Here is a 71,600-nt window from a genome sequence, read left to right as displayed (position 1 = left end):
AGAAAAAACACTCTTGAGCCAGGAACTGTTTGGAGACTGTCCTTGCCACATACTCAAATCCGGAGCAATAGGTAAGTCCATTCCTTCCCCAGGAGTGGGGGATGTCCACTTTATCCCTGAGCTTACACGTAGAATGTCACTTAGTCTTTTCAAAACTGAGTGGATTTTCATGGCTTTGACATAAAAAGACTTTCCAAGATGTTCTGTCGAAAGTAAAAACCTTGGGATGTAGTCACAGAGTGGAGGGGACACAGAGCTAGGGGCTCTGAGAGAACCTTTCCCAACCCTCCCATGTACTACAGCTGCAGCTTGTCAGAGCTCTTGCATATAGTGTACATAGGCCCTGGGATGCACCGTGGGCACTGCAAATAAATAAACCGTACAAAGTAAGAAATAAAAACATCACACACACACACACACACACACACACACACACACACACACACACCAGTTAACCACTGATAGACACTGGGTCTGAGGTCTTCCAAAATTGTTTCTGTTCACATGTAAATGCTGAATGAATTTTCAACTCTCATTCACTTGTAGAGGGATATCGTTATTGTGATTTTTGAGATAGGGTCTATGTCACCTAGGCTATGCTCAGATTCCTTATCCTCCTGCCTCCACCTCACCCAGCAATAGGGCAACAGGTGCTCACCACCACACTATCTTCACTCATGGGTTTCTCCCTATGCTTCCTCCCACATATGTAAGCAAGCTCTTTTCAAATACAGTTCTGTGGCAGACCTGAGGAACAGACCTGGCCAACACAACTTAGGTTTTCCTCCAAAAAAAAAAAAAAAACTCTAAGGTCATAGGAGAATTTGGAGTGCTACCTGGAGAGCTAAAAAGGGAGGAAGAGAGAGAGTTCGAAATGGAAGGCACCAAACAAGACCAAGATAGTTTGTATTTCTGAACTGACACAGCGTGTATCCTGGTGATGAGGATCTGCAGAGCGCTGCGACAGAGGACAAGTTCAAGTGTGAAGGTAATTGGGGGGCATCTGCCAACTGAAATGGGTAGAGTAGGAAAGAACTCAAGCACATGAAACAGGCCAAAAATAAACTTGTCAGAGAAGCTGAGCAATAATGCAACCAGATAAGAAAAAGAAAGTGTTGAAGAACAGGAGACATGATCAGTGTCGAGCAGAGCTTCTTAACCCTTCTCCACTCCTCATCCCTTTTCAGCTGAAAATTCTTTGGACCATTTTTTTTATTAATTAATTTTTTTCTTTGATGATTTTACATATGAACCCAATGTACACTAATCACTCTCAGCCTACCCTCTCCAATCTTCCCAATACCTGCCTACCTCCCCTGTTCTCTACAGATCTCTTTCTCCTGTTCCTGTCTATTCATTTTGTTTTGTGACCCACCAAAGTTTAAACTAGGACCATCTGTGTGGCCATGGGTTTGGAGATAACCGTTGGAGCCCAGAGACACAGCAGTGGTCATACAACTAAAGATAATGGTTCCCTGTCTTGCAGAATCTATCAATGGCCAATAGCTCAGCAGTAAAGGGTAGAGCCACATGAGCCCCTTCTCAGCCATGACTGATTGTTGAAAGCACCAGCCTTGTGTGGCCTGGGTGCAGGTAACTGAAGTCTGAGTTCATAGTCACAAAGCTCCTGCAGAGTCTAGAGGATGACATTTCGAAACCCTTCACCCTATCTTTCCATTCTTATATACTTCCACTCCCTCTTCTGTAGCATTTCCTGAGCCTCAGAGGGACCAGCATAAATGTCTTGTTTAGGGCTGAGCCCTCAACCATCACTTGCTTGGCTGAGTAATCATTATATGACTCTGTGTATAGAGATATGTAAAATAGTTATCGAAGCCAGACATTCACTGATAATAAATTATGGAGGAATTTATTTTAAAACACTTCTTTGGTATACATGTAATCTTACCACTTACTAAAAATTGAACTAAATTTGCATATCAATGAAATGGATGATCTTTCTATTTTTACTTAAAGAACTAAATCTTGGGCTGGGGATATAGTTCAGTGGCAGAACACTTGTCTGGCATGTGTTGAGACCCTAGCTTGAATCCCCAATGCTACAAAAGCAACCAAAAAATTAAATCTTGACTGAGTATTTGATACTTCAGGATATAGAGTATCTTTAATACTTTTTTAGTTGATCAATGGATGGTTTCTTTTTAGATATTTGTGTGTGTGTGTGTGTGTGTGTGTGTGTGTGTGTGTGTGTGTGTGTGTGTGATGTATACAGGTACCCATGGAGGCCAGAAGGCCCCATCACATCTGATGTTATAGGCAGTTGTGAGTGGTCTAAAAATTCTTGAAGAGCAGCACTCTTAAGCACTGACCCATCACTCTGGCTCCTGTACTTTGGTTTTAGAACACTGAGAACTCCACTTCACATAAATACTTAACACAAAATGGCAGAAATAGCTTTAGGTCCACTTCAAAAATTATTGGATATACATATCTATACTAATTCCAGGCCTTTGTTTAATGATTTTTTTTTCCTTCTGTCTTTGACTATAATTACATCAGTTCTCCTTTCCCTCCCTCCCTCCAAACCCTCCCATATGCCTCTCCTTTCTCACTTTCAAATTCATGGCCTTTTTTTTCATTAATAGTTGTTCCATGCATATGTGTATAGGGTATACCTATACATATATGCAGGAATATATACATGTATATATAATGTATATGCATATATTCCTAAATATAACCTGTTCAACCTGTATAGTGTTACCTGTAGGTATATGTCTTCAGAGCTCACCATTTGCTATTGTATAACAAACTGGTGTGCTCTTCCCTGGAGAAGCCTATTTCCCCTACTCCCACCATTCCTTAGTTGCCTGTAGCTCTTTGCATAGGACGAGGCCCCATGGTCTTTCCCCGCCCACTTTGGCATGTCTATTGTTGTCCTTGTTCAGCTCATCTTGAGGCAGTCACCACGTTGGTGAGATTTTTATGGGTGCAGCTTCTGATATTGCTGGGAGACACAATCTCACAGCAAACTCCCTGATCCTCTGGTGTTGTGGAATAATCTTTTTGTACACTGTGAAGATGTGTCACTCAGATTGATTTAATAAAAAGCTGAACGGCCAACAGCTAGGCAGGATTTTCAGGCAGAAAAGACCCTGGGAGCAAGAAAGGGTAAGGATGTGGAGAGTAACCAGCCAGAGATGGAGAGGGAGCAAGATATTCAGGAGGATAGGTAAGTGCCTCGATTCACATGGCAACACATAGGTGAATAGAAATGGGTTAAGTTAAGTTATAAGAGTTAGTGGGACAAGCCTCAGCTGTTGGCCAAGCTTTCATAATTAATAGTAAGTCTCTGCATCGTGATTTGGGAGCTGGCTGGCAGGACAGAAAAATCTGCCTACACTCGGGTCCTTCAGTCTTTCCATCCCTGTCTACTGCAATGTTCCCTGAGCCTCAGGTGCAGGGGCTGTTTTCAGGTGTGTCTGTGGTCAGTGGGTTCCACAGCTCTGCATTCTGCTGGTTGTGGTTGTCTGTAGTGGTCTCCATCTGTTGCAAAGGGAAGTTTCCTTGATGAGGGGGTGAGGTCTACACTTATCTGTCACTATAAGGGAAACTATTTGGAGTGTAGATAGGAATTATGCTGGTTTAGTAAAGTGATGGTTGTAGTTTCTCCTCCAAAATCCATGACTTCACTAGCCCTGGGCAGTGGGCTAGGTTCCCAGTAGCAGGCATGATCTCCCTCTTCTTGACAGAGTCTTAAGTACAGTTAGTGAGTTGTTAGTTACCACCAAGTTACGGATGCCCCTGCTGCACCCTTAGGGTTACTGTGCCATTCTGGTTGTTGTTTTGGTTCACAGGCATCGTAACTGGGTAGGACTGTTGGTTGCCACCCTCCTTCAGAAGCTCGATTGGTACCCTCTAATACCAAAGACGCTTGAAAGCTAGTCCTCAGGAAGGAGAAAGCATTCAGGTCAGTTCCAGCTCAAGGGCCTCTGGGTTCTGTTCCTGAAGTGCATGGTGTGTTCAGTAATAGGGGCGTACCTTCCACTTCTGGGGGCCAACCGAGAGAAATAGCATAGCAATAGTGTGTTTGTTTTGGGAGTCTCTTGAACAGCCCTCACCAACAACTCAAAGGAGGGATTCTCACATCTGGTGTTGGAGTTTTTGATAGGTATCTTTGGCTCTTAGAGGGATCTCTATCAGCCCAGGTGAGAGAATTTCATCTCAACTATATACATTGAAATATATTGAAATGAAATATATTTATTCACAGACTTACATATAAGATTTTTTTAGGTAAACCATTAATAGCATGACTCCTTATGACTATTCAGTGATTTTTTTTTAATATATAAAACTTTGGTCTGGCTGGGTGGCAATGGTGCACATCTTTAATCCCAGCATTCAGGAGGCAGAGCCAGGTGGATCTCCATGAGTTCGAGAACAGTCTGGTCTACAGAGCGAGATCCAGGACAGGCACCAAAACTACACAGAGAAACCCTGTGTCGGGGCGGGGGGGACCCTTGGGTCGGCAACTCAAAACAGTTTATAAAAATCAAGTATTTCAGCAGACTGCAATCCAGACATATGCTGGCTTGTCACTTGTTGAGAAACAGCAGTAGGAAAATAGGAAACATCTTTGTTTTCTGTAATTGAGTCCGGGCGTTTCTGTATTCAGAGCAGAGAACTCACACCAAGGGGGCATAGGTAGTGTGAAGTGGTATGTATGGGCTGTGTTCAAAATCAAGGCTGCAGGGAGGTCATTAGACGGTCCTGCCGGAGACACCTCAGTTCCCTGTACGTATGGCTTTTGACTGACTTTGGTCACCACACCTTTAGAAACCACTCACCGTTGCCAAATTATTCTTGAGGCCCACGTTCAGTTACATGAGGGGTAGTTTAAGGAGCTGTGATGTAAAGATATGGGAAGGTAGCTCTCAGGAAAGGAAGTACAAAAACAGTTTATAGACATGGGAGAAAATGCTCCATCCCACGCACAATTAAGAGGATGTAATTAAAACAGTGTGGTGCTGTTTTCTCCTATCAGCTCAGCAAGCACAAAGTGGATGCTCAGGTAAGCTGTGAGCAACTACCTGCATGTCAGAAAACAGTGTGTATGCGCGTGCACGCGCGCGCGCGCGCGCACACACACACACACACACACACACACTAGTCAGGTGCGCATCCTGACCAGCAACTGGTCCATTCTGAACTTCAGTCCCATTTGCCCTTCAGCCTGGACCTTTGCAAACAGACCAGCATTCCTGTGCTAGATTAGATACTCAAGGGTTGAGTATATGTCCTCTTTGGAAAGGTATGTCTGATGTGAGCATCCTGACACTCTGAAGATGTTCTTGGCTTTAACTGGCCATCAGTGTGTAACTCCCCCAGAAGGGACTCCATGTGCTCCTTCCTGTCTGTATTTTCGGTCCCTCCTGTCAACACTCTGAGGTCCGCTATGGTCAGGGGTGTGAGGTTGCTGAAGCAATGGCATGAAAACACGAGTTTCTGGGCAGTCATCTCAGATGTTAACTGATGCAGATGTTAACTGTTTTCCACCAAAGTACTGCTGCATTGAGAATGGATTCAAGATCTGTTTGAAGGAAAAGCAGACGGCCTGTCCCCTACAGTATGCATGAGAGTGTGGGGTACTGGAGATCAAACTGGAGCCTGGTTCTCTTTTCCTCTGGCACTGGGGGAGTCTCTTTGACCTCTACTCCCCCTAGCGGGGAACTGTAGTAGCGGTGGTGTTTGGGGGCACAGGGTGTGAACAGGGACTTTTTTGAAGGTAGAGCGAAGATGGGAATGTTTGGGGGATGGGGTCGGGTGGTAGTGATGTTTGGGGGCAGGGTAGGGTGGAGTGGGAGTGTCGTAGAATCTGAGGGGTAGGGTAGGGTGGTATTTGAGGGGTGGTCTTAGCTTCAGGGAATTAGCCTGCTGGAGGTTTGTCTTGAGAGCCTTTTCCTTTTTGTGCACTGAAGTCCCGCTCTGCCCCCTGGTGGAAGCCACCCGAAACTCAAGGAGAAATGGACTTCTAGGCCGCGTTTGTTTCTTGCTCTTTGATTTTGCCTGCCTCAGACCAAGATCTAGGCCTGCCACTGTCCTTGACGCTCTATCACGTGCATAGGCATGCCAGGGCTGCTCTGACTGGGCCCCGCAAACAGAATGGTTTTAAAAACAAAGGCAAGGCTTGGAGGGTTGGCAATGTATACAGCCATGAATAATCTCCCAGTTCTGGAAACAGGCCGTCTGACGCATTGACTGAGCCAAATTAAACTCCTTCCAATGCCAGTAGAGTCTGTAGAGGAGTCTTTCCTGGCCTCTTCATAGTTCCAGAATTCCCAAGCAGTCTTCTCTTGGTCACGAACGTGTAGCTCCAGTCCTCAGCCTTCAGGGGACTTGCCTTCTGTCTCTGCTGTCATCCCTCTGTGCCTCTCTGTATCTGCAATTTCTGTTTTCTAAATAGGACAATGCTCCTGTTGGGTGAGGGACCACCTACTCATTAGACATCATCTAAGGGCTGGGATTAGAAAGTCAACATGCAATAACATGAAAAGTATCATGCTTGGTTTACAGTAACCCCAGTGACCTTGAATTGAAATGTCCACCACAGGCTCCTGTTTGAACATTTGTTCCCCAGAGAGTGATGCCACTTTGGGAGGCTGTGGAATCTTTAAGAGATGCGGTCTTGCTGGAGGAGATGAGATAGACCACTAGGGGCTAGCCCTGGAAGGTTACAGCCTGGACCCTGTTTTCTGCACCCTCTCTGTTTCCTGGTTCTTGGAAATACGAACAGCTTCATCTTCATGTTCCCATGGACACCATGGCTTACTATTCTGATGGCCTGAAATTCTAAAATAAATAAACCTCTCCTCCATTAAGCTGAGTCGGGTCGCTTGGGCAGAGTTGTTTGCCCACAGTTACTTACTAACACTGCATTAGCTATAATCACACCATTTTGTAAAGCTCCTCCATTTTGGTTAAAGTGACAATTCCTGAAACCACAATAATTTGGTTTCTAAAACTAAAGTAACTTGTTTTTCTAGATAATCTTCCCTTTCTGCCTTCATTGGCCGATGCAGAAACAGCCTGTCTGCAAGCCTCTGCCATGGACCAGCTTCCGTTGAAGAAACTCAAAACAATAGAATTGATTTTATAAATGACCTGCTAATAAATCTGCTTAGTAGATGTGAAATCACACAAATGGGATTTAGCTAAAGGAGCTCTGCCTCCAAACTACCCCAAAGATAAGCAGGCCTGTAAGAAATAAGTGGAAATTTAGGATCCGAGGGTCTAAATGTTTGTTCACCAGGACTGACCAGTCTTTAGGCTCCTTTCCCGTAACATAGGAGACAGCACTGACTTAGAACCAGCCATTGGGCCCATTTCCTAAAAACAACCATCATTAAGTCTGGGTCTGCAGTTAAGTCCCCTGTGCCCTTGTCAGGAAAGGCACACTTCTGCCAGGTTGACAAGATGGACCTGGATAACAACTATTCAAAAAGAACAACACTGTTATACTTAAGAAATATTACTAGTAATATCTCTGCTGTGTAAATCTCCCATGTGCCCAAGTAGACAGACTTGCAATCTCCTTTCTCAGTTAAAATTGTTCAAAAAGTAACCTGAAGCCAGGACCTACATGAGATTCAAGAATGACAGGGTGTGTGGAATGTAAGTTAGTAAAGTTCTCCACTGCAGACCCACTCCTCTTTGGACTTCAGCCATAGAGCGCCACATTAGCACCCTTTCGATAAAGAACTTTCTCCTTGTTTATCCTGAGTACTTAGAGTGATTTCTCACTGAGGAGGCATGTCACAATCACATGGCACAGAATCTCCCTGCTTCCTCTGATACCTGGAAGAGAGCCAGCCCCACCCCTATCACTTGGGCCTGTGTCTGTCTATGGATCTATGGCACTGACAGTCCACAACCAATGTTCCTCTTGAGCCCCAAACCCAAAAACTTTCACACCTGTCTAGTTCTTTGCAACCCAACGTTATAGCTGCCCCAATTGTCCAGTCGTGCTTTGATCTTTGAATTTCTAATCTGATGATCTAGCCAAACATGGTGGCCTTGCTGTGTGTCTCCATCCTTCCTCCCACCCATCCAGACTCCTCCACTCAATGACTGGAATTCAGAAAGTAGACTTTCTCTCACCTCCTAGGATGATTTGATTTGTGTTTCTCTATATGGAGCCATAGTTTTCCCCAAAGTAGTGTCCTAATCTAGAAGTTTCTATTACTCGTTCAGCCCTTTAACATCCTATAGTCTCAGGGGGATTCAACGGGATATTCTGGAGGAATGTGTGAGTGAACAAGGAAGAGAGGGGACAGAAAACACAGTCACTCCCTGGAGCAGTCTCTAGGGAGAAACATAGTGGTCACTGATGCATCCTCAGCTTCTGAGCATCCCTTAGAATAATGCCTTGGATCTACAAACTAATGAGCAAATCTCCCTTCACTAATGGTGCAGTGTTGTGTTCCTCCTAATGAAGGTTGATTGGCACCACATTCAAATGCAAATCTCAGTCTTTGTTTCTTACGCATAACTTCTTTTTTTTTCCTTTTAAAGCAATGCTCTGTGGGTGCTGAGAGTCTCAGCTCAATTGCAAATCTAAGATGGGAGTTGAGGCTTTACTTCTTCAATTCCCTCCCAAATCCCCATTTTCTCAGAGCCATCAAGGAAACTGTGTTCTTTTTGAGTTCCCCTTAAATTTAAAAGAGATGATGGGCTCAGAATTGAATAGAAGTAGAAGCAAGTTCTGATGAAGCAGGGCTACACCACAATAATAGAGGAGCTGGGAGCTGGGTCTCCTGCCCACTCCCCCACCCATCCCACCACCACCCACACCCAACCCCCCTCCACTAGTCTCAGGGTCTTACTGTCTCATGCTCTCTTACCAACTCATTTAGATCTAGAATTACCTAGGAGAGGCTGGAGAGCTGGCTCAGTCTATAAAGCGCTTGGCATTCAAGCATGAGTACCAAAGTTCAGTCCCTATCACCCATGCTTACACAAAACAATAAAAACAAAAAAGTACTAAGCAGTGGTGCCGGCTTACGATCCCAGCACTGGGAGGCAGAGAATCTCCTGGACCCACTGGCCAGCAGGCCCGGCCCAATCACTGCTACCCGGGTGGTTTCCTCAGGATTCATCTGTCTCCAGTCTGTACAGTTCTGCAGAAAGCACTGGTGATGGTGATGAGGAAGAGGAGAAGGAGGAGGAGCAACCAAAGCATCCTCTGGTGGTAGGATGAGTTTTGTTTCTTGTTTGCTTGCTTTCTTTTATGTATTACATTTATTTATCTATTGTGGTCATGTGTTGAGGTTAGAGGACAGTTTGCTGGAGTCAGTTCTCTCTCTCTACCATGTGGATACTCAAATCAAACTAAGGTGGTCAGGCTTAGCAGCAAGTGCTCTTCCCTGCTGAGCTACCTCACAAGCCCAAGAGTTGCTGTTTTGTTTTGTTTTGAAGTGTGGTTTTCCACAAGTGGTCAAAATGCAGAAATTAAGTGTCTGTGAAGAACTCAGCCACAAAGGAGACATCAGTACAACTCCCCTTCCCTCCAAGGCTTAGGAAGAGGAGGTAGAAAGCGTGTAAGGGCCATAGGTGAAGGAAGACTGGGGTGAAGCAATATCTTCTAGGCACGATGGGGCAGCTGCGCTCATGAACTCCAGGTGACTGTGGTTGCCTGCATAAGGCCCACACAAAAGAGCCATTCAGCATTCTGACGTAGGCGTGGGAGGGACTCAGAAGCTCCCACCTCTAACTCAGGAGCTATTGACAGTCGATGGCTTGGGAAGAGTAAGAGTCAGTTTTCTTTAAGGGTACGGTCCCCGGCAGGTCATCACACTGCAGTGGATAGCCCCTGGGTGTTTGGACAGCACAAATTAGACTCAGTGGGTCATCAAAAAAAAAAAAAAAATGAGGTCATAAGTTTGGGAAGGAGTAAGATGGTGGGAGATAGATCCAGGAGGAGTTGGGGAAATCAAAATAAAATTGTACGCGTGTATGAAATTCTCAAAGAATTAATGAAAACATCATGTTATATTAAAACTTTTAAGCATGGTCTAGGCTAAGGAGACAGTTCCGTGGGTAAAGTTCTTGTTGTGAAAGTACATGACCAGGGATTCCCCAGACCCCACATAAAAGCTGCGAAGTGTGGAGGCTCATTGGTAATCTCAACATCCAGGAGGCAGAGACAGAAGGTCAAAAAGCAAGCCACCCAGCTAGTCTAGCAGACTAGCTCTGGGTTTAAGTGAGAGACCTTGCCTCAATATACAAGGCAGAGAGTAACTGAAGTAGACAGCTGACCTCAAGCTCCAGGCTCTACAGGCACACAAGGACGTGCACATACATGTAAACACACATGCACACCCCAACACATAACACGATGGAAAAACCTACAACACTGAACATGTACAAACACTGTACAATAACATGCATGGATTTCACAAACATAAAATCAGGTGAAAAGTATACTCCCCCCCCAAAAAAAAATTATTTCTTAGTAAATCTATAAAGGCTGCACCAAATATCTGGTTCACGGTACATTCTAAGGTAATGAAAATAGTATGGAAAGTGAAAGAGCCAATACCAAAGATGCTTGAGCGTGCTTTCCTGTGGAGGAGAAGAAAGATGAGGGGCATGAGGAGCCCTGGTTCCGCTGGCCTTGGTCCCTTTCTTGGCCTGGGTGGCAGCTCCTGACACAGGTGTTAGCATCCCCACACTGGCCACTTATAGCCTATGTGTTTTTCTATATGTGTCTATCACAGTTTGGATACTGAATATCCTCTTGTGTTCAAGGCTTGGTCCCCATTTTGGTGTTCAGTGATCAGGCTTTGGGAAGTGACTGGACCGTGAGGATGTGGATGTCATCAATGGGTTCATCCACTCAGGAGTTCGTAATTTGATGACATGATTGGGAGGTAGTAGTGCCTAGCCGGAAGAAGTAAGCTATGGGAAGGGGCCACTCAAGGGTTCTCTCCTCTTCTTGTCATACTTAGTTTTCTACTGCTATGAAGAGACACCATAGACAAGGTAACTCATCTGAGGAAGCACTAAACAGAGGCCTTGCTTACACATTCAGAGGGTGATTCCATTATCATCATGGAGGGGAGCATGGCAGCCGCCATGGCACTAGATCAGTAGCTGAGAGCTACATCCTGATCTGAAAGTTGGAAGCAGACAGAGCAAGACATGGCCTGGCTTGGGCCTTGGAACTTCAAAGCCTGTTCCCAGTGGCACACCTTCACCAACAAGACCACACACCCCAATCCTTTCCAAGACGGTTCCTCCAAGTGGGGACCAATCATTCAAATAAATGAGCCCTATGGGAGCTGTTCTCATTGAAACCATGACTCTCCTCTCCCCTCCTCTCCTCTCCTCTCCTCTCCCCCTCCTCTCCTCTCCTCTTCCCTCACCCCTCCTCTTCCCTCTCTTCTCCTCCTCCCTCTCCTTCCCTCCCCTCTCCTCTGCTTTTTCCTCTCTCCTCTCCTCTCTCCTCTCCCCTCCTCTCCCCTCCTCTTCCTCCTCCTCTCCTCTCCCTCCTCTCCCTCTCTCCTCCTCCTCTCCTCTCCTTCCCTCCCCTCTCCTCTGCTCTCCTCTCTTTTTCTTTCCTCTCCTCTCTCCTCCCCTCCTCCTCTCCCCTGCCCCCTACCCATCTCCTTCCTAGCCACTGAGAAGTGAGCACCTCTGCCCAACCATGTGCTCCCTGACACAATGCTCAACCTCTCTGTCTCAAACCAGCAAAACCAAAACACCAAAGTGAGAACCTGTCCTCCTTTAAGATCGGTTTGGTTTTGTTTCAGATACAGAGTGATGAACCTAAGGCTTCACACATGCTGGCCAAGCAGGCACCTCTGAGCTATATCTCCATCCCTCCTCTTATATTTTATTTTGAAATAGGGCCTCATTGTGTAGCCCAGGCTATCCTTGCACTTGCCATGCTCCTGGCCCAGCCTCCTAGGTGGCTGGAATGACAGAGATGGACCACCAGGATGTCTGGTAAAGTTGTTTATCAGGTGCTTTGCTCCCGCAGTTAAAAGCAAGTTAATAAAATATGCTGTGTACCCCAGAACCCCCAAAACACTCTCAAAACCTAGTCTCAAGTGCCTTCCTTTGACTTTTCTGGGCACAAAAGCTCAGACTAGCCCCAGGAGTCTGTTGGATGGCAAATGCTGTGCCGTCTTCCCTCACCTTCCCTCCACACCTCATGTACACCTTCCAGAACCTTCTGCTGCCACCTATGCAGCAGCAGCCCCTACTGCTACAGAGGCAAGTGAATATCACTGTTGGTGATAGATGGATGGAAGGTCTTTATTCAGCTAGATGTGGTTCCAAAGTCATAGGAATGGTGCCCATGTTCTGCCTGGGTAATGATCCCACTTGGAGCAAGGCTAGCATTTGCTTTGTCCTAAACTGGACTTCCAGGAACCTTTAAATTCCTCTCAGCCTTAACTCAGAATATATTTTGGTGACAGATGTGGGTTTGTAAATCCAAGAAAGGAACAGCATGGTATGATTGCTAACCTTCGTTGTCAACCTGAATGCATTTAAAATCACCTGGGAGACACATCTCCAGATGTGTCCATGAGGACATATCCAGAGAAGCTAGCTGAAAAGGGAACACCTGCCCGAAATGGGCAGCACCATCCCACAGGCTCAATAAGAAGGCTAAAATCAATCATCTCTCTCTGCTTTATACTGTGGACACAATGTGCCCTGCCTCCTTACCAACATGCCTTCCTGCCATGATGCATTACAACCCCTCAAACAAATAAACCCTTCCTTCCTTTCTTCCTTCCTTCCTTCCTTCCTTCCTTCCTTCCTTCCTTCCTTCCTTCCTTAAGTTCCTCCTGTTGGACATTTGTCACAGCAATAGGATAAGTCACTGGCCATAATATCTGTGTTCCATGAACCCAGAAAGATGAGGACAGAGTTTGGAAGAGAAAGGTAAGTGACAGCTGGCCGCAGAGGAAAGGAGGAAGGGCCACCAGAGCGTGGCCAGTGCTAAAATTCTGCAGTCTTGTGAGGCACAGATGCCATCAGCCAGTTCCCAGAGCTGAAGTCCCCTTGACCTAGCAGCTCTATAAATTATGCACCTGCATACTAAGATTCCATTAGTCTAAAGTGCATTTTGAAAAATACTTTTGGGGGCTGGAGAGATGGCTCAGAGGTTAAGAGTACTGACTGCTCTTCTAGAGGTCCTGAGTTCAATTCCCAGCAACCATATGGTGGCTCACAACCATCTGTAATGAGATCTGGTGCCCTCTTCTGGCCTGCAGTCATACATGCTGTATACATAATAATAAATAAATGAATCAAAAAAACATTAAAGAAAAAAATAGTTCTGGAAGGGCAAGCAGACAACCGGCTACAGTGGTTCTCTGAGGACATGGGACAGCCCTGCTGATCAGAGAAGACTTTTTACTCACTCTGATATTGACAAGGAGAATTGCTGCATTTGAAAATGTGAAGGGCAGAAATAAAATCTGACTGCTAAATGTTAATGGCTGCCAGCAAAGGGCTGTTGGGCGAAGAGATGAGTGGCCTTTGTCTAGACGTTGCTGAGACAGCTGGAGATTCACAGGTGACTCCTGAACGTGAACCAGGGTGTGAATAAGGGACCATAGCATGAGATGGTTTGACCCAGCTGGGCAGTTCTGCCGTCTTCACTCCAGGGGAGCACACCAGCAGGCTCGGGTCTCAGGGAGCTTGGGAAACTCCTCCAGCTACAGTGTAGAAATGAGTAAAAAGTACAAAGCAAAGGGACGGACTGGCCATGGTGGTGCTCTGTAAGTTCAGCATCTGGGAGGTAGAAGCAGGAGGATCGGGAGTTTAAGGTCAGTCTCAGTTATGCAGCAAGTTTGAGGCCAGTCTGGGCTACATAAATCCCTGTCTCAGACAAATCAAAACAAAAAAAAGTGAATGGTGGGGACTTTCTCGACAGCCTTCAAGACGTATGGGGAGAGCATGTGTGGAGGACAGAGGACAACTTGCAGGAGTTAATTCTCTCCTCCCATGTGGGTCTCGGGGATTGAACTCAGATTGCCAGGCTTGGCAACAAGTGCCTTTGCCCCAGTGAACCTCTCACTGATCCCAGAGTACCCTTGTTACTGCACCTCCCCACTCCCGCAACGGCTGATCATTTGTTTGTTATTCTGAAAGACTTTGATTGAACTCAAAAGTAGAAAGCTCTCAGCGAGGACAGCCTACATCTCTTGGCAATCTGTTCCTAGCATTTTTCTTTGGCTTCCTTCATTCTATTGGCCAAAAGTTTAGCATATTCTGGAGCCTCCTCCTCGTTTTCCTTATGTGTTGTCTCTTCAAGGCAATAGATTGGCATTTGTATTGCAGGACACATGGCGTAACAAGATGCTAAATCTTGGGTGCTTTGGTCCTGGGCTTCTTACCTTCTTTGTTTAAGGGCTTTCTGACACATAGTGTTGGACATCATCTTCTTTAGAGAGACTGAAAAGCTTTCAGATTCTGTTAGCTCTTTTGGGTCCCAACAGATGAGGCACAGTAGTATCTGTCAGTCCATATACAATGGCTAAGTTGAGAACACTCAGATTGGCACCCACAGTGCATCCTCAGCAAGACCTGTGTTTTCTCTTTCCAGTTCTCCGCTGTCTATAACAAGAATCCCCTGACTCAGCAGCAGGTGCACTCTGAGGTGAGTCAAAACCTTGTTTGTTGTTCCCACCACTGACTTGGACCACACAACCCTTCCATCTTCATGCAGAGCATCAGCAGCTACCTCTGTGGCTATGGATTCTCACAGAAAGCACGAAGCTTACATTCATCATCCCCTCCAACGCATTTCTGACAGTGGGTGGCTGGGAAAGAGAGATTCAGCTTCATCTTGACACAGCCAACCGCCAACACCATGTACAAGAGGTTGTCATTTCATCTCAACAAGCACTGACAGTATCTGGTTTGTTTGTTTTTACTAACTTGATTGACATACAGACTTTACTGGGACACAGGTAACATTCTATCTAAATTTCTTATTCAGATCTTCTAAGATTATATGCTGCTCTTAATCCTTGTCTTTCAAGCATGTCATATGACAGCATTAATGAATGAAAGTACCACCTCACTGCTGATTTTTTGTTTGTTTTTGAGACAGGGTTTCTCTGTGAAACTGCCTTGGCTATCCTGGAACTTACTCCATAGACCATGCTGGCCTCAAACCCACAGAGATCTTCCTGTCTCTGCCTCCTGAGTGTTGAGATTAAAGGAATGTATGGCCACCACTTGGTGCATTGTTGGTTTTATTTGTACTGAAATATTAAAGGTGGGGACAGAGAGATGGCTCTTCCAGAGATGCTAGTATAGTTCTCAACATCTGTATCACAGGTAAGTCACAGCCACCTCTAACTCCAGCTCTTCAGGCCTCTGTGGGCACCTGCTCACAGGTAGCACACACACACACACACACACACACACACACACACACACACAAATAAAATCTTTAAGATATTATAAAGATTTAAACAGAGTGATCTGGGAAATATGTGAGCCAGCTTAACACAGTTGGTAACTGTCTCTTCTTACTAAAGACTGGGGCTGCAACGCACAAGCCTGCAGCTGCATTGGTGAAGTCACACCGTGGTCACTACTTCAGATGCTTCCACTAGAGGGCGTCAGCAGACCTCTAAGTGGGGCTGATAAACTAGGGCACAAGAGGAGAGGATCTTTTCTTTCAGGTGTCAACAAGCTGCAGGCAGTGTGCCAACTTTGCCTTTCACAGAATGAACAGAGTTCTTGTTTTGTTGCTGAGTTTTTGTTTATGGGGTATTAGGGATTGGACCCAGGACTTCGCACACGTTAGGTTAACACTAACCACTGAACTTCATCTCTTTTCTTTAAAAACGTTTATACTGAGACAAGGGTTTTACTAAGTTGCCTTGAACTCACCGTGTAGTCCAAGCAGGTCTTGAAATTTCAATCCCCCTGTCTTTACCTCCCCTACAGCTGGGATTATAGGCTTGTGCCACCAGACTCTGGCTAAATAAAGTTTTCTTGGGCCATTACTGTGTGTGTTCATTTACTTTTGATCCAGGGTGGCTTTCATATTACAAAGGTAGAACTGAACAGTGGTAACAGAAATATCATATCCCTCAAAGCCAAAAACATTTACAGTCTTTGCAGACAAAACTTGCTCCCTTCATTCTAGATATACATACTCCCCAAAATGGTCTGTGGGCCTGATAAGGGTCTACATCCATAGTTATAATAGCTCCACTAAGATAGGGACTACAGTTATCCCCACTGCACATATTTGAAACAGGCACAGCGAGGCTAAATGAAATTCCCAGAGTCACACTGCCAATAATTACTGGAGCTGAAATTTGAACCCAGGTAGCATGGTTCTCAAGGCTGCTCACTAAACAACCAAGTACAAGGCCTCCTAAAAGTTTGTACAAGGGACAGAAGAGGCCCAAAGTGGCCCCACACAAGACCTTTTGGGAACAATGTGGAAAGCTGGAGAAAGACGGAGCTGCACTCCAAGTGATAGATTACGTGCAGCTTCAAAGGCAAGACTGGCAGTTCACAGGCAAGCCCAGGGGTGGAACCAAGTGATGCCAACCGGGCCAGCAAGAACGTGTGTTTCAGCAATATACCCTCTCCCAGGGTTACTGCAGAGAGCTCAATCAGAGTGAGAGGTTAGGGGGCTGGAAAGACAGCTCAGTCCAGAAAGTACGTGCTCTGGAAGTATGAGGACCTGGGCTTGAATCCGTGGCACCACATAAAAGCCAGGTGTGGTGTACAGCCACCAGGCAGATGCCCTGGAACCCACTGGCCATCCAGTCTAGCTGCACTGGTGAATCCTGGGTTTAGGAAGAGGTCTTGCCTCAAAAAGATAAGATGAAGAGTCTTTGGGAAAGACGTCTGATATCAACCTCTGGTCAGGCATGCACACACATACACAAATGCAAAAAGATAAAAGAAAGGAAGGCCTGAGCCACGGGCTCGTCAATTGAATAGCTTGAACTGTTTGGGAGGCATCCAGGCAGGGGGACCAGGACCTGTCCTTAGTGCATGAGCTGACTGTTTGGAACCTTGGGCTTACACAGGGACACTTCGTTCAGCCTGGAAGGAGGGGACTGGACCTGCCTGTACTGAATCCACCAGGTTTAAATGAATCCCCAGGTGAGTCTTGGCCCTGGAGGAGATGGGAATGGAGGGGGGACGTGGCGGGAGGGGGGAGGACAGGGGAACCCATGGCTGATGTGTAAAATTAAAACACAAATATAATAAATAAATTTTTTAAAAAAAGAAAGAAAGGAAGGAAGGTCTGAGCCACGGGGTTAGTGCCTCGCTGTCTTTCATATTCTAATGTCACCGCCAATGTGCCTCCTTCCTTGGTATGAAAGAACCCAAGAGACAAGGCTGGAGAGTGCTATGTGGGTGTGAGTGCCAGAATGCAGGGCTATTGAGAGCCAGGAGGAAGCTGCTCACCACACAAGCATCCCAGCAGCCACAGCAGTGAGAGAAGCCTAGCAGTAGCGGTGAAAGGCTGACCCCCAACTTCAATTCCCGCTCCCCAGAGTTCGCTTTGCTTGTAACTTCATAGGGGGACTTTGTTTGGTTTTTATAAGTTGCTGAGAAACAACAGGCAGGCCAGTCCTCACCAGACGCTATCTGGAGACTCCAACAATGTTTCCATCTGCCCTGGCATCGGATTCATGTTCTCACAGTGACTTCTTGGCACCAAGAGGATGGCAGACTCCTCAATGTTATCAGCTTCAGCTGGTGTCGAAGTGAGGCTTTGTACATGAACACTGAGGAGCCCGAGCAAAATCGACACATTGAAGAGGTGGACACTTGTTTTGCATTGCTAATGTGTGCAGGTGGCTTATGTTGGTTAGGATTAGTGGGGTTCAAAGCAGGTTTGGAAAATATATTTAATGTGTTGGATTTACACATCCTTCATAAACTATCTTTGAAGATCTAGGGGTGTTACCCAGGGCAAGGACACTTACCTAACAAGTGTGAGGACCTGGGCTCCATCTCCAGTACAGGAAAAAAAATTACCTTTTCCTGAGCAACTTCAATATTCTGGTTGGAAGGGGGTGTTCTGATTAAGGAGAAAAGCTTGGAAGTTACTAGGAATAATGCTTTTAAGATTTAAAAAAATTGTGTGTGTGTGTGTGTGTGTGTGTGTGTGTGCGTGTGTGTGTGTGTGTGTGTGTGTGTGTGTGTGTGTGTGTGTAGTGAGCATGTATGTGAGTGCAAGTGCCTGCAGAGACCAAAAAGGGTGTTGGATGTCCCTGGAGTTGGGGTTAAAGGTGATAGTGAGTCACCTGACATGGGTGCTAGGAACAGAACTGTGTCCCCTGCAAGCCCAACAAGGGCTCTTATCTGCTGAGCAGTGTCTCCAGCCCTAGAAATCATTTTCATTTCTGGAACTGGCATGGTGCCTGATTGGAACTGTAACAGAGACCCATAACTACACCCAGTCACTGTGACAGAGACACACAACTGCAACCAGTTACTGTGACACACACACAACTGAAGGTTAAGCTACTTTACTTTGTTCTCACATTTATAAGGCAAAACTAACTTGACAGCTCCATGGTGTTATGTGGGGCTCAGGATCCATTTTATTCTTGCATGATTTCAAAGCTCAAGCTTATTCACATTTACCAAATGTCTGCAGAGCCCATTCTACACAGACAAAAAGAAAGCTGCCCAGGTAAGCTGGAAAAGAACCTTGCTACTCAAAATGAACCAGCTTCCCATCGTTGATACACGACAACAGGTAGCTGCCTCTCACAGACTCCTCAATGGGTACCCTCCAAGAAAAAGGATGATCTCACCTAAGTATTCAAAACTAGGTTTCCCAAACCTAGTGCTTGCCCGGAATCTTCCTCCACCCACAGAAGGCATCATGCTCTGTATGCAAGCCCATCCAGGAGTCGTCCTTCTTTCCTCTGCTTCCAAAGTGTGCCCCATGCCTTGCTGACCATCATCTCATCGTCCCCACAACGTGAACTACTGCTGTGGTCCCTACCTGCTCTTACTGCTTCTTCCCAACCCGAATCACCCATCAGCTTTTGGTCCCCATTGATTTATTGATGTTTTAGACACTGCATATAATGAAAGCATGAGTCTTCTTTTATGCCTGCTTTCTTCTAGTTCGCACGTGTGGCAAAGGCTCAGATGTGTTGTAGAATAGTACTGTTTCTCTATTGTATGCCTAAATAATACTGCACTATATAGATAATAGTTACTTCATTTTGGGGAGGGGGAAGGGTTTGAAAAAGGGTTTCTCTGTGTAGCCCTGGCTCTCCTGGAACTTACTCTCACTCTGTAGTCCAGGCTGACTTCAAACTCACAGACATCCATCTGCCTCTACCTCCCAAGTGCTAAGATTAAAGGTGTGCACCACTACCGCCCAGCCAGTTACTTCTAATTTTGCACTCCACTGCAAACAACACTAGACTGAGTACTTGTGCACAAGTTTTTGGTTGAACTCCTCTTTTCAATTCTTTGTGATATGTACCTGGGATGGAATTGCTAGATCATATGGTAATTCTGCATTTAACTTACTGAGGAACTGCCAAACTCTACTTCCTCTCTAGCCTCCCCCTCATCTATTCTCTCCACAGCAGCTAAAGTTACTCAGAATTTCAAAACAGATTACATTCTCCCAGCTTAAGACCCTCCCACAGCCTCCGCTTCTTTTAGAATCAACCCAAACCCCTTATTCCTGCCCAGGTAGTGTGGCTTCCCCACCAGACTCTCCAACAGATCTCAGCTGCCCTTCCTTCCTTACCAAATACTTTCTGGTACCCATCTCAGAACCTTTGTGCCTGCTATTCCACCAGGCTAGAAGGCTCTTCCTCCAGACCTTCCAGGAAAGGCTTCCTCTCAGCCTTCAGGCCCCACCCATTTCGATTCACTTCTCTGACCACCTTATCTAAACATACATGGGATGGAAAAGTGAATGTGAAAAGAAATTGGCAACATGGAAGTATTTCTGAAGGCACAACCAAAAATTAATTCTAAACCAAATGTGTAATGGATCCCTGGTGTTTTCTGGTAGTATATACCATACCTGATCATCAATTTCATAGCAGCGTTGGTGCTAAGCACACAAGTTTGCCACAGCAGCATTTGATGTCAACAAATGCCCCCCTGAAACATCTCCACTCAGGCTTGAGACCACTGACTGTCACTGTGTGAGAGAGAGAAACAGACAGACAGACAGACAGAGAATGTATGTATAAGTGTATATGTGTGAGTTGGGGGTGGGTGTGTAAGTTCACAATTTGTGCATGAATGAGGATACCAAAGGAGGGTGTTGGTGCCCTGCCCTATCTCTCTCTCTTCACTGTATTCCATTGAGACAGGGTCCCTTACTGAACCTGGGGCTAGGCCGGCAACCAATAAGCCCCAGTGACCCTCCTGTCTGTGCCCCCACATAATTCTATGGCTGCAGGCACCCATGGCCATGCCTGGCTTTCCACATACTTGCATGGCATCTTAGTTTTGCTTTGTATTGGTATGATAAAACACCATGACCAAAAGTTACTGGGGAGAAAATGGCTTATTTGTCTTACATGTCCCAGTCACAGTCCACATGAAAGAAGTCAGGGCAGGAACCTGAAGGCAGGAACTGAAGCAGAGGTCATGGAGGAGTGCTGCTTACTGGCTTGCTCCTCATGGCTCACTCAGCCTGCTTTCTTATATTACCCAGGACTACCTACCTGCCCAGGAGTGGAACCACCCATAATGGACTGGACCCTCTGACACTAATCATTAACCAAGAATGCCCTACAGACTTGTTAGTCAATTGAAGTTCCCTCTTCCCAGATGGTCCAAGCCCATGTCAAGTTGACAAAAAACTAACCAACACACACAACAAGCACTCTTACCCACAGAGCTGTCTCCCAGTCCTATATTATGAATTTTAGTGTACCTACTGTGCATATGAAGTTTTCTGCTCTTGTAGAAACACATTGATTTAATTACAGAAACAAAAATTTTAAATGTTTTTCTACCATCTTCCCTCAGCATATAAGTATAAAGTTAGTATATGGGATTTTATTGAATTAGTCAATCACATTAGTGTGTAAATTTCCTTTCATCGTTAATAAATGGTGAGATTACATATACATCAAAAGGTTCTTTTAAAATGCATTTCTTTGTGATTATTTATCAGCAAATGTTTTATTTACATACGTATTTTACATGCCTATGTACCCAAGGTCGTGTAAAATTTCCCAGGCGTGAAGGATCAAGTTTAAGGTACTCTCACTCAATTTCTCTTTTAAAGCACCTGTTTCGGGAGGCTCCACTCCTTGCTGAGGAGGTATTGGTAATTGATGGCTCCAAGGAGGAGGAGAGCTTGTTTTCCTTGGAGGCTGTGGTCCCTGGTAGGTTGCCCATGCTCCAGCGGATGACCCCACACCTATGCACTCATAGGCAAGACAGATGGAACGCAGTGAGCTAGAAGGAGGAGGAGGCATGAAGCCTGGAGTGTAACATATTAGGGTCCAGGAGAACTGGGGGAAGGAAGCGGGGAAGACGTGATCAAAATGCACTGTGCACATCTACAAAGCTCTCTAAAAAATACAAATACTATACACATTCCCAACCACCTGGTCTGGATTTGGTCTTTTCCTGTATATTTGTTCTCTGTCTCTTTAGGATATAAGCCAGTAGCAGTAGGATCATCTATCTTGCTTATTTCTAGAATGCTTGCTTTTCCTTCAGTACCTGACAAGCCAAAGTATTCAAGAATATTAATAATTAATTAATCATTCATTCAAAGCTGAGTCTAAAAATATCAGTGTCAGGCAGGAGATTGGTAGAGTTTTCAATGAGAAGTTGATAGTCTGACTACAAAATTAAGTATCTTTTGTGAATTACTTTTGTGCTAGGAAGTGACACACTCACCCCTTAAATATTAAATTAGAATGCACTGAAGTGCAGTTACAGAATTCAAATCTAAAACTGGGGAAGTGTTTAATTAAAAATACTTATGTTATTGCTTGGAAACCAGCAATTTCCCAAACAGACAAAAGGGCTTAACAATTAAAAGTAAGCCCTGGACCACAACTGACAGTGCTCCGTGACCTTGAGGCTATTAATTCACATTAAGAACCTGGAGCTAAAGCAATTCCCCAGCTCATATTTAATGGAAAAGTTAAAGGGGGAGAGCTAGGAGGTGACTCACTCAGGAAAATGCTTGTCACACAAGCATGGATACCAGAGTTCAATCCCCAGAACCTACTAAAAAGGTTCAGCAGCCTGAGCTTGTAATCCCATGCTAGAGAGGAAGAGACAGGAGGATCTCTGGGGCTTGCTGGTCAACCTGCCTAGCCAACTGCTTGAGTTCTAGAGTCAGTGAGAGTTCTTGCTTCCAAAAGAACCGAGTTCAGTTCCCAGCACTCATGGAATGCTAGCTTCAGGGGATCTGATTCACTGTTCTGGCCTCTATCAGCATTACACTCACTCACACACACAAACCCACACACAGACACAAAAATAAAATAAAAATAAATAAATAATACAGTGGAGAATGAGAGAAGAAGACAACCCTCAATGACCTCTGACCTCCAAATGCATACACACATACATGTGCACATATACACACCAAAAAAAATTTTAAAGAGGCAATATTTGTAGAAGATTTATCCTCATAATAAGTAGCCATCTTGTTGTCTTCAAAGCTGACACAACACTCACTCACACAAACACACATGCACACCATACATACTTACATACACACATACATACATACATACATACATACATACATACATACATACACACGTAACATTTTAAATGGTAGTTTTAGAGAAATGAAACTATGAGAAAACTTTGGTAATCACTTAAAGTTTTAAATATAAATTATGTCCATAAGATGTACAAACTCACCGTTCAATCCCTTTGATCAAAGCCTATTGAATAATGCCCACCAGGCAACTGTCAGACTCTGATAGGTAGATATGGCCTCGGCTCTTAAGGAAATCAAGCTCTTGGTAAAGGTCATCAAGAAAAGGTCATTCTAAGGTGATGTCACCATTACAATGCTTGAGAAAACTCCAAGAGGTTTCCAGTGGACCCAACTGTTGATGGCCATCAGAAGTAATCCCTAGATGAGTGAGTTCTTAAGCACACTGACTATGGACAGTCTACTACATCCATCCTCCTTCCTAAAATATAGGACTTTTGGAGAAGACTTCATTTCCCATCCTCTCATGTGCCAAGTCAGCTAAGTTCTAGTCAATGCTATCAATGTGAGAGGAAGTGATGCAAGCAACATCCAAGCAATGCACACCTCAGCGTAAGGCATGTGCCCTTCCTTTTTGCCTTTCCTCCCTTCTCATTGGCTGGAATATAGATGAAGCTGTGTGTGATCTTGGACCATATTAGGAGGAGGAGGAGGAGGAGGAGGAAGAGGAGAAGGAGGAGAAGGAGGGGGGAGGAGGAGGACGAGGAGGAGGAGATGGAAGAAGAAGAAGAAGAAGAAGAAGAAGAAGAAGAAGAAGAAGAAGAAGAAGAAGAAGAAGAAGAAGAAGAAGAAGAATGGCAGAGCAACAATTTGGAAGGCGCCTAGCGCCTAGCAGGCTAACAGACTTCCACAGCAGAGATATTGTACCATCTTTACATGACAGAGAAGTAAACATGCATTTGGGTTGAGCCTGGTCTGATTTATTTATTTCTAATTTCATTTTTCTGAAGAGCTGGAGATGGCACAGTGGATAAGAACAATGGCTGCTCTTCCAGAGGACCCAAGTTCAATCCTAGTAACCACATGATGGTTCACAACCATCAACAACTCCAATACTAAGTGATCTGAAGCCTTCTTCTGGCCTCCATGGGCACCATGCAAACGTGTGGAGTAGAGACATACCTGCAGGCAAAACACCTACACATACCCTGCAGAAAAATAAATAAATAAATAAATAAATAAATAAATAAATAAATAAATAAATAAATAAGGATTGCCTCAATCAAGTTGGCCTATGGACATGTCGGTAAGACATTTCTAAATTGCTAATTGATTAGGATGGTCCAGCCTATTGTGGGTGGTACCACCCGTAGGCAGGTGGTCCTGGGATACATAAGGAAGCAAGCTGAGCAAGCCAGTAAGAAGACTCAAGCCGGTAAGCAATGACTATGGGTCTACTCCAGGTTCCTGCTTTGAGCTCCTGCCCTGGCTTCCCTCAATTATGGATGGTAACTTGTAAAAGGAAACAACCCCTTTCCTCCCCAAGTTCTTTCAGCAGGAATTTTATTTTAACAATGAGCAAAGTAGTTAACTCATACAGCTAGTTACCTTCCGACTGAGGGGTAGAAGTCACCAGTACCCTGCTAGCTCCCTGTGGTGTGCTGCTCAGTGGTACTTTCACACAAGCTACTACCCTCCTTTATTGTTTATTCAGTTCACCCCAAGGGGCTTTCCAGGTAGTCAGGGGCTCTGGGAGGGCAGTGCATCTGGCACAAGACTAAGATTAAGGGAACCCCCCTCCTGAAGGTGGAAAATGCCAGGAGCCCTACTTCCCATCCTAATTTGGGGAGACCTTGATAACTGTTAGTTTGATCTAAAATGTCTTTCACAGGTTCATGTTTAGAATACTCACTCCACAACTGGTGGCACTATTTTAGGGGACTGTGAAGACTTTAAGGAGTCAGACCTGGTTGACAGTGGCAGGTCCTTAGGAGTGGGCCTTTGAAGGTTCTAACATAACCCCTACTTTCAGTCTCTGTTGCGTGGTCCACCATGACCGAAGAAGTGTCTTAGTTAGGGTTTTCATCATTGTGAAGAGCCACCATGACCACAGTAACTCTTATAAAGGCAAACACTTAATTGTGGTGACTCACTGGCAGTTTAAGAGGTTCAGTTCATTCATTGTGGCAGGGAGCACGGCGGTGTGCAGACAGATGTAACGCTGCTGCCTCTTGGCTTGCAAGCAACAGGAAGTCAAGTGACTCATTGGGCAGTATCCTGAGCACAGGAAACCTTAAAACCCACCCCTGCAGTAACACACTTCCTCCAACAAGGCCATACCCACTCCAACAAAGCCACACCTCCTAATAGTGCCACTCCTTAAGCTTCTGGGGCCCAATTATAGTCAAACTCCCACAGGAAGTCACCACTCTTTCTTCCCTGCCATGATGCACTGAGACACTCTGAAACCAAGAGCCAGAACTGATCTTTTTTCCCCTAAGTTAATTCTGTCAGGTACTTGGTCACAGTGACCTGAAAAAGTAACTAATAGAATAGCCATGCTATATTACTGGCATGTTGTCTCCATGACCCAAATCACAGGGGGCAGCGAGGAGTGAAGAGTCACAGGTTCAGAACCTGCAACAGCGTCTCCTTCCAGGACAGCCTGTGGGTAGCCTACCCTTTCCTGTTCTTGTGGTGTTCAGCAGGAGGTCGAGAGGGCAGATTTTTGCATTGCAAATCTTGACCTGACTAACAACTACCATAAGTAGTTCAGAGAGACTCTAGAAGTCGTGAAAAGAGAAGGCTAAGCTTTCTAAGGAGGAATTTCCTGAAGGTGCTGGAAGTTCCTGGTGGTTTTGGTTTGAAGTAAACTTTGTGAAATACGTTGCCACCCAAGCCCCCAAAGTACTAAAAGATGAATTTGCTTTCACACATCCTCAATGAGTGTATCAAAGGGTTCTCCTTGTGGGAGATGTTATCAGTGTAACATCAGGCTGGTACTCCTGAAGAAGGCACACTATGATGGACTCTCCATTCATCCTGTATGTACTGATGAAGATGCGGCAGTCCCTAACAGGTAGCTTAAGAGAAGATATTGTGTCCTTTCCAAGTTGAGAGGCTGAGAAGCTGCTACAGAAAGAACCAGACAGACCCTGTCAGGAGATCTTAGAGCAAACGTTTACCAGCTGTTCACCAAATAGGACCAGTTGGCTTATTAATGTTGGGTTTAGGGATCTTGATGGACAGGAATGCAGTGTGAAGGTTAGAGCACTGAGTAAGAAGATAGCCTTCAATTTTCCTCGGGCTTGAGACCAAATGAAACAGAACTGTCAACTGGAGAAGTGGGGATGATCAGCTGTATTGCTGAGGTTTCATATGACATTTCATGCTCAAGGGCCTGTTCAATTTATATTGAGCCAATTGCTGTTTTAATGGGAAGTCCACACAGGATCTCATTTTATCAAACCAATTTGTAAATGCAAAGGCCTACTTTAGCATTCACATTTAATTTACTATTTATTATGTCAAAGAATCTATGCCTAATACAGAATGCTTGACAGTAATGAGTGCCGTGAATGGAAGTTTTGGAGAAAGCTACAGTTCAAGCGAAACACATTTCATGTTTAAGTTACCCTTCTATGATTATAGAGCTGGGCTGGTGACATATCTCAGTCAGTAAAGTGCTTGCCTGACAAGCATGAGGACCTGAGTTAGGTCCCAGAATCTACATTTTAAAAAGCCAGACATGGTAGCACATGCTTGTAATCTCGGCGCTGGGGAGGCAGAGAGAGGCAGATCCCTGGAGCTCACTGACCAGCAAACCTAGCCTACTTAGTGAGTTCCAGGACAGTAAGAGACTATCTCATTTAAAAAAAAAAAAAAAAAAGGCAGCTCCTATAGAATGACATTCAAAGGTGTCATACTGGCTGGTTTTTCTGTCAAGGAGACACAAGCTAGGGTCATCTGGGAAGAAGCGGTCCCAGTTGAGAAACATACCACCATCAGATTGGCCTGAGGGCAAATCAGCTGACTAATGATTGTTGTGAGAGGACCCAGCCCATTGTGGGTGTGCTTGTATAAAAAACCCAAACCGTGAAGAACAAGCCATTCAGTGGCATTTCTCCATGGTCTCTGTTTCAGTTCCTGCCTCCAGGTTCCTGCCCTGCTTGAGTTCCTGCCCTGGCTTCCCTCAGTGATGAACTGTGATCAGGACAGGACATGCAAGCCAAATAAAGCCCTTTTCTCCCCATGTTACTTCTGGTCATGAAAAGTAGGACAGTTGTTTCTGGCCTCCACAGGAATGATCACACACACACACACACACACACACACACACACACACACACAGGTGCACACATATACACACAAATATGCACATATATACATGCACAATGAAAAGATAGAGTCAGAGTGGTTAAACTTAGTGGATACTGTGATTTGAATGAAAATGACTTCCATAAACTCATAAATCTGAATGGTTGGTTCCAGGCTGGTAGACTGTTTAGGAAGGATTAAGAGGGATGACATTGTTAGAGGAGGTGTGGCCTTGCTGGAGGAGGTGTGTCACTGGGGGTGGGCTTTTGAGGTTTCAAAGGCCCACACCAAGCCCAGTCTCTTTGTCTGTCTGTTTGTCTGTCTGTCTGTCTGTCTGTCTATCTCTATCTACCTATCTATCTATCTACCTGTCTGTCTGTCTGTCTGTCTGTCTCTATCTATCTACCTGTCTGTCTGTCTCTCTGCCTATCTATCTATCTCTATCTCTATCTCCATCTTGTAGATAAGAAGCAAACTCTCAGCTCCTGCTCCAGCACTGTGCCCACATACCTGTTGCCAGATTCCCTGTCACGACTGTCATGAACTAACTAACCTCTGAAACTGTAAGCTAGCCACCAATTAAATGCTTTCTTTTATAAGTTGCCTTGGTTATGATGCTTCATCATGGCAATAGAACAGTAACCAGGACAGAAGTTGGTGCCAGGAGTGAGGTATTGCTGTGACAGGCCTGACCATGTGCTTGTTGGAGAAATATGGAAGACTTTGGGACTTTGAACTAGAAAAGTGGCTGAATGTTTTAAGTGGGGCTTTAAGGGCCATCCTACCAGGATCCTGGAAGATGATAGGGCTGAGAGCAATGTGAACTACAGAGTTCCTGCTCAAAAGATTTCAGAGGAAAGAATATTTGAAATATTAGTCTAGAGCCCATTCTTGTGATATTTTGATGAAGACTGGTTGATTTTTGCCCTGGTCCTAAAAATCTGCCAGAAACTAAATTGAATAATTGTGGACTAATGTCATTACTAGAGGAGATTTCAAGACAGCCTAGTATTGACTGTGTCTCATAGTTATTAGTGTATCATTCCTGTGCATACCTACAATAAAAAAGAACAGACAGGGCCAAAGGAAAAAGAGCTACAGGAAATATAATGTTAGAGCCAATTCCTTTTCTCAAGCAGATGAGAAGTTTAAAGAATGTTAAATAAAATAAAGGGAATGGTGCTGTCAGGGCAAAACCCCACCCAGCCAAGCTTCCAACTTGTGAAAAGCAAAGCTAATTCAGCAAAGGGCACCATCAAGACAAAGCTTGTGCAAATGCAAGTCATAGAAGGGGCCAGGTTTCAGTCTAAGCAAGCAGAAGAACTTGGTAGCTTCTTTGGGAAGGGGGCCAAAACAGCTGCCATGACAGACTTAGAAGCCCACAGCTTCTGGCAGGCAACACCTGGACCCAGGAAAAGCCATAAGCTGACCCCACCCAGGGAGGCCTGCATCTCAGGGAAAATACCCGACATTCCAAACATTCCCTATACCTGAGACAAATGTCAGCCAACCAGGGTCCTGAACCCTGAAAATCCCCTCACCCCAACCTCTGCTATGACAAAAACCCCACCCAGCCTGGACTTGGGGCTCTCTGCTCTTGCCTCAGCATCGGACAGAGTCCAAGCTCCAAGCTTGAAATTAAAGGCTCTTTGCTTTTATGTAGGAGATCTCCCTGCATGGAGCCCAAAGAGGCCATTGTGTGACTCTGTGAGGCTGAAACCTGGATTGCATTGGAGATGCACCCCTAAGATGTTGAAAATACCAGAGCTGTGGTGTACCAGCCAAGGGGAGTTGCAGAAAGGACACAGAGCACCAAGAGAGAAGCCTGTTGAGGGGAGAAGGTGAGAAGGAGTGTGAGATCAAAGAGACATCTAAAAAGCCCTTTGACATTGGGCATAGTTACAGAATTTGGAGTTTTCTCTGCTGGGTTTCTGTCTTGTTTTGGTGCCGTATTTGCTCACTATGTCCTTTGTCCATTTTTATGGTGGAAGTATGTAATTTGCCTCTTGCTTTTACAGGGTGTTACAGTTAAGAGATTGCCTTGAGTCTCAGAAGAGACTTTAAACTTTTAAACAGTTGACACTGTGAAACACAATGGGAACTTTTGAAGTTGTACTAAGTGCATTTTGCATTGTGATATGGCTACAAGCCTATGGGGCCAAGGAATATAATATGCTAGTTTGAATGAGAATGGCCCCTATAGACTGTTTGGTTCCCAGTTGATAAAAAGGTGTGGCCTTGTTAGAGAAGGTGTGTCACTGGGGGTGGGCTATGAGGTTTCAAAAGCCCACACCAGGCCCATCTCTCTCTCTCTCTCTCTTTCTCCCCCCCCACCCTTGCAGATAAGACAAGCTCTTAGCTACAGCAACAGCAAAACACCTGCAGAACACAGGGAGAAATGACTGAGAAACTCTAGGCCCATAGGCTGATGATGGATGCCCCAACATTGCAGAGGAACTTTGGGTGACTGTCTAGGCAGCCAGATGTCTCTGTCATTCTAGAATTTTGGAAGTTGCTTACAATGTATTTCCTGTTTACTTAGATATTGATATCCTTCTGGGGTCTTTGATATAGTTGAATACTAGATGGTTATAGTTATAGTTTTCCTTGGTTATGATGAAAAGTAAATTAGATATGAAACTTTAGACTCACAGATATAGGATAGATAATAAAATATTTTCTTTAACTTTGCCAAATACAAATAGACTAGATATTGTAACTGTAGTTCTTGCTTGATAACTGTTTGTTATATATAATATTACTATATTAAAGCTAAAACCTTCCTTTTTGATTAGATAGAAAAGGGGAGGAGCCAGGGGATATCTTTTTTTACACTGTGAATATATGTTGTTTTCATTGGTTAATAAATAAGCTGCTTTGGCCTATGGTGAGGCAGCTTAGAGGCAGGCAGGAAATCCAAGGAGAGAGACAGGAAAGAGAAAGGTGGAGTCTAGAGAGATGCCAGCATGCCACCCAAGGAGAAGCAAGATGCTAGCAGACCAGTAAAGCCACAGAACATGTGGCAAAATATAGATTAAAAGAAATGGGTTAATTTAAGATATGAGCTAGCTAGCAAGAGACCTGCCATAGGCCATACAGTTTGTAAATACTATTAAGCCTCTGAGTGGGGTTGGGAGAGACTGAAGAAAACTTTTGTCTACGACCTCTTCCATTATGAAGTTGATTATCTCGGCTATGTTGTCACAGTGGTAGGAAGCTGACTAGTGCAAAGCCTGTCACATTTTGTTTGTGGGTGCATTTTGGCTAATGCACGTGAAGTTACAACCTGTGTAGTAGAGGCACAAAAGTTAAGCAGTGACTTCTTAAGTCTGTATTATCACGGAAAAATTGGTATATACATTTGAATTACCAATTGGATCAAAGTATAGAAAATTATTTTAATTTAGTTATATATTATATTTATATATTCTGTTTATTATGCATTTTAAGCAATCTATTAAAATTATATATATGTATATATAATGTATTAGGCTTTCTTTTCCCTCCTTATGCCTAAGAAGCTATTTCTTGATAAGGAATTTAGGTCTTATAGTATTTAAAGTTTATTTTGTTTTGTTTTAAGACAGTGTCTCATGTAACCCAGGATGACCTTGAAGGACTTATCCCCAACTGTAGCTCCCTCCCACAACTTTCTTTTCTCTTAAGTAAATTTTTCTTTTTTTTCTTTTTTTTTTTTTTTTTTTGCCAGAGCTGAGGATCGAACCCAGGGCCTTGCGCTTGCTAGGCAAGCGCTCTACCACTGAGCTAAATCCCCAACCCCAAGTAAAATCTTTAGTATGGTTTTATTTCTAGGCAGCTATATTAGTTGGAGTTCTCTAGAGGAACAGAACTTACAGAATGAATACATATCTATAAAGGAGATTATTAGAATGACTTACAGGCAGTGGTCCAACTAGTCCAACAATGGCTGTCAACCAACAGAAGGACCAAGAATCTAGTAGTTAATTCTTCAGTCCACAAAGCTGGATGTCTCAGCTGGTCTAATATCAGCGAAGGAATAGACTTGCCAGGGAGAGAGAAAGCAAGCATGCAATGAGAGCAAGCTTCCTTTATCTATGCCCTTTATATAGGATGCCAGCCTATGGTATGACCCAGATAGAGCTGGATGTTCCCACCTCAAAAGATCCAAATTAAAAGTGTATCTTCCCACTTCAAATGAGTTAATTAAGAAAAACCCCTCACAGGTGTATTCAGCCACTTCAGTTTTAGTTTATTCCAGATGTAGTCAAATTGACAACTCAGTGGTTTGAAAGAAAATGGCCTCCCTAGGTAGTGGCACTATTAGGAGGTATGGCTTTGTTGGAGTATGTGTGGCCTTGTTGGAGGCAGTGTGTCACTGTGGAGACAGGCTTTGAGGTCTCATATATGCTCAAGTCACACCCAGTAAGATAGACTACTTCCTGTTGCCCACCCAAGATGTAAAACATGCAGCTACCTCTCCAGCACCATGCATGTCTACATGCCACCATGTCCCACTATGATGACAATGGACTGAATCTCTGAACTGTAGGCCACTCAATTAAATGTTTTCTTTTATAAGAATTGCTGTGGTCATGGTGTCTCTATCTTCATAGCCATAGAAACCCTAGCTAAGACAGAAGTTGATACCAGGGATTGGGGTATTGTTGTGATAGGCCTGAACATGTTTTTGTTTGGAATAATATGGACTTTGGGAATCTGGGTTAGGAAAGCAGTGGAATGCTTTAAGCACTACTTAATGAGCCATACTAGAATGAACATGAAAGACAGTGATGGTAAGAGTGATTTGAACTATTGGGGGCTGGCTCAAGAGGTTTCAGAGGAGAAGAATATTAATATGTGGCATAGAGGTCATTCTTGAGATATTTTGGTGAAGAATGTGGCTTTTTGCCCTTGTTAAAAGAGTCTGAGGCTAAAGGGAAGAGATATGGATTAAATCTGTTGGCAGAAGAAATCTCAAAGCAGCCTAGGATAGACTCTGTCATGTGGCTATTAGTGCTAACTCTAATGAAGATTTATAATGAAAAGGAGCAAGCTGAGCAAGTTAAATTATAAAATGTAAAATTTGGGAAGAAAAGGAGAACCAGGACGTGGAATGGAGCTAAATTCTGTGTTCGAGGAGATAAACAGATTAAGAAATGGAATAAAGGGAGTGGAGAACTCAGGGCAAGATCCCACCCTGCTAAGTTTCTAACTTGTGGAAAGGAATTAAAGAAAAGCTTAGAGCCAGGTGTGATGGTGCATGCCTTTAATCCCTGCACTTCAGAGGCAGAGATTGATGTAGTGGATCTCTGAGTTTGAGGCCAGCCTGATCTACAGAGCAAGTTCCAGAACAGCCAAGCTTAGGCAGTGAAGGAAACCATGGAAAACAGAAAGCTGGTGAAGATGTAATTGACCAAGGGGGCATGTTCCAGCCCCAGCAGGCAACAGATTTTGGCAGCTTTGGCCATGTGATTCTGGCTTTAGAGTGAAGAACAGAAGAAACCCAGGAATTGCAGTGAGACACCTGGCATACTGTGAGCATATATGAGACCTCAAAGGCCACCCCCACAGTGACACACTTCCTCCAACAAAGCCAATTCCTGGGTTTTTTGGATAAAGATGTAGGACTCTCAGCTCCTTCAACAGCGCCATGTCTGCCTGCACACCACCATGTCCCACCATGATGATAATGGACTAAACCTCTGAATCTGTAAAAGCAGTCCCAATTGAAAGTTTTCCTTTATAAGAGTTGCCATATTCCTGGTGTCTCTTCACAGCAATAGAAACCCTAAGATGCTTTCAAAAGCGAAATGAATAAGTAAAACCAAGGAGTTTATCAGCAGTTACTGTTGCTGGGGAAGGGGGGGTGTCACCACGAGTAAGGTGCTATTGCTCACCAGCCACCCACAATCATGCAGGAACTCTCAGTAAATTCTGTGGGTCATTTAAAAAAAAAAAAAGACATGAAGTAGGAGAGATTTCGGGGAAGAAGAGGTCTAGAGGGAGCAGAAGACAGAGAAGAGAGGGGACCAGAAGGTAAATGAGATCAAATACTTACATGCATGCATGAAATTGTCATAGGATAGATTAGAGTTTATAGGGCCTGGAGAGATGGTTCACCAATTAAGAGCACTGGCTGTTATTCCAGAGAATCCAGGTTCAATTTCCAGCACCCACATGGTAGCTCACAATCATCTGTAGCTCAAGTCTTAGGGGATCTGACATCCTCTTCCAGCCTTTGCAGGCACCAGGCACATGCATGGTCCACATATATATAAGCAGGCAAAACATACACACACAAAATTTTTAAAATAAAATTTAAGAAAAACTTTTTAAAAGAGAGTTTATATAAGAAAAGTAACCCTAAATTAGACTTTAGACTTTTATTTTTTGTATAAAAATGTCATACATTAAGACACAACATCTCCAAATGCTAACCTTTTCTACAAATTCAATTATGCTCTGCATCTTGCTTCTGGAGAATGTGGTAGAAAGATAAGGTCTCATTCATGTAGCCCAGGCTGGCCTAGAACTGGCTATGTAGCCTAGGATGACCTGAACTTCTGATCTTCCTGCCTCCACAGGCGTGGGCATCACACTTGGCTAACATCTTTCTTTCTTCTTTTTTCTCTTTTTGAAAAAAAACAAAAACCAAAAAACATGTATCTTATTGTTATGTCATCAAGAGGTATCAAAATGAAAACCTAAAGGTTCAAGGTCAGGCCTCACAGAACCACTAATAGCATCAAAGGAAGTAAGAACGGGACTTAGTCAAAGTTGATGTGAGTTAGTGAACACTGCAAGGATTAGAGGACAAATGTGAGAACATCTTGGAGTAATCCTGACCTTAGACAGGTGCCAAGCTAAAGAACTAATGGGAGATGGCTCAGTGGGCAGGAGCAATTGCTGTGGAAGCATGAGGACCTGAGTTCAGATCCTCAGTGCCCATGTAAAAAACTGTGTGCCTGCACATGCCCTGTAATCCCAGCTCTGATGGAAACAAGATGGTGGCCAGCCTCATTCCAGTTCAGTGAGCAACCTTGTTTCAGAGGAATAAGGCTCAGAATATATAACATGATAACCAATGTTCTTCTCTGGCCTCCGTATGTGTGTGCACTTACATACACATTTGTATATGACACACATATACAACACACACACACACACACACACACACACACACACACACACACAAATCATAGAGAAGAAACGAGAGAGTTTTTTAGATGTATACCTTTTTGTGTGAGCCTACATGTGTGTATGTGCACCACATTTGTGCTACACCAACAGAGAGCAGAAGAAGGGGTCCAATCCTCTAGAACCACACTTATACACAGTTGGAACCCACCTTGTGGGCTCTAGAAACTGAACCCTGGTTCTCTTAACCATTTAGTCATCTATCCAGCCCCATGAAGGAGGATTTCTAACCCCTCACCGTGTGTTTAAAAGTCATCTTCACTATTGGTGCTGGCTCTGCTATCAATCTTTTTTTATTTTTCTTGTTTCATTTATTTATTATTTAGGTGTGTCTGCATGCACACACACACAGTTGAGTGCATGTGCACACATACCAGAACACATGTGTAAAGGGCAGAGGAGAGCTTTCAAGAGTTAGTTCTCTCCTTCCACCATGTGGGTCTCAGGGATCAAACTCAGGTCATTAGCCTTGGCAGAAAGTACCTTCACCCACTGAGTCATCTTGCAGGCCCCTCAGCCTCTATTTCACCATTTTCCATCAGCTCCAGCAGGGAATCTCCATCTTCAATCTCATCATCGGAAGGCAGGTGCCCATCTTCAGGATGGCGGTCTGCCCCTGCCTGCCATTCCATCCTCAGTCTCAGCTTTCTTCACTGAGCTTCTGCATCGTCTCTCCTCAGAGTTCCTCAGCTCCCCTGCTCACTCACTTTTCAATAGAGAATCCACTTTCTGTTTTGTCTGGGCCAACTCCTTCATAGCCTAAAGTTTACCATCTCTTTTCTGCTTCCCAGCCTTGGGGAAGATCCCTGTTGCTCGCTCTTCAAATGGAAGCCCTTAGTGGGGCAAAGCCTTTGTGCATGGAGCAATCCACAACTCTGCCAGACTTTGAGACGATCATCTCCACAGCAGACTTTCTGTGCTTCCTAGTGAGTACATTGGACTTCGCAGAAGGAGGCTGGTTTGCTGGTAATGTGATTTGTCTTGGATGATAAGGTTCCTCACAGAGACAGAAAATATATTCATGCACACTTTTCTCTAAATCATTTGCTTTTGTATTTACAGGGGGTGATTCTGAGGTCTAATATGTAATATATGAATAATATATAAGACATTTAGGAGAGTAGATATTTATTGAAAATAACAACTGTGAAAAGTCAAATGTGGAGTGAGCAGGACTGGCCCCAGAGAATCTCAGACAGCAATGTGAATCTAACAGAGTTTCAGGTAATCCAAATGAGAATTCTAGAACAAAAATTCCCTGCCAAAGAGAACCCACAACAAGTAGTCACTAGCCCTATTATCTTGATCAATACCTGGCTACAGCTGCCTGAGAAGAGGCGTGATAGACAGGCAGATCCTGAAGGGCCAGCAGCTCAGATCTCTGCCACTTCTGGAAACTGATGAACAAGTTCCTTCTTGTAGAGAGTTTGAAATGGCACATCCCAGAGTACCCCACCCATGCTGGCATGTAGTCAGCTGATTCCAGTTTTCCACTTTGCCACAAATAACACTTAAATGAACTGTCCAGCCAGCCAATTACCCAGGGTCCTTTCCTAACAGTGAGTTTGTGCAAAGCCTGCCCATTTCTAGGGGCTTTGATACAGGAAACCATTCTGATCCTTGGGGGAGTCACTGATTTAGTTATAACTTAGCTAACACTGAGGCTGAGTGTTGTGTGTGCTTTTGGACATTTAGAGTTTTTGGTTCTCATTACTGTGTATTCAATGCTCACCTTTTCCTAACTGGAAAAAAAGCTAGCTACATGTAAAAAAAATTGCAATCTTTTATTTGAAGGTTATCTTTTTTATTTCCACCTGCATGTCTGTCTATGCACCACATGCATGCAGTACCTGTGGAGGCCAGAAGAGGGCGTTGGAAGCCCTAGACCTGGAGTTACAGATGGTTGTCAACCACAGAGTGTACTTGGAACTGAACCTGGGTCCACTGCAAGAGCAGCAAATGCTGTAAGCAACAGACTTACCTCTGTCCCTGCCATCTATCATTTAATATTCATAACACAACCCTCAAATTTCCCTTTGCCATACAACTTTTAAGTTTGTAAAGTTAGCACTGTTATTTTTGGAAAGCCTCCGTCCCTCTAAATTATGTTATATACTCTTTAGTTTCCTTCCTCGTTGTCTGACAAGGAAGGGCTGAAGAAGGACTTATTTTTGCTCATGGTTTGAGAGTACAGTCCAGCACAGTGGAGAAGCCGTGAAGGGAAGGGCATAATGGAGCAGGTCACAGTGTACGCATGGTAAGGAAACAGGAGTGATGAATGCTTGTGCCCAGGTAGCTTTCTCACTTTCTTTTTTATATTATTATTATTATTATTAAGATTGTTTTTAAATGTGTATATATACATGTGTGAGCATATATACATGCTACAAGGTGCCCCTAGAGTCCAGGACCCCCTGGAGCTGGAATTACTGGCAGCTGTGAGCTGCCTCATATGGATCTGGGAACTGAACCCCAGTCCTCTGGAAGAGCATTGTGGTAGTTTGAATGTATAATTTCATAGAGCAGCACTATTAGGAGATGTGGCCTTGTTGAAGTGGGTGTGGCCTTATTGAAGGAAGTGGTCACTGTGGAGGCAGACTTTGAGGTCTCTTTTGCTCAAGCTTCACTCAGTTTGACATTGAGACCACTTCCTATTGCCTGCAAGATGTGGGATCGTCAGCTACTTCTCCAGCACCATGTCTGCCTGCACACTGCCATATCCTACCACAATGATAATGGACTGAGTCTCTAACTGTAAGCAAGCCACCCCAATTAAACATTTTCCTTTATAAGAGTTCTTGTGGCCATGGTGTCTCTTCACAGCAATAGAAATCCTAAGTAAGATAAACATTGTGTTCTTGACTACTGAAGGCCATCTCTCCAGCCCTATTTTCTCCTTTTTATTCAGTCTGGGACCACATCCCATAGATGATGTTGCCACATTTAGGGTGGATCTTCCAACCTCAATTTGATCTAGATAATGCCTCAAGATATGCCCAGAGATTTGTTCCCGTGGTGAGTCTACAAGTCAAGTTGACAATCAGAATTAACCATGACATGTACACTGACACATTTTTCCTACACCATTTGCTATTTCATTGTTAAGGTGATTTTCAGGTCTAAGGTGTATATTATACAAATATATTATTTTTTGTCTTCTGATTTGTTTGTAGCAATCTTCCGGTTTTCTTTAGGCACAGTATGGGCTTTACCGTACGTGGCAGTCAGTGTGTTGAGGCAGATAACTTCTCTGCTGAATATGTTGAAAGTTTTGATTAAGCAAGTATCTTGAATTTTTCCAATGTTTTTCTGTTAAGAGGAGCATATGATTTTTTTTTTTTACTTCATCTATTATTGGGTTTTTAAATTCAGTAATTTATTTACATCATTAGGTTGTCACTAAGTTGATTCCACATGATAAATGTAAAGTAAGGTCCACCCTGGTAATCAAGGGTTTTTGTGTGTGTGTGTTTTGTTTGTTTGTTGAGACATGGTTTCTCTGTGTAGCTCTGGCTGTCCTGGAACTCTGTAGACCAGGTTCACAGAGATCTGCCTGATCTCTCCTCCCAAGTGCTGGGATTAAAGGTGTGTGCCACTACCACCTGGTGATATTCAGTTTTTAAAATATTTTCTCCCTGGCTGGAGAGACAGCTCAGTAGTTAATAGCACTTACTGCTCTTATAGAGAACCTGGATTTGGTTCCCAGCACCCACATGGAGGCTTATAAACATCTGTAACTCCAGTTCTAGGGGATCCCAATGCCTTTCTCTGGTCTCCAAGGACACTGCACTCACATGCACAAACCCACACTCAGACACATACACATATACATGTTAATAAATCAATCAATTAATTAAAATGTCTACCTCCCTTCCTTGAGAGATTGTGCATCCCTCCCTATATATAGCCATGTGCAGTGTTCTGTTTTCTGTTACTATATTGAAATATCCAAGACTGAGTATGTCTAGTCCCTCCACAATAGCCAACTAAATAGTACAGTGAACACAGTCAATACCACGTGGAGCAAATGCTCAGCTGAGCCCTGCTGTGATGCTTTGGATGAGAATGACCCCCAGAGGTTCATATATTTGAATGTTGGGTTCCCAATTGGTGGACTGTTCCGGAAGGGAGGGTTAGGAGTGTGGCCTTGTTGGAGTGGGTGTGACCCTGGGGTGGGCTTTGAGGTTTCAAAAGTCCACACCAGACAGTCTCGCTCTCTCTGCCTCTGCCTGTGGATCAGATGTGAGCTCTCAGCTACTGCTCCTGAGCCATGCCTTCCCACCTGTCGCCATCCCTGCCGTGATGGTCGTGAAGCACACCGTGAATCTACAGGAAAGCCCCCAATTAATTGCTTCCTGTTGTAATCGCCTTGATCATGGTGTCTCCTCTCAGCAAAAGAAAAGTAACCAAGACTCTTATCAAATCCTCAGGCCACAATTTCTTACATGTAACAAAACAGCAGCTGCTTTGCTCTCCTAAGTTCTCACCAACGAGACAGGGGTCCTGGCTGACCAAAGGGCACCTGAAGAGCCAGTGTTTCCTGGGGCTCTCTTCTGCGGTTTCCCTTCCCCACGGGTGGTGCGATGAGTCTGCCCCAAAGACAAAGAAACACGTGGAGCTGAGCTACAGCTGCTCACGAATAACAACCACACAGAGCTCCGCCATAGATAAACATACTCTGAGGTTTGGGGATGTGTGGGTTTTTGCTGTGGTCTCACTTAATGAAATCTAGAGGCTGGAGGGATGGCACATCAGTAAAGAGCACTTGCTGCTCTCGCAGAGGGCCTGAGTTCAGTTCCCGGCACCCATCTCACAGGGCTATCAATGGCCTGTAACTTCAGCTCCAGGGAATCTGACGCCCTCTTCTGGCCACCTCCTCCTCCTCCTCCTCCTCCTCCTCCTCCTCCTCCTCCTCCTCCTGCTCCTACACACACACACACACACACACACACACACACACACACACACACATTTGTAAAACTAAAATAAATATTTTATAAGAAATTAAAATACAACCGGGCAGCAATGGTGCACACCTTTAATCCCAGCACTTGGGAGGCAGAGCCAGGCAGATCTCTGTGAGTTTGAGTCCAGCCTGGGCTACAGAGTGAGATCCAGGAAAGGCACCAAAACTACACGGATAAATTCTGTCTCGAAAAACCAAACAAAGAAGAAGAAGAAGAAGAAGAAGAAGAAGAAGAAGAAGAAGAAGAAGAAGAAGAAGAAGAAGAAGAAGAAGGAAAAAGTTAAAATGCATTTGCTGGTGTGTGTGTGTGCGCGCGTGTGTGTGAATTTGACATGAACTAGGGTCATCTGGGAAGCGGGAACCTTAACTGAGAAAATGTCTCTATCATGCTGGCCTGTAGGCAAGTCTATAGGGTATTTTATTGGTGAATGATTAATGTGGAAGGGCCCATAGCATCCTGAACAGGTGGTCCTGGGAAGTCTAAGAAAGGTAGGTGAACATGAGCTTGGAGAGCAAGCTAGCAAGCAGTGCTCCTGCCTCCAAGTTCCTGCCCTGACCTCCCTCAGTGATGGAGTGTAACCTGAGAATTCTAAGATGGAGTAAACTGTTTCCTTCCCAGGTTGCTTCAGTCATGGGGTTTGACCATAGCAGTAAAAGCAAACTAAGACAATGTACACCGCAGCTACAATTTCCCTCTTCCGTCATGTTTGGTAAAGCCTCAAGGAACAGTCTCGAAAACAAAACGAAGATTCTCTCACCCAAGCTTCTCTGTGCTACGGTGTTTCCATTCTGTGTTGTCAGTGACAGTTCAAGAAGATGCTCTTCCAGGAAAACAGTTTCCTTGGTGATCAAAAGAGAGGGGAGAGACAGAAAAGGGTCATAGCTGCCCTGGCCGTGCAGTTAGGTACTTTGGTTTGGACCACAGAGGCCCCCAACAGCTCACATGTTGAGGGAGTGGCTGCAGTTGATAGGCATTTGAAAAGACGTTGGATCATCAGAACTCTGACCTAGTCAATAGATTAATCCATTGATAAATTCAAGGCTGAATGGACTAGTAGGAGGAGCCTGGATGGAGGAAGTCGGCCACTGGGGCGATGCCCTTGAAGGGTGTTTCTCACCCGCTGTCTCTCTGTTTCCCAGGCACTGTGCAAGTGAGCAGCTTTGTCCCACCGCTCACTCCCCATCATGATGCTCTGCTACCACTGGCCCAAACTACAGGGCCGGGTGGCCATGGATAGAAACCTTTGCCACTGTCATCCAAGCATACCTTTGCTCCTTTTAACTCATTTTCTCAAGGAATTTATCCTGGCAACAAAACTGACTAACCTACATGTGTTCTCACTATGCTGTGAGTATGTGAGAGAAGCCATCAGGGACCAGTGAGCATCAAAAGCTGACATATTGGGAGAAGGGAGGACAGAGCATCTCTGGTCCTTAAAAATACGTTTTGAGTCACTCAATAACTTTAGGTCTGCCTATCATCAGAGACAGCCTGAAGTATGAGGTAGTCTTAATTCTTTAAGCTGCTACTAGTTAGTAAGTCTTGTATTTATGGCAGAAAAAGAAAAAAACACTTGCATGTGTCTCCTCTGAGGTCACCTAGCCAGTGTGCCACTTCCCTCTGTTAGTAACAGCATTGTGACATGGCCTTGAAGAGTCAACACACACATTGTATTTAAAAGTTCAAATAGAGTTGACTGCAGTCTTTGAGCCTGCAGAGGCCATCTGACCAGGTGTGGCCCATCGGGGTGTTCCTCTTAACCACACTGCAATGGGCAGCCCAATGAGGCTCATTCTGGGACTTTGGGCAGAATAAGTTGTGAACGGAGGTGTTCCATTCACAAGCTTGTTGATTCGGAAGCAAAGCCAACACACAATCTGAGCTAAGAAACAAGAAGGCTCATTTCTGAAGATAGCCTCAAGGCGTTGGGACCTTCCTCTGCCTGGGCCACCTTTGGACTTCCCTTTCAGTCTCCCAAACAAATAAATTTCTATTTCCACGGGCCAGTTATCATCTGCAGGAATTCTGATCCAGGCCAAAGTCCAACCATACAAATGGGAGTAATGGCCTCGGCTGAGATTCAGCAGGGCTGGCAAAGACAGCATTCCTGCCAGGCAGCTGCTGGTCTCTGGCCCTCTCCCACATAACAAAGCGAAGGCATGCTCAGGTTCTGGTGCTCAAGCCAGTGAGGAAAGGGGCTCAGGTTCAAACACAGGCTTACTAGGCTTAAACGGTTCATCTTGACTGATGAGATTTGAAATCACTATGGAAACAAATCTCTGGGCTTGTCTGTCAGTGGTTATCTTGGGTTAATTGAGGTGGGAAGACCCACCCTGAATGTTGGCATCATTCCATGGGCAGGGTTTCTGGGCTGAGTGAAACAATAGAGAACGAGCTGAACATAAAATTCATCTCTCCCTGCTCCCTGGCTGCAGGTGCAATGTGAGCAGCTGCCTCCAGCTCCTGCCACTGAAATGCCTCCACTGTGATGGACTGCAGGTGCTGTGGACCACAATAAACTTCTTTCCTTCAGTAACTGTTGCCAGGTTTTTGGTTTTTTTGAGTCTGAAATTCAAGGTACTTTAACTAAAATCATGCTAATGTTACAGTCTCTACTGTTGCCCCTTAAGAAGCAATGCACGCCTGTAATCCAACACTAAGGACGTTGAAGCAGGAGGATTGAGAGGTTGAAGCCACTTTGGGCTACCAAGAGAAACCTATTCTCAAAGCGTTAAATAAGTAAAGTAAGTAGGTGAGGGGGTCTGGGTAGATAGGTAAAGGTGCTGAACGAGCAAGGAGGGGACCCAGCTACTAGCACCACTATAAGTGGGGAAAGACCAGGTGCATCAGGTGTGCCCAGAACCCCAGCATTTATGAGGCCAGAGACAGGAGAATCACCGAGGTTTGCTGGCTGCCAGTCTAGCCGCAGACGCAGAGAGAAAGCCTATCTCAAGAGAGTATACAGAAAGTCCTCGTGATGTCTTCCTGTCCTGTACTCATGTGTTTGTATCACACACACACACACACACACACACACACACACACACACACACACACACTAAAATAAACAAAATGGAGTCCATGGTGTTTTGTCAATGTCCTTTGGGTAGACCTTAGGAGAGCACTGAGCTTCCTTCTGTTTGGGAGTCGAGTTCAGAATTGAAGCTATTCCCCCCAGGGGTCAGAAAGAGTCCATAGAGTGTCTACACACCACCACTGCCTTGGCTCTCCCTGCCTCACTCTCCAGGATTCCTGCACACACTGTTTAGGGTTCAGACTTCCAAGCAAAGAAGAAGGCTTTCTCTGGAACTTTCATCTACTCTTCAGGATATGCAAACAGGTTCTTCTAGACAATTCCAGAACAGCCACAACTTCTCTCCACTGCCCCAGGGGAATACCTGAGACATTTATAGCTCCCTTTCAATTTTCTTTGGTAAACCCCTCCCAAGTGATGCTGTTTTGTTTTGTCTTGTTTTTTCATTTATAGGACAAGACATTTTCTTTAAAATTCAAATATATACATTTTTAAGTGGCTTTGCCATAGAAAAGAATTTCATAATGAGCCAGTTTAAAGCAGAACTGGAGTTCACTGGGAAGAGATTTTTTTTAAGATTTATTTACTTTATCTGTATGTGTGAGAGTCTGCCTGTTTATATACACATCACATGCATGCCTAGTACCTGTGGGGGCTGCCAAAGAATGGGGGATCCTCAGGAACTAGAGTTACATAGTGGTTGTGAGCCACAGTGTGGGTGTTCGGAACTGAACCCAGAATCCCTACAAGAGCAACAAGTGCTCTTAGCCTCTGAGCCATTGTTCCAGCCCCTTTGGGAAAGACTTTTTTTTTTTAAGCATAGGTGTCAGCAATAGGTAGGAGGGTGTATCCAAGTACTGAGGAGTCATTTAAGGTAAAGATAAAACACATCCAGATGTGGGTGTGGGCTTCTCAAGAAAACCATGCTTAAGTGTCTTTATCACAGCCATTTTGGTGGTTTCAAAGTTACATCTGCAAAGATTTACAAGGCATTTAAATGAGATCATAGGGTGGCTCCCAAGGTACATGGAATAGGGTTATAACTGATCAGGTAAAACCTTAAGTTCCAGGACTTACACAGGAAGTTGGCGTGTATTTATCATAGGCAAAGGTTTACAGTCTCTCTGGGAAAGAGTTATACAGCAATGGAAAGTCACATAGGCTCAGGCCTTAAGCATGTTCCGTTGATATTTTAACGTTTTTTTCTTTATGTATATTTGTTTGTGACCCCTTGTCTGCATGCTCATGACATACATGCAGTACCTGTGAAAGCCAGGGGCATTAGATTCCCTGAAACTTGAGTAACAAACTGTTCTGAGCCACCCAGTATGGGTGCCTGGAACTGAACCTGGGTCCTCTGAAAGAGCAGTGAGTGCTCTTAACAATGGATCCTAGCCCCTACTTTAACATTATTATTATTTGAAATATCTCTATATAAAATCAGTAGTCTCTGAATAGGAAATTTTCACAGTTCTCTCTGTTTCTCTGTGTCTCTGTCTCTCTCTGTGTGTCTGTCTGTTTCTCTCTCTCTCTCTCTCTCTCTCTCTCTCTCTCTCTCTCTCTGTGTGTGTGTGTGTGTGTGTGTGTGTGTGTGTGTGTGTGTGTGTGTTGGAATTCTTGTGTGAGACTTCAACCAGTCTCTTGTGTGAGGGTCTGCTTTCCCTTCTCGGCCCCTTTAATTTTCCCTGTCTTTCTATTTCACTTCCATGTGACTTTCACACTATTCTTTAGTCTGTCAATGTTTGAACATCTTAACATGAACACAACAGAATTAGTCTACAAAACTTGAAGTAACCACACACGCTAGGAAAGTATGTATAGTTTATTATTTGTACATCATCCTCCGTCCCACCACGTTATTATTCATCCAGAGATCAGAGGAAAACCCATCCAGAAGCCAGAAGCCAGAATTCAAGATTCCCTCCATTTGCTCAACCAAGTGGTAAGGAGGTGCATCACTCATGTTGCCTGACCAAAACCAACATAAACACATAAACACACACACACACACACACACACACACACACACACACACACACACACAACACACACACATTTTCTGATAACATTACTTCATTTTCCTTAAAGCAACCACCTCTCACTCTATCCTGTCTTCAGGCCTTATTTCTGGGGTTTCAGAATTATTATATGACACAGGCAGGGCCAATTAGCATGTTCTGTTCGCCTGGAGATAGAGAAAAGACCACAGCTGGGTCACGGATGCTGCTTGGTTGGCGTTCTTGGAGGAAGAAGTCTCTTCCCTCTGGGTTATGGGCTAGGAAGATGTAATGGAGTGCCATGGCCCTTTCCACCACAAGGACAGAATGAAGCTGATGCAAGAGGGCAGCCGAGCTGAGCAACGCAGGTGACCAAACTCAATCCTGAAGACATCGTTTTTGTCCTTGGCTTCTGGTTCCCTAAAGGCAACTACTTCTGGGCTGTCTAATCACAGGAGCCCTGTAATCTCTCACCGTTTTTTACTCAAGTCATTTCGGGTTGGATTTCCGGTCACTTGCAATCAAATGATCACTGGCTGATACACAAATCTGCAACCAAATGGGACTCTAACTCCTTTGCCCAGCCTTAAATAGAGTTCCAAAGTAAGAACAAAGCATATGTGCCTTTAATCCCAGCACTCGGGAGGCAGAGCCAGGCGGATCTCTGTGAGTTCGAGGCCAGCCTGGGCTACAGAGATCCAGGACAGGCGCAAAGCTACACAGAGAAACCTTGTCTCAGTTGGGGAAAAAAAGGACAAAGAAAAGAAGAAGAATATAGCTTATGGTGACCCTGCCTCTGGGAGGTGGAGGGTAGCCTGAGGATAAGTTCCAAGCCCATAGAGGTTTGCATGGGCCAAAGGCACAGGAGTCACTTCAGGATCCGGATGCTCATTTTTTGTTCGATGTTCATCTTCTCTAAAGACTGGAGAGAGATGGGTGTGGTCAAGTCAAGAGGCTTGAATCTCAGCCCTATGCACCTCACCTTCTCCCCTGGAGAGAGTCCTAGCATCTCCCAGGATGCCCCAGGTCTCTCCCATCCTTCAGTGAACTTTATCTCCCATGGCCTTCTGTCCCAGGGGCTCCTGACCCCGCCTCCTCCTAACCTTCGTGAACTCCATGAAGGACACTGCCCCATCCCCATCTTCATCAGCTTCCTGCACTGTGCGGTCTGTGATGCTCTCCAACTGCTCATCCGTCACCTGAACCCCAACCATAAGCCGGAGAACCTGGGAGGTGGGAGAAGGGGCAGCCACAGAGAAGAGCTGCAGGGACTGCTCCTCCAGCCCCAGCCCTTGCCCGCCTCACCCCAAGTCACGACCAAACTTTTCTTACTCACTTTTCACCATCAAAGTGTTTCCCCTGTAGCCTCTAGAAAACACCCCCACACTGCTTCACTGTCTAGTCTTCCACATGACTCCATCTCACACTTCAACAACGAATGTGCCCCCAAACCTAAACTTTATAGGCCAGTCTACATCCATCCTCCACTCCACCCCACCTCACCCTCCATCCTAACACCATCATCTACCCCAGAGTTTTGGCACTATTGACATTTGGACCTAGGTAACTCCTTGATGTGGAAGGCTGTCCTAGTTTCTTAGCCCATTCCCAATAAACATCAACTGTGTGATCTCTTCCCAGTAGTGACACCCAAGTATCTCCAGGCATTGGCAAATGTTCATTTAAGAGACCAAATTACCCCCAAGTTGAGGACAGGCACTCTATGCCCAATCTCGCACCTACTTACTTCCTACCCATTCTTCTAACTAACACACCCAACCCCATCCATTCCCATATCTAAACTAACACACAATCATCTGCAACCCCATTCATCACACACACACACACACACACACACACACACACACACACACACACCACTCCATTTAGCCATCCTGCCCTGCCCACATCTGATGTCTGATGCACCCTGTGATCTTTCTGACCTGTAGCATTTCATTCCTGGAGATCTTCCCATCCCGATCCAGATCATAGAGCTGAAATGCAACTGGGAAAGGAGTGGGGAAGAGAAAGATGAGGCTTCCTGAATTAACATTAAGTCTTCATCAGGCTTATGAGGAGAGTGGGGAGTTCCTGGGACTCTCCCTGGTGTGGGTAAATCTTGGGGGTGTCCCTTGAGCAAGTCTTACATACTCACAGCGAAGTTTGTTCATTCTGCTGTTTAGGGGTTCGGGTTGCTTGGGGTCTCGGATTGCTGCATCTTCTTCATCTACAGGTCGAAAATGAGCCAGGACCCTGGCAAAGCCTGCGAAATCCACTCTCTGACTCCTATAGGTGCAGAGACGGAGAAGGACAGTGGTCACCTAGATTGCCACCATCTGTAGCCTCCCTCCCACCCATGTCCATCTCCCCTCCACTGGCCCCCGGAGATTCACCCGTTGGGGAAGAAGCTGTCTATAATGCGGTCCCCCAGAGGGTTCACAGCCAGCGCCCCAATCTGCTGCAGGTCTAGGCGGCTGTAAAGACAAAGCAATGAGGCAAAGAAGTCAGAAGGGGGTGTCAGAGAGCGGCATGGGGCCAGAAAAAAACAGAGGTGAAAGGTCTTTAGATCTGCTCTGCTCACCTCAAGAAGCCCTTTTCCTCCCTGTCCAGGGCTTGGAAGCGGTGGTAGAGGCGGAGCAGGCTAGCTTGCGAGACTGCGGGAGAGAAGGAGGTGGGGTGAGCCAGCAGAAGACTGTGTGCATTGGGGTGTGCTGCAGACACCCCGGCTCGGGGGACATGGGCAGGGAACCAAGTGCGCTTATCCTCATGTGTAACCTCCCCTTCCACCTACCAACAAAACAGGGTCCTCTACCTCCCCACCCTCAGCGAGGCTTCAACTATAAGGAAGAGGCAGACAGGTGGGGGAATCCAGAGAGGGAGAGTCATTAACCCCGCAGGCCCAGGTGCCCTGTCAACCCGGCTGGAGGAAGCTTGACTCAAGAAAACACTGTTAGAGACCCAAGGGTTCCCAGATCCCAGGATCCCTTCGAAGTCATCACCCTGCCTACGTCCTCTGCTCTGCCTTCAGCCTCCATCGGGAGCTGGAGGATGCCTGAATGAATCTGACCCATCAACACCGGCCGCCTCAAACTTGGTTCTCAAAGACCTTAAATCACAACCTTCCCGGATGCCAGGGTCTCGGTTTCCCAGCTCCAGGGGCGCGGAAGCCCTCTAAGTCTCTGCGATCTGGGAGAGTCAAGCTCCATTCTGGGAACCCCCTACACTACACGAAACCTCCTCCTGTGCCCGCCCACGGACTACTGGGCTGCCCCCACCCCTGCATACTCACAGCCCGTCTCTCTGAGAATGTGGTCCACGTCGGGAATGAGCGCAACGTGGGAGCTGCGCGAGCCCATAGCGGAGCCGCCGGCAGAGGCTCCCAGCCAGGGGAACCAGGCGTCCTCTCCTCCCGTCCAGGAGGCGCGGCCGCCCAAGTGGCCTCAGGGCCGAAGGTCGCGGGCCTGGCGAGCTGCCAGAACCCAGGCGTTCCTCGCCTGCCACCTACGACCCTGGAGAACAGAAAACAATGCCCGGGGTAGCAGGTCAGAGGGGAAAACTGAGAACAACCGGTCGTTTCAGCCCGGAGATTGAGGTCGCCAGAGGCTGGGCGATGCCAGGGCCCCGCCTTCCTCACGCCTGTGCCAGCCAGCTTTCTCCCAACCCTCCCTAGATACAAACCCACCTCCTCGACGGGACCTCCCAGATCCTCTCAGCCAGCGGTGCTCAGTTCTTGTCCCGCTGGAGGGGATGAAGAGGGAGCAGGGAGAGGGGACAGCTCCCTGGGCAGGAGGGGTGGTAATGGGGAAGTCCAGGCTCCACTAAGTGGGACAGCTTAGACATGAATCCTAACTACTCCCTCTTTATACAAGCCCATGTATCGTGGGTCTATGGTGTTTTCATTTGTTTACATAGGGTTATTGTGTGGCTGAGCCAATTCTTAAGATCCACGAAGCCATATGACACCAGTACTTAGGAGGTTGAGGCAGGAAACTAGGCATGAGTGCATGGCTACTCTGAACTATGAGTTCTAAGCCAGCCTGGGCTTCATTGTTTGACTTTGTCTTAAAACAAACAAATGTTTAAGATTTATCCCAAATCCAGATTTCCTGGTTTCTCTCAGAAATCAGAAGTTCTGGGGCTAGTTGTGTAGCTCAATCGGACAACAATTACAAGACATACAAGCCCAAGGCCCTGGGTTTGACCTACTGCAGTGGGCTGGGGAAATTTCTGGAAGTTTGGTATCTCTAACTGGAGGCTATTTGCCATAATGCCCATGTGGCCCATGTTCTCTTCCCATGTACCCTGTGGGCCCCAATAGAACGACAGGTCTGTAATGACTTGGGCTTCTGACCAGCGCCCAGCACCAGCAAGCTGAAGACTATGACTTGGCTTAAAATACTAAAGATAGTAATAAGGCCCCTGGTTTATCAGGATGCCCCCAGGACTTTGCTGCGCACTTATGTGCCCTTGCTGGACTTCCCACTTGCACATATTTTGTGAACTACTGGAATACACTGCCCTGTTTTGTATAGCTCTAAGGGAACACCACAGCTAAGCCACTTATAAAGGAAAACTTTTAGGGCTGAAGAGGTGGCTCAGAGGTTTATAATACTTGCTCTTTCAGAGGACCTATGTTCAATTCCCAGCACCCACATGATGGTTCACAACTGTCTGTAGCTTTAGTCACCAAAGACTCAATGCCTTCTTCTGGCCTTGGGGGACCCAGGCATGCTTGTGGTACACAGACATACATGCAGGCTAAACACCCATACACATAAAAATAAATTTAAAAAAGAAAAAAGGACAAAAACTGAAGTGTGGTATGATGTGGCACACCTTTAATTCTAGAAGAAGGAGGCAGAGACAGGTGGATCTTTGTGAGTTCAAAGCCAGCCTGTTCTATACATCAAATTCCAACCATGTACATGCAGTAAGAACCTTCACAAAGACAAATTAATTAATTAATGTGAAGTGGTGCATACCTATAGTGAATTCTGGGTCAGCCTGGGCAACAGAGTGAGCTCCTGACTCAAAAAATAAAATAAGAAAGAAAGAAGAAAAGAAGATAAAAGAAAGGAAAAGGAAAGGAAAGGAAAGAAAAGAAAAGAAAAGAAAAGAAAAGAGAAAGAGGCTCTTCAGCTCTGGCCTGGGAAGGTCAAGATCAGGCAGCTTTATCTGGAGTGTCCTTGACAGTGAGGTCTCTGCAGAGTCCTACACAGTTCAGGGTATCGCATGACAAGACCAACAGAACACCCCAGCTCAGTGCTCCCCTGTTCTTCTCATAAAGCCACAGACCCAACCTAGAGTGGCACAGCAGGCCTGTCATCCCAGCCACTCAGGAGACTGAGGCAGGATCACAAGTTCAAGGCCTGCCTGTGCTACAGAGTGGGTTCAAGGCCAAGCTGGGCAACCTAAACACTGTTCCAAGATTTAAACATAGGTGGCTGGAGGGGTGGCTCAGTGGGTAAGAATACTTGCTGTGCAAGAGTGAAGACCTGAGTTCAAATCTCCAACCTTCACAAAAAACTGCTGAGCATGGCCATATGTGCATGTAATAACCATGCATACACAACACACACACACACACACACACACACACACACACACACACACACACACACACTTTATTTAATTTTCTTTTGTAAAAGTAAAGCAGAGTGGAGGGTGGAGCTCTGGGCTAGAAGTGTGCTTACCAGCGAGTGTATGACCCTAACTTCAATCCTCAATGCTGCAAAAAAAAATAGGTATCTAGTTCTGAATCTACCCTACCATCACCATATTTGTATATATGCATATTTTCACCAGGAGGGGTGCAGGAATTTCATTACAAGGGTTCAAGTTCATATCCATTTGGGAGAGAGAAACAGTCTATTAGTCTCCAACCTGAGACAGAGGCTTAACTCCAAAGAGACTTGAAAATATTGATCTAGAAAGTGGTTGCTTCTCTTTCAGACTAAACAACTGACAGAAGAGATGCTTGATTCCCTTTCAGATGTCCCCGAAGGACTAAAGAATGTGGGAAGCCACCCTCCTTCCCCACAGAGCCCAACAACTCTCCAGGCCAGCACTGGGAGTCAGCTATACCCAGGAAGCAGTGAGTCCCTGAGCATGTGCAGAAGTCACCTCCAGCCAGGCTGAGAAAGGAGTCTTCCAGCCTTGCTCTCTGCGTCAGCCCCGTACTCACGAAAGTCATTCTAGTGCAATGATCAGCCCACACCATAGCCATCTGCCAAGCAGGGAGCCCTGGGCCAGAAGACATTCCTGCTTCAGGCATACAAGTGGGGTTTATACCAATTCCACAACGCACATGCCAACTTTTGTTTGGTTATTTAGGGAAGGCTTCTTCTGCTGAAGAACCCATTAAACTTGCTTCAGTGTGTGTGTGTGTGTGTGTGTGTGTGTGTGTGTGTGTGTGTGTGGCTGCAAATGGAACCCAGAGCATTTTGCATGTGCAAATACTGTACCACTGAGCTACATCCTCAGCTGATTTTTTTTTTTTTTTTTTTTTTACTTTAACCTCCATGAAAGTTGCTAACTTTAGCATGCGAGACGGCTCAGCAGGTAAAGGCACTAACTGCCAAACCTAAAGACATTCATCTGATCACCAGGAGCCATGTGGCGGAAGGAGAAAACTGGCTCCTGGAAGTATTTCTGACATTTGCATGTATGCAGTGCTTAGATGGACACACACACACACACACACACACACACACACACACACAGAGTTTGAATTTTTTTTTAAGTTGCCTGCCATGTTTGATGATGTTCAAGTTAGGAAAACAAACATTCAAGAATACTCAGGAAAACATAAAACTCTTACCACTCAATGAACATGCCAACTAAAAAATGGACAGATGGGTGGGCAGTGGTGGCACGTGTCTTTAATCCCAGCACTTGGGAGGCATAGGCAGACAGATCTCCATGAGTCTGAGGCCACCTCAGTCTACAAAGCAAGTTCCAGGACAGCCAAAGCTACACAAAAAAAGAAAGAGAGAGAGAGAGACAGACAGACAGACAGACAGAGACAGACAGAGAGAGACAGACAGAGAGAAGGAAGGAAGGAAGGAAGGAAGGAAGGAAAGAAGGAAGGAAGGAAAGAAAATACAAACTAGGCAGTGGTGACACACACCTTTAATCCCAGCACTCGGGAGACAGAGGCAGGCAGATCTCTGTGAGTTCGAGGCCATCCTGGTCTACAGATCGAGTTCCAAGACAGCCAGCACTACACAGAGAAACCCTGTCTCAAAAAATCCAAAATAATAATAATAATAATAATAATAATAATAATAATAATAAATGGTTAATAATAGTAGCAAAATGAACAGAGACTGGAAGACCCCTTTCTCAGCCCGGCTGGAGGTGACTTCTGCACATGCTCAGGGACTCACTGCTTCCTGGGTATAGCTGACTCACAGTACTAGCCTGGAGAGTTGTTAGGCTCTGTGGGGGAGGAGGGTGGCTTCCTACATTCTTTAGTCCTTCGGGGACATCTGAAAGGGAATCAAGCATCTCTTCTGTCAGCTGTTTAGTCTGAAAGAGAAGCAACCACTTTCTAGATCAATATTTTCAAGTCTCTTTGGAATGGAAATTTCTTCAAAGAAGATGTATAAATATCCAGATAAATGCAGAAAATGATTCTCAACATCACGGTCCATCAGAAGATTAAGAATCAGACCATTTCACACTCACTAGAATGACTAGAATTAAGACCAACAAAACCAAAAAGTCTCAATGAGGAGATGGAGAAATCAGACCCTGTGCATTGCTCACAGAAGGAAAAATGGTGCAGTCATCATGGACAAGTTTGAGATTTCTTAGTGAGTAAAAACTATCATGTGATAAGTAATCCTCTCCTAGGTTTACACCCAAAAAAACTGAAGAATGGGAGTCCACTAGTCAGTAGGCACAAGAGCCAATAGAACTGCCTTGTGACCCAGCTCTGGGCCTCCTAGGTACTTTTTGCCTGGGGGATTCTGGAACTGGTTCATTGCCGAGGTGTTTACACATCCATATTTTTTGGTGCACTGTTCACAAAAGCCAATATGGGAGCCAGCTTAGGTATCCATCAATACATGAGGATGAAGAAAAAGTAGTGTATTTGTGTACAATGGAATTTTATTCAGTCATAAGAAAAATGTTATCATGACATTTGCAGAAAAGTGGGTGGAACTGGAAAAGAATATGTTCAATAAGATAAACCAAGCTGAGACAGACAAATACTGTATGTTCATTACATGTATTATTTATTTACCTAGTGTGGGGATTTTGTGTGTGCACATGCCATTGCATGTATTTGAAGGTTGGAGGATGACTTAGAGGAAGCCATAAGGATCAAGCGAGTAAGCAGTGTTCCTCCATGGTCTCTCTGCTTCCACGGACCCTTAACTGTCCTGCCACTTTCCATCAGCACCACAGGTTGGGGACAAAGTCTTTAACCTGCATGTTCCAAACAGAATTAGACCAAGCTGGCCTAGAACTCACAAAAATCCACCTGCCTCTGTCTCTGAGTGCTGAGATTAAAGGCATGTGCCACCCGGCCTAAACTTATTTTTATTTATGTGCATGTATGTGTGGCACATGTGTGCCAGTGCCTGCAAGAGGTCATAAGAAGATCTTAGATCCCCTGGAACTAGAGTTAGAGGCAGTTGAAACCCACCCAATGGGAGTGCAGGGTCTCACTATATAGCCCTGAAACTTGCTATGTAGACCAGGCTGGCCTGGAACTCACAGAGATCTGCCTATGTCTGCCTCCTGAGTGCCATGATGGAAGGCATGAGCCACTGAAATAAAAGGAGTCTCTTTTATAAGGACACATGTTATATTGGCCACCAAAGGTCATCTGTGGAGGCTTGGTGCTGCTGAGAGGACACAGGGCCGTTAGAAGGTGGGGCCAAGGTGGGGCCAAGGGACAGTAAATTAGGTCACTGAGGCTGTGCCCTGGGAGGGGTATTGAGAGGCCAAGCCTGACTGTCTTTCAGTTCTCCACCACAATGAGGTGAAGAGTTTTGATCTGCCACATGTTCCCAGCCCTGCGGTAATGCCTTGCCACAAACCCACGGACTGAGACCTCAGAGACCATGAGCCAAAATGGGCTTTTCCTGCTTTAACGTGATCCTTCTCAGTTGTTTCGTCACAGTGATGGAAGTTTAGTGCCAATCACAGACACAGAGGTTTGAACAGCTAATGACTTCACAAGGGCCCGACCTCTGGCTAACATTCACACCAGGGATTAGAGTAAGCAGGGTTTTTCATCAGGACTGCTGGCTCCCCCCCACCCCCCCCCAAAAAAAAAAAAAAAAAAAACACGGAGACTTATTCATTATGAAAGCTCAGCCAATAGCTTAGGCTTGTTTTTAGATAGCTCTCATAACCTAAATTAACCCATTTCTCTTCATCTGTGTGCTGACTCAGGGCTCATTTACCAAATCTAGGTACTTTCCATATTGCTTCTTCCAAGTGGCTACTCCTTCTTCTGCCTCTCCCCTTCTTCTTCCCAGCATTCTCTCTGCCCCAAAACCCTGCCTAGCTATTGGATGTTTATCTTATGTATTAGACCTATCACAGTGACATATATTCACACAATGTAAAGGAATAGTCCACAGATTAGGCTTCGGATTTCTGAAGGGACACAAACATTCAAGGCACGGTGGATGCATCACACACAGAAAGCCTATAAGCCACCCACATTGGGCTTATCACCTAACATTTCTATACCCCTCTCTCCCTTTTGCCCCCTAACCTCCCCCAGAACACCTTAATATCACAGCCCAAAGGCTCTTGGAAAACAATGAATCATACCCATGGCTTCCAGTTAAGAAACTTCTGATTTCCAGTGTCAGGAATCGACCTGAACCTATATTACGAAAAGAGCCAGTTCACTGAAGCCTGAGGGAAGTCCAAGAGAACATGCTTTAGATGCAGCTCCACCCGGCATTCCAGCCATGTCACTGGATGCTGCATGTCACTTTCTGCCTTGATGATGATCCTCACTGTCAGGTGGGCTCCACATAGCTACAGCTTCTCTACATGAAACTGCTCCTCAACTCATCAAGTAGGAATTCCCTTGGTCTCCGAGTCTCCTAGTCCCCCTTTGTGTTGTTATAACAGGCTAGCACCAGCTGGGTGATCTATAAACACTAGAAATGCATTGAACTTGCAGTTCTAGAGGTGGGGAATGCCCCGGAGTGTAGCACTGGCCTGCGGTAAGGGCCCTCTTGCTTTCTTACTGTGTCATCCCATGGCAGAAGACAAGTGACAAGTTGGGGGGGGGGGTGGAGGGAATATGTGAATGAGAGGGAGAGAGAGAGAAAGAAAGAGAGAGAGAGAGAGAGAGAGAGAGAGAGAGAGAGAGAGAGAACACTCTGCTTTTATAACAAGCACACACTCAACAACAGCTAACCCATTCATGAGAACAGAACCCTTATACGGTAAATTACCTCTCTTTAGGCCCCACCCCAACGATGTTGCCCTGGAGATTAAATGCCCAACTCACAAGCTGGAGAGAACATTTCAAATCACAGTTCCTGACATCCAAATACACCCTGAAAAAGACCCCCCCACACCGACTTCTCCAGGAGTCACTGACGTGGAGCTGTGGCCTCACTCACCTTGCAGTGGAGGTGACACAGACCTCTCGGCCCACAGGCCACCAGGACAGGGAGAGGCAGTTCCTGAAAGCAACATTCTTCAGCCTAAGAGGAAAGGATGCTGAGCAGACTAAACAACAGATGTCAGCAGAGTGACCCAGTAATAACACAATGTTTACACTGCTCCCTAGTTTCCAAGGAGGGGAGCACGAGACTGGGCAGGAACTGTGAATTGGGTTGTGCAAGAAACAAGAGGCCCCAGTTTGCCTCAAAGATGCCTGTTGCCCTGCCTTTGCCATCCACCAGGTCACTGTGTTTAGAGCCCCAGTAAGCTGCAGGGAGGGTTAGGGGGATTGGGGAACTGTGAAAGATTGTCAAAAGAATGTAATAGGAGCTAGGGAGAGGGTGATGAAGGGTGCTTGGTAAGCAACTAAAAGGACCTGTTTAGATGCCAGCACTCACGTAACTAGTCAGGCATGATCTCCCACGCACCTGTAAACTTTGCAGTGTTTTGGGGCCAGGGGGTGGGATGAGATAAGAGATTGCTGATATCTTCCTCTGGCCTCTACATACACATACACACACACACACACACACACACACACACACACACACACACACACAAACACACACCACAATAAAGAACATAGTACAAGCAGGCATACCTGCAATGCTAGCTCTCAAAGAGACTGAGTCAAGAAGACCCCCAAGTTCAAGGCCAGTTCGGGTAACATAGCAAGACACTATCTGAAGTGTATGTGTGTGGTGGGAGAGTGACACACGTTTGTGGTTTAAAGTAATGTGAACAATAAAAGGTCTGGAGTAAAAAGTGCCCCTCAAGCCTATTATCAAATCGTCATTCCAAGAGCAACCACTTTACACCCCTCCTTGCGGCTCTTACAGAATTGTTCAGGAACACAGAAGAACATAATAGGGCTACCTTCATAACAAAATGGGTCCTTTCTAGAAGCATCTTCCAACAGACCTCCTTTGAGAGCACATTTGCAGAGACTGCCGATGCTTCTTGGCCTCTTGGCTAAGATCAAGGGCGGAGGTTGTCTCACACACTCATGCACAAAACCATCAGGAGCAGAGAAATGCAGAGCGTGAGAGTCTCCTGGTACTTACCAGCTGTGAGTTGCTGGGGAGAAGGCAGATTGGTAAAGTGCATGCTGTACAAACATGAGGACCTGAGCTTTGAATCCCCAGCACCTGTGTAAGTCACACGTGGCAGCCCACAGCTGTAATCCCAGCACAAGGGAAGTAAAGATAAGCAGATCCCTGGAGCTCGTGGCTAGCCAGCCTAGCTGAAATGGTAAGCCCCAAGCTTAGGGAGAAATCCTGCACCCTCCTCCCCCCCAAAAAAAATAAGGTGAAGAAGCAATTGAGAAAGACAGTCTCTGGCCTCGCACATGCATACTCATACCTACATGCATATAAACACATGCAATACACACACATACATGTATACATGTAAACAACCCTATGGAATAAAAATTTAAAAATACTAGATGCCAGGCACTCTATTGAAAGGGATCCAGAGACAGTGACAATTGAGAGAAAGTCTAAAATCCAATATAGGGTCACCTTCTATAGTTAAAGAAGAAGGGGCAGGGAAAGAAAATGGAGGGAAAGAAAACAAAATGGGGAGAGAGAGACAGGAGGACTGGGGCAGAGAGGGGGTGTGAGCAGCAATTATATACTGTCCTCTGGTGGATTCGAATGGCAGCGCCCCAACTCAGGCTTCACAATGATTTGTCTGAGAGCAAGCCTTGAGCAGGTATCTCTGGACAGTGAGATTAGAGAAGAGAGCAAACACAGATGAGCCTAGAGTCAGGAGCAAGAGCTGAACATTAAATCTCTTCATTCATTCATCCAACAGATTTACTGACCATCTACCAGATACTGTGTTAGAAGTTGGAAATGCAGCTATTAACAAATACACAGCAGTCTCCCCTTTATGATGCTTATAGTCTGATGGGGGGGGACACAGAAAATGCGCGCGCGCGCGCGCACACACACACACACACACACACACACACACACACTATACAGGAGGCTAGATTGTGATAGCAAATATGAAGGAGAGAAAAATAAAGCAAACAGAAAGGCTGAGGAAGATGTGCAGTGTTAACAGAGAAGTTAGGACAGGCTTCAACTAGGTCATATGTGAGCAAAGACTCAGCTGTGAGGAATCTAGATATGCAATTATCCAAAAACATTTCAGGCAGAAAAGAAAACACTTGGAGAGCAAAGGTCCTGGAGTGCATGTGCAAAAGCCTCCCTGGGCTGTCTAAATGGAGACATTGGAAGGAATGGATGAAGAAGAGCCTGGGGTGAGGTGAGATCAGAGAGCCCCCAAGAGGAAATGAGCTAGTAAGCCCCTCTGGGGGCTTTCACTTCTCCTCAGAGTGAAACAGGAAGTCACAGATGGTTTGAGGAAAAAGAGAAATGAAATATACAAGTAGTCATTTTGCAGAGGGAATCCATCTCCTACGGTCTCCTTAACAAATCTTCACAGATTTGGGGGTTGGAAAGATGCCTCAGAGATGGCTGAAAGAGCACATGCTGCTCTTGCAGAGGCCTGGAGTTTGGTTCCCAGAGCCCACTCATATCAGGTGGCTCACATCCGCTTGCAGGGGATCAATGCCTCATCTGACATCCACAGGCACCTGCACCCATGAGGCAGCCACTCACATAGGCATGCATGCATATACGTACATCAAAACAAAATCCTTTTCAAAAAGATAGTCACTACAGAGTTGGTCGCTGTTCTTCACAGTACAAATTTATCGCCTTGTAATTGGGACTCACTGGGCTGGAGTCAAGGAGCTAGCACGTCTGAGTCCCTTCTGGATCAAGAGGAGAACTTGCTTCCACATTTACTTAACTTTCTAGAGGTTCCCACATTCCTTAGCCTGTTGCCCCTTCTTCCACCTTCAGAACCAGCACCTACATTGCTCCAAACCATTCCTCCATCCTCCCATGCCCAGCTATAATGGACCTGCCTCTCTCCACAAGGATCCACAGGTTCTGTTGGACTCACAAAGAGAATGCTAATCTCCAGGTCCTGAAAACCTAACATATGCAGTATTATCCCTTTGGCCACGTGAGGTACCAGATTTTCAGGTTTCTGGGACTAGAACACCTTTGTCTTATCTACTACATAGTTACAACACAAATGAGAATATAATGCTAGGGGAGAATGAGTGTGGGAGATCTCAGGGGATGAGAGAGTGTCTAGGGAAGGGGAAGAGGGGGGTGTGTTGTCCAGGAACGTGTCCCCAAGCCAAGTACTGTGGCACATATCTGAAGTCAAGAGGCAGGACCATGACATTGAAGCCAGTCTGATCCACACAAAGAGCTCCTGTCTCAAACACTGAAAAGAAAAAAAAAAAAAAAAAAAAACCAGTCCAATTGTGGTGGTGCACGCCTTTGATCCCAGCACTTAGGAGGCAGAGGCAGGCGGATCTCTGTGAGTTGGAGGCCAACCTGGTCTACAGAGTGAGATCCAGGACAGGCACCAAAACTACACAGAGAAACCCTGTCTCGAAAAGCCAAAACAAACAAACAAAAAAGAAGAAACTGAAAAACCAGAACTGCATCCCCAAGAAAGGGATCATCCCTCTCCAAGCCAAGTCACCTTCAATGACCTGGGTGACTGCCAGCTAGGTCCTGGTGTCTTTGGACTCTCTCTGTCACTCTCAACTCACCCCTATCTACTCTAGGACAAAGGGAGCATGGCCAGCCTTCCCCTTAGCCATCTGAGAGCCAGACTGGAGGCCTTGAGCACAGCTCCTCCTGCAGATACAGATGAGGAGTCCTGAGTGCGTCTTCCCTGTCTGATGCAAGGAGGCTTGCCTCCCACAAGTGCCTGTCACCATCCTTCCACATTTGGCTCCAAGGTTACAGATGTTCTTATTATGCCATAGAATTGATTTCTGTATGTGACCACAGACTCCGAGACTGGGTGGGAAGCTTGATCCAAGCCACAGAGCCTCCCGAGAAGCTAGTACCAAGTCACGGTAAAGTCACTCAAGGAGCACTTGGCCAATCACAGTGCCCATTAAAAGGTATCCTGTACTCAGATAGTAGGTTTCTTCACTGAGGCAGTAAGCCAGATCAGCTTAATTAAAAAGGAAAAGACCAGGTTTATTGGGCAAAGCACTCTCGGGTGAATCCTCCAGCCACCCTCCTCCCCAGATGAGGCGGGAGAAGGGGGCAGGAGAGAAATCACATGGCCGTTCTAAAGGAGGGAGCTTAAATACCCTGTAGGCACAGGATGAAGGCTTGTCCTCCACAAGCTGGGTTTGTGCCCAATTATAATGCTTTGGGCAGGGATTGGGAAGCTGGTAGCTCCAAGGGAGGAGCCATTACCACTTTGGGCGGTTTTTCCGAGAGGGCAGAGTTTGAAGAGAAAAAAGTGGGGTGGAGCTGAAGATTCCAGCCAAACACTCATCCTAGAGTAAAATTTTAGGATGACTTTTCTCCAGTTCACTCAATCCTGATAAAAGTACTAGCCTGCATTAGGAGACTAGGCAGCCTATCCACATGCCTTGAGATTAGAGTAACTGTATAATTTTAATGGGTGGGCATTTGCTCTATCTGTAGGGGGCAAGGTACTCACCCAGGAATCCATTCAAAAAAATTATCTCTATTTCTAACATAAATCTAATGTTAGTTATTTCAAAATGTGTATGTGTGTGTGCTTCTACAAATAAACTTGATGTTTCCCCCACAGGGACACCTATAATCCCAGCATTAAGAAGGCTGAGGCAGCCAGGCGGTGGTGGCACTCGCCTTTAATCCCAGCACTCGGGAGGAAGAGCCAGGCTGATGTCTGTGAGTTCGAGGCCAGCCTGATCTGCAGAGCAAGATCCAGGACAGGCACCAAAACTACACAGAGAAACCCTGTCTCGAAATAGAAGAAGAAGAAGGAGGAGGAGGAGGAGGAGGAGGAGGAGGAGGAGGAGGAGGAGGAGGAGGAGAAAGGAGGATCACAAGGTTGAAGCCTGAACTATATATAAGGAGGATCTGACAAAAAGAAAGGAGAGAAGGAGGGGGGACAGAGAGAAAAGGAGGAAAAGGAAGGGGGAGAGAAAGGAGAGAGAAGAGGGAAAAGCAGAAAAAGAAAGAAAGGGATGGAGAAAGGAAGGAAGGAAGGAAGGAAGGAAGGAAGGGAGGAAGGAAGGAAGGGAGAAGAAAGTTCTTTTTCAGCGAGGACCATGCTGTGTGAATTTGCTGATGTACGTCAGAAGTCAGCATGCTTTCTCTGTAAATACCCTCAGCTTTACAAGCCTTGCCTTCTGCACCGTGCTTACCCAGCTCTGCCCTGGCAACATGAGAAGCCATAGACAATTGGTAATAAAAAGGATATTCCAACAAAACTTAGATTTTTCCAAAGGAAGTGGCCCTCTTTCCAGGACAATGCAGTCACTCTGGAAATCAGGTTCCTAAGTCAGTATGTAATTAAAACAACTAAGTGCAATCAAAGTCACTCAGGGTAACACAATACACCTGAGCAGAGACTAATGAATCCTGTGTGCATAAACCAATGTAGACTTTATCGGGTGTGTGTGTGTGTGTGTGTGTGTGTGTGTGTGTGTGTGTGTGTGTGAGTGAGAGAGAGAGAGAGAGAGAGAGAGAGAGAGAGAGAGAGAGAGAGAGACTGTACTTGTAACTCCAGGAGACAAAATTTAGACAGTGACAACATCTCCATTCTCATGGAAAGGTCTAGAAAACTCCATCTGCAACACTGGGCATGTTTCACACTTAAGTGTTTAGATAATTTGTGAAGTTATCACAATTAGCAAAACCTTTTTAAAGAATAATTTAGTCCCATGTGTTTATGTGACACAGTGTGTATGTGTAGGTTAATGCAGGTTACTTCTCTCCTTCCACCACGTGAGGCCCAGAGATGGAATTCGGTCGTCAGCCCCTTGGGAGTTCCTGTACTTGCTGAGCCATCTCACCAGCTCTAGCAAGACATTTAAAAACAAAACACACAAGTCAACTTCCGTCTTACTAAGGGAAATGCAAATTTAAGCTACACCAGGATGACTTTTTCCTTTTCAAATTTGGAAGGACTCCAGGAGTTGGATAAACACATTTGTGAGATTCTGGGGAAGCAGGCAGTCTCATTCATCCACTGTGTGTGGGGGGGAGGGGGGGAACTCTGCCTCACTCTTGTGAAGTTACAGGGGCACAAAATGACAAATGTGTGCTCTCCTGGATCCTGTACTAGAATTCTAAGAATTTGCCCTAAGGAAACCCTTACCCACTTGTAAGACAACACCTGTGCAAGGCTGTCTGATGCAACATTGTCCTTTCTAGCAAAAAAAAACTGGAAACCACCCAAATGTCCATTAGGTTAATGAAATATGATGAAGCTGGGGGGGGGGGGGTGCTTTCTACAAATTTTTATGGAAATACCTCTAAGATATACCAAGTGCGAAAAGCTAGCTTTAGGCCAATGTGTATTCTTAAGAATGGATATTTCCCTTAAATGTTGGGAAAACACTCAAAAATATTTATGATTTCATACATGAAGGACTGAATCTGAAAGGCTCTTCTGATAAAGTGGGGACCTGGACAATGGGAAAGGACAATAACTTAGATAGATGTGGGACAGCCATTAGCAGGAGACTTTCCACTTTTTCATGTGGCTAAGCCTGAACACACTACCAACTCAAAATAAACTCTAAGCTAGCCATGGTGGCATGGGCCTGGAATCCCAGCATTCAGGAGACAGGGAAAGAGACCGTAGAATTCAAGGTTGCCTAGGTTACATAGCAAGCCCCTGCCTTAAAAAATGAATAACAGTAGAGCAGATGGCTGAGTCAAGAAAGCAAGTGTGAGGACCAAAGACCTACCTGCACCCACAGAAAGCACAGTGGCGTGTGCTGTAACTCAGGTTGAGATGGGAGGGCAGAGACAGGCAGGCCCCTGAGAGCTTGCTGGCCAGGTTAGTGAAGTCTCAGCTCCCACCCCCCTTTTCTCTTCCTCCCTTCCTTCCTCCCTCCCTCCCTTCCTTCCTTCCTTCTTTTCTTTCTTCCTTCCTTCCTCCTTCCTTCCTGTCTTTCCTTCTTACTTATTTATTATTTACTGAGACAGGTCTCACTGAATAGCCCTGTCCAACCTGGAATTTGCTGTATGGACCAGACTGGCTTCAAATTCACAGAGAATCACCTGCCTCTGCCTCCCAAGTGCCCAGATTAAAGCTGTGAGCTGCCACACCCAGCAGAGGGACCCGGTTTTAAACAAAAGATGGAAAGTGCCTGAGAAATGACACTCGAGTGTCCTCTGACCTCTGTACACATGTATCCACCACATACACAAGTGCACCCGTCCACAGAAGAACATGTTCATATGCACCCACATTGTAAAAAAAAAAATAAGCCAATATTTTAAATTCAGTTGGAAAACAAAGATATTTCATACCATTACAAACAAAATGTTATTTTAAGGTAACTTCATCAATATTTCATCTATAAATATAATGAAACTCAACCTAGTTGTGCTGAATAAAAAGAAGTCAGAACAACAACAGAAACAGAACCCCTGCTGGCCCTGTGAGACAGCCCAGCAGATAGAAAGGCGCTTGCTGCCCAGTCTGGTGGTTTGAGTTCAATCACACAGTTCAGTCGGGGGAACTGACTCCAGATGTTGTCCTCTGGCCTCCCCATACATGCTGTAGCAGGTACACATCCATGCACCCACATCCACATATTCCCAAACACATGAAAGAAAATAAATAAATGCAATAAAATATTTTAAATAAGTATGTTACATATAAACCTGACAAAATATGGGACCAGTGAGACAGCTCAGCAGATAAGTACACTCACTGCCAGGCCTGAGGATCTGTAAATCTGAATTCATCACCTTAACCCACACAGTGGAAGGAGAGAGCCAACTCCTCCTGCAAGTTGTCCTCTGACCGACACGCATGCGCAGCAGCAGGCACCCACACCTGCATGCACGCAATACAAATTAATCCGGAGGAACAGGAAAGAGACCAGCTGATCAGTGGCTGCTTATGGGTGGCTAAGTGGGCAAATGGCAAGGGGTATGAAAAACCTCTGTGTCTGGTGGATCTTGAAGGTATAATGTGTTCATGTTGCCAAAACATACCAAGCCCCACCCCCACCCCACCTCTCTCTGTCTCTCTCTCTCTCTGTCTCTCTCTCTCTGTCTCTCTCTCTGTCTCTCTGTCTCTCTGTCTCTCTCTCTCTCTCTCTCTCTCTCTCTCTGTCTCTCTCTCTCTCTCGTGTGTGTGTGTGGGGGGGGGGGGTTTGGTTTGGGTTTGGTTGCTTGGGTTTTTTTAGATCTGGAGCTGGAGAGATGGCTCAGTGGTTTTGAGGGCTAACTGCCCTAGTAAAGGACCTGGGTTTGGTTCCCAGCATCCACAGTAGGAGGCTCATCATTTCCTAGAACTCCAGTTCCATGGGCTCTGATGCCCTCTGGCCTCTGCAGGCAGCTGCGACTACATACACCTTCTTAGGCACCCATATATAAACTGTGGGGTGTGAATGAGAAGGGTGCCCACAGGTTTGAATTCCTAGTCCCCAGTTGGTGAAACTGCCTGAGAAGAACTGGAGAATACGGCCTTGTTGGAGAATGTGTGTCACTGGGGGGGGGGGGGGATTTGCAGAGAGGGGGCTGAGAGCTCTGAAGGTTCCAGCCCTTCCCAGTGTGCTCTCTCTCTGCCTCCCACTTACAGATCAAGACGTGAGCTGTCAGCTGTTCCTGCCTTTGCTCCACCATCATGGACTCCAACCCTCTGAAACTGTAAACCCAATGAAATGCTTTCTTTACAAGTTCCCTTGGTCATGGTGTTTTGTCACAGCAAGAGGAAAATACCTAACGCAATAAATAAAAATAAAATAAACAAATCTGTTTTTAAAGGATTAGATTTTACTGTGTGTGGTTGTGAGCCTGCATGAGTATGTGTATACCACATGTGTGCAGGAGTCCTCAGAGACCAGAAAGGGTGTTGGATCCCCAGTAACTGAGGTTACAGGAGGTTGTGAGCCACCATGCTAGGGCTGGGAGACAAACTGAGACCCTCTGTTTAGAGCAGTAAGTGCTCTGAACCACCCAGCCATCTCTCCAGTCTAGAATTGTGTATTTTAATACGGGCAATTAATTGTCAATAAAATATGTTGATGTGAATTTTATCTTTTTTTCATTTTAATTTCATTTTACTACCTTTTATAATATGTACATATATGATATTGGGACAAGAATCATGTGTAAATTTAAAAATAGTTATATATGCTTGGTAATCAGGGTTATAATCCATTTTAAACCCAGTTATAGCCACAGACATTTATCTACTACACTGTACTGCCCTCTGCTGTAAGTAAATGATGTTACACCCTTGACCTCCAGAGTACACACATAATCAGAAAAGATGAATCCCAAGGCCTAAGGAACTACTTAGAACCTCTCTGTGGCGGGCTTTGGGGAGTGGCAGAGCCCATGATCCAAGGGTAAAAGGGTAGCTCTAGATCTTTCTAGCACGCCAGCTTCAAGGGAGACAAAACCATTCAAAGCTGTGAAATAAAAAATGAAAATGAGGCACTGAGGAGATGGTGCAGCTGTTCAGAGCACTTATTGCTCCTGCAGAGGACCCTTGTTCAATCCCCAGTACTCACACAGAGGCCCACAACCATCTATAACTCCTACAGTGCCAAGGTATCTGATGCCTCTGTGCAGGCAAGATTTTCATACACATAAAATAAAACAAACCTTTAAGGTGTGGGGGAGTGAAACCCATAGGCCAAACTGTGAACTTGAACCCCAGGCACCAGGAAGGCCTGGCCCAAGAGTTCACAAATAGAAAGTAGTTTCCTGGAACCCAACATGCCACCACCTTCTTCCTGGCAACCCAGAACTTCAAGTGCAGCCTTGCGTCAGCCAGCTTTGCAAGGAGAGTTTGCTGTGAGAACTACCCACGCTGCAGGCCGAAGGGTCCTGAAGCACTGGATCTAAGATGCCCACAGGCAGACTTTAGACCTTGTCTGTTGGCTGTAGTGTCCACACACTGATGGGTCAGCTCATTAGTTCTGTTTAGGGTACCCTAGGACACACAGCTAAGAAGCCACACGTGTCAAACATTGCTTTGTGACCATCAAAGACAGGGACACAGCCTACAGGGACGGGCCCAGGCAAGCCCAGAGCCTGAGTAAGAACAAGCCCATAATGACCACAAATAAGCCAACACTTTATAAACCATACCTCCACCATAATCCATTTCCTGCTTCCACATATAAAATTCATTGCAGGGTTAGGGATTTAGCCCTGGGTTCGGTCCTCAGCTCCAGAAAAAAAAAAAAAAAAAAAAAAAAAAAAAAAAAAAACATCATTGCAATGGTATTTAGTGAGAGAGGAGAGGAGAGAAGAGGAGAGGAGAGAAGAGGAGAGGAGAGGAGAGGAGAGGAGAGAAGAGGAGAGGAGAGGAGAGAAGGAAAGGAAAATAGAACATCTCCAGAGAGAAGTCATTGAGAAGACTTCAGAGCAAGGTGTGGAAGCTCACAGTTAACCCCAGCACGCAGGGGCTGAGGCAGAAGGTACAAGTTTGAAGACAGCCTGACCTACATAGTGAAAACTTGTTTCAAAAAAAAAAAAAAAGATGGCGGGGAGGGGTTTGGAATGGGGTACACTAAGGTCCCAGCCTGCCTCTATAATTTTGCTTCCAAATAATATGTGAACTTATTATTATCTCTGGAACTCCGTTTTGTCATCTAGCCAGACTTGGCTGGCCTAGAACTCAGAGATCTGCCTGCTTCTGTCTCCCCAGTGCTGAGCCTGGACCATCACGGCCAGCTAGTCATCATTTTTAATTATTTTTTATTTTAATTAATTTATCTATCTATCTATCTATCTATCTATCTATCTATCTATCTATCTATTTGAGGCAAGGTCTTGTTAAGGAACCCAGGCTGGCTTCCAGCTCCGGTGCCTGAGCCTGAGCCCAAGTGCTGGCATGTGCCTCCATGCCCCGAGCGCCGTGATTAACCTACCACTCATAAAATGTCTAAAAAACGAGGTGATTGGCTCTCAGGCACGGGATCTACCACACCATAGAAATACACACAGAAAAACTTCCCAGGCACCAGCATCAAGAAATACAACACAATAAGACCTGCCGCAGCCTCCCTGGTGCCTCGGGGTCTCTACCCGCTGCCCCTGTCCCTTTCCCACCCCACGCTCAAGTTTTTCCTTCAAAACAAATGATAAGCCTGCAGTTTGAGATGTTACCACTAGAGGGCTCCAATGAGGCAAGACAAAAGTGACTACTTCCTCCAACTATTTCCACCTCCTAGTCTCCACTACTTCCAGTAACACCATACAATACAAACACACCAATGGGTTAATAGCATGGCTAGAGTCCTTAGTACCCAATCTCTAGTGGTGGGGGCCAATCCTTCAACACATGAGCCTCATTTTAGGTTTCCCCAGCACAGTTTGTGTGCTAAAATTATGTTAATGTTATGGCTTCACCATATGTTCTGATACCTAATAAGACAAGCCCCCAAGCCCCTCCCTAGTCTTCACTTTCACTTCCTTAACTATTTTCAATCATTTCCTTTTTTTCTTTTTTTTTTTTTTTTTAAAGACAGGGTCTATGTAGCTCTGGCTGGTTTAGAACTCACTATGTAGACCAGTCTGGCCTGGAACTCACCTGCCTCTCCTTCCCAAGTGCTAGGGCTAAAGATGTGCACAACCACCCAGAAATCATTACTAAGTACTAATCATTACTATTTCCAGTGATCTTTAGCCTTTAAAACCTTAATTTCACTATACTGATATTTTACTTTGGGGAGAATTGAGGTTTTAGCTATGTTAAGTCTCCCCACACAGAAGTTATCTTTCCACTTGTTCCTAGTTAAAGTCCTTCACAAATGTTTACAATTTTCTTTACATAATCCTGTGCCTTCCTAGCTCAATCGATTCCTAAGCATGTTCTCTGTATTACACTTGTGATTTTATAGTATTGTTCCAATTTCTATTTCCATTTTAAAAGCTATTAATGTATGTTTAGTCATCTCTCAGAATCCACAAGACTGATTCTAAGATCGCCAGGGATAATGACATCCACAGGAACTCAAGTTAATAATATTAAATGACTTAGTATTTTCATATAACCTACACATACATACCTTAAAATCACCTCTAGTTTATAATACAAATACAATGTAAGTTCTATGTGAATACCTATTTAGTGTATTGTTTAAGGAATAATGACAGGAAAATCATCTGAGCATGCTCAGTGGAGATGTATTTTCAGGGATCTGGAGAAATGGCTCAGTGGTTAAGAGTACTTGCTCCTCTTCTGGAGGACCTGAGTTCAGTATCTAGCACATATGTCAGGCAGTTAACAGCTCCTGTGTCTTCAGCTCCTGGGGATCTGACCACCCTCTTTTCCACAGTTGGTTGGGTCTATGGCTGCAGACATTTGGCCATGTGGATATTAGGAACACTTCAGGGCACACACTCTGGTGTGGGGTGGGGGTGGGGGCATAACATTGTTTGTTTTGGTTTGCTTGTTTGTTGTAGTGCTGGAGATGGAGTTCAGGCCAGCACCCATACATGCTAGACAAGAACCAGCCCTTAAACTCATTTCTTTGTATAGACTTTATACAAGTTTAACTTTCATTTTAAGCTCCCTTCATGTCAAGTTGAAGAAATTCAGTACCATCTGGCTTGCTCCAGGCTTTCTCTAGGGTGTGTTTGAGTTCCACCAAGTTCGCATAGTGCCAGGAACATTGTGTGTTCTAGCTGGTATCCCCTGAGATGACCCTGGTGTCATTGAGTCCCATCTCTTGTCCTCAGTGTCGTTGCTGCATTGTTCCTAATTCTGTCTTTCTCCTTCTCTGTCCATGTCACTCTCTGAGTCCTTCTAGTTATCTATCTAGTTATCTATCTAGTTATCAATCTATTTATCTATCTATTGTTTATCATCTGCCTAGCTCTGTCTTAATCTGTTTAATGTTGCTCTAACACAGTGGTTCTCAACCTGTGAGTCATGACCCCTTTGACAAACCTCTAACTCCAAAAAATATTTAGATTATGATTCATAAAAGTAGTTAAATTAATTATGAAGTAGCAACAAAAATAATTTTATGGTTGGGGGCCACGACAACATGAGGAACCACTGCTCTAATAAAATGTCACAAACTAGGTGTCTTAGATATTGCTCTATTGCTGTGAAGAGACACCATGACTGTCTTAGTTAGCGTTTCTATTGCTGTAATGAAACACTGTGACCCAAAGAGCAAGTTGGGGAGGAAAGGGTTTATTAGGCCTAGACTTCCACATTGCTGTTCATCATCAGAGGAAGTCAGGACAGGAACTCAAGCAGGGCAGGAACCTGGAGGCAGGAGCTGATGCAGAGGCCATGGAGGGGTGCTAGTTACTGGCTTGTTCCCCATGACTTGTTCAGATTGCTTTCTTATAGAACCGAAGACCACTAGCACAGTGGATGGAACCACTTACCATGGGCTGAGTGCTCCCCCATCAATCACTAATTAAGAAAATGGCCTGCAGCCTGGTCTTATGGAGGCGCTTTCTAAATTGAGGATCCCTCTTCTCAGATGACTTTAGCTTGTGTCAAGTTGACATAAAACTATCCTGCACAATAACCAAAGCACCCTCTTATAAAAGAAAGCATATAGGGGTTGCTTCCAGTTTTAGAGGGTTAGTCCTTGATCATCACGGCAGAAAGCATACAGGCATGGCACTGGAGCAGTAGCTAAGAGCTTTATATCCACAGGCAGCAGGCAGAAAGTGAGAGGGACAGTGCCTAGTGTGGGCTTTTAAAACCCCAAAGCCTAACCCCACTGACATACCTCCTTCAATAAGGGCACACACCTAGATCCTTCCCAAATAGTTCCATTAACTGAGAACTACACGTTCAAATATATAAATATATACACATATGTACACACACACATACACACACACACACACACACACACACACACACACACACACACAAGCTTATGGAGGCCATTCTCATCCAAACCACCACACTCGGTAAATGACAAAACAGTAGGAGTCTATTTGGAGGCTGGGAGTGAAGTTCAGTGGTAGAATTCCTGCCTAGCATGCTCACGAAGGCCATGAGTTAAATCAATCTCCAGGACCATAAGATGGGGAGGGGGGGGAGTAGACGTATTCAGCAAACTCTTGTCTCACCAGTCATTTTCTCAAACCTAGATTTATATACTGAGTTCTTTGAGAACTCCAAAGCCAGATATTTTCTTTTTCTACTTTTTCATCCCTTCCCTGTAAGCAGCACGCTTTGAGACCTGTGCCCTTTTGGATCAGTGACTGTGGCCAATGGTGTTTGGTCCTGTGATTGACCCTAGTGTGAGAATGGGGTCTATTGCCAAATCAAGGTACTGAGAAGATAAAAACAGTCCCTGCTATAAACAGTAGCTACTTTTTAATTGTGTGCTGGTAGTATTTGAGAGTGTGCTAACCGCCATGAGTGTGTATCCTAGGAAAGGCCAGCTGGACTCTGTCTCCACGGTGGCTCTCAACCCAGGAACAGCCTGTCACTAGGCAATTATAATTCCAGAGAAGAGAAACTCTTTGTTCTTGGAATATTAGAAGAGAAGGCAGATGAGAAAGACCTTTCCAGCTACAGAAAGGAGAGGAAGGAGTTGGGTTTCTGCGGCTGAGAAAGCCAGGCCTTAGTTGGATTTGAGGCTGGATTCCAAGACCAAAGTGTCACAAGGACCTGCCTCTCTCCAGATCCTGTGTCTGTTTTCCTTTGTGATGTTCCTTTGTTGGTCTGTTTGTCTTTCTTGAGACAGAGTCTCTCTATGTAGCCCTGGGTACCATGGAACTCACTATAGACCAAATAGACCAGGCTGGCAACAACTCCTAGAGATCTGCCTGCCACTGCCTCCTGAGTCCTGGGATTAAAAGTCTGTGCCACCATGCCTGACTTATTTTCAGATATCACAGTGTGACACACACACATACACACACCCCACACAGCTTTGGTAGAAAGAGCTCCCCTTTGCCAACCCCCCTGAGTTTGGTTCTCATTCGTCCAGACCAGAGAGGTATCCAGGCTCAAGTCATCATTGTAGCTAAGAAACTGAGATATAGGCACACATGTGGATTAAGAGTTAATGGTCAGTGGTTGTGGGAGATGAATGAAATTACCACAGAGGGGTAAAAGTGTCTGAGCAGGAAACATTGTCAGGTGTCTAGTGCAGGCCTCTTTCCCCAGACCTCTTCACTTCCCCTGCCTACTCCCCATCCACACTTGACCCACTCTCTCATTGGTCCCAAAGGACAATCCCCCTGAAGGGGATCTGGCCCCAGATTAGGGGCAAAGGGAAATGTGTTTAGCTTGAGTGGCTGTGGTCAATGAAGAGCCATGTCAAGGATGCCTTTCTGTCTGGAACTGCTTCCTTCTGTCCCCAGCCAGCCATCTAGGTGGTCTAGTTACACGCCTCCAGGTCTTGAGGAACTAGGAGTAAGCTCCTGGGTTACCCAGCATTTATGTAGTAGATGCTTGCCTGGATATGAGCCCTACTCTTCCCATCCCTACTCCTGCCCACTCAACTTTCACATTGCAGGGATCCAGGGACTGGGAACAAGGTTGAATGATCGACCTGTAAGGTCCTGTTGACCCATTCTGTTTCACATGGTTATCCAGAGACTTTGTGGTTGGTTGGGATGGGTAGTGGCCTCTGAATGAGTCACTTATACATCAACCAATTCTCTTAGGACCCAAGGCTATGGTCCCTTTCCTAGTCATGGTAGGTTTGAAATTAATCAGACAACTATTTGTTTTACTTAACACATCCTTAGAGTATTAGCCATAATGAAGAAGTCTTGGCAATTAGAAAAGTCTTTCTTGGCATACCACCATGGCCTGTAAGAGCCATGTTCTAGCTGGCATCAGCCACCCTTCTGGACAAACTGGCTTCTATAGGTCAGCCAGTAGCTCTTATTAAGCTCTAAGGCTGTTAAAATAGTATTGGCAGTGCTGGGACATGTCTAAGAGTCTAGCTGTTTATAACTGGTCTCAGCCAAATGCCCTGTCACCTTGGACAAGTTGTCATAAATCCATGCTCACTGAAACACAGAAGCCTAGCAACAGCATCGTGCTTCTTGTAACTTGTGTGCTAGTTGCCTATTAGAATAGGAAGGTGGGACCCTGACCACATGCTATGTAGCAGAAGACAGCACCAGCCACCCACCTATTCACTTAAATACTTGCTGAGCCCACACAGAGCCCCAGGCCCTGCACTGGAGAGTAATATGCAGCCAGTCTCTGCCCCTAGGGGACCTTACAGCTTTGTCAGGGGGAAAAGCCTTGAAACAAACCGGAGTCCTCTGGTAGAGGTCTTATTTTGGCAGTAGTCATGGTGATGCGTGGGTGCTGGGGGTGAGCATGCCAGCTCCCACTCTGCCACATACTAGCCTGTTATCTGACCCCTTGGAATCTCAAATCTCCCACCTATAAAGTAAGAAGATGGGTAGGTTGGTTTTGAGGCTTTTAGTTCCTTCACACATGGAAAGCACTGGTACTCAGTGAGTACCCCATAAACAGCAGCCATGACTATCTTTAGAAAGTGAAAGACCCCGAGTAGAACCTCTGCAGTGCACAACACTCTGGCACATTTTAGATTTAAAATAAGATTAAGCAAATCTTACCTTTATAATCAGACTACCACAAAAAAGAGATGGGGGAGGGGTGTCATTCTTATTTTGCATTTGTGGAATGCCAGGTGCTCAGCAGAAAACATTTAATCCTTTCAACTGCCAGTTAGGTAGGGATTTTCACAACCCATTTTACAGAGGAGGAAGCTAGTTATTAGAGAAGCT

General features: G+C 45.2%; 1 protein-coding gene across 1 annotated transcript; it reads right to left on the bottom strand.

Annotated features, from left to right (window-relative positions):
• Positions 1–44,880: 44,880 nt before the first annotated feature.
• On the bottom strand, positions 44,881–54,838 carry Chp2 (calcineurin like EF-hand protein 2). Its single transcript, XM_036173242.1, has 8 exons — positions 54,762–54,838; positions 47,444–47,663; positions 46,736–46,808; positions 46,548–46,628; positions 46,310–46,440; positions 46,098–46,159; positions 45,258–45,380; positions 44,881–45,076 (listed from the first exon to the last, which is right to left on the bottom strand). The coding sequence occupies exons 2-8, from the start codon at positions 47,508–47,510 to the stop codon at positions 45,023–45,025; spliced, it is 591 nt and encodes a 196-aa protein (XP_036029135.1). The 5' UTR covers positions 47,511–47,663; positions 54,762–54,838; the 3' UTR covers positions 44,881–45,022.
• Between the last annotated feature and the right edge of the window lie 16,762 nt (positions 54,839–71,600).

Source organism: Onychomys torridus, chromosome 1 (genome assembly GCF_903995425.1).
Source record: "Onychomys torridus chromosome 1, mOncTor1.1, whole genome shotgun sequence".
Taxonomy (NCBI): domain Eukaryota; kingdom Metazoa; phylum Chordata; class Mammalia; order Rodentia; family Cricetidae; genus Onychomys; species Onychomys torridus.
The sequence above is the reverse complement of the archived record's forward strand: the minus strand, read 5'-3'. Positions and strand labels throughout refer to the sequence as shown.

What these genes read in the sequence shown, in the direction of transcription:
- Chp2 (XM_036173242.1), bottom strand. Translation starts at nt 47,510, where the DNA reads ATGGGCTCGCGCAGCTCCCACGTTGCGCTCATTCCCGACGTGGACCAC. An exon ending in GACAGCTTCTTCCCCAACGG is followed by an intron (nt 46,441 to 46,547) that starts GTGAATCTCCGG and finishes CTGCACCTATAG; the next exon opens with GAGTCAGAGAGTGGATTTCG. An exon ending in CAGAATGAACAAACTTCGCT is followed by an intron (nt 46,160 to 46,309) that starts GTGAGTATGTAA and finishes CTCCTTTCCCAG; the next exon opens with TTGCATTTCAGCTCTATGAT.